The sequence below is a fragment of the Madurella fahalii genome (genome assembly GCF_045866475.1).
Source record: "Madurella fahalii IFM 68171 DNA, scaffold_1, whole genome shotgun sequence".
NCBI classification, from domain to species: domain Eukaryota; kingdom Fungi; phylum Ascomycota; class Sordariomycetes; order Sordariales; genus Madurella; species Madurella fahalii.
Genome location: NW_027263971.1, coordinates 8,234,597 through 8,305,416, shown reverse-complemented (window position 1 = coordinate 8,305,416; position 70,820 = coordinate 8,234,597). Strand labels below are relative to the sequence as shown.

General features: G+C 44.7%; 11 protein-coding genes across 11 annotated transcripts in view; 8 read left to right on the top strand and 3 right to left on the bottom strand.

Moving 5' to 3' along the window:
* Positions 1–21,978: 21,978 nt before the first annotated feature.
* MFIFM68171_02282 (uncharacterized protein) lies at positions 21,979–26,622 on the bottom strand (the record flags this gene model as incomplete). Its single annotated transcript, XM_071057704.1, has 3 exons — positions 21,979–25,934; positions 25,989–26,464; positions 26,525–26,622. 3 exons carry the CDS (start codon positions 26,620–26,622, stop codon positions 21,979–21,981), a joined length of 4,530 nt encoding a protein of 1,509 aa, XP_070913805.1.
* Positions 26,623–28,310: 1,688 nt separating this feature from the next.
* On the top strand, positions 28,311–29,462 carry MFIFM68171_02281 (Alpha/beta-hydrolase; the record flags this gene model as incomplete). The annotated part of the gene is made up of 3 exons (XM_071057703.1): positions 28,311–28,367; positions 28,437–29,112; positions 29,182–29,462. The coding sequence occupies 3 exons, from the start codon at positions 28,311–28,313 to the stop codon at positions 29,460–29,462; spliced, it is 1,014 nt and encodes a 337-aa protein (XP_070913804.1).
* A 1,121-nt stretch (positions 29,463–30,583) lies between these two features.
* Positions 30,584–31,092, top strand: MFIFM68171_02280 (uncharacterized protein; the record flags this gene model as incomplete). The annotated part of the gene is made up of 2 exons (XM_071057702.1): positions 30,584–30,735; positions 30,900–31,092. The coding sequence occupies 2 exons, from the start codon at positions 30,584–30,586 to the stop codon at positions 31,090–31,092; spliced, it is 345 nt and encodes a 114-aa protein (XP_070913803.1).
* Positions 31,093–31,467: 375 nt separating this feature from the next.
* On the top strand, positions 31,468–32,969 carry MFIFM68171_02279 (uncharacterized protein; the record flags this gene model as incomplete). Its single annotated transcript, XM_071057701.1, has 3 exons — positions 31,468–31,895; positions 31,980–32,818; positions 32,917–32,969. 3 exons carry the CDS (start codon positions 31,468–31,470, stop codon positions 32,967–32,969), a joined length of 1,320 nt encoding a protein of 439 aa, XP_070913802.1.
* A 36-nt stretch (positions 32,970–33,005) lies between these two features.
* MFIFM68171_02278 (uncharacterized protein) lies at positions 33,006–33,598 on the bottom strand (the record flags this gene model as incomplete). The annotated part of the gene is made up of 2 exons (XM_071057700.1): positions 33,006–33,413; positions 33,488–33,598. The coding sequence occupies 2 exons, from the start codon at positions 33,596–33,598 to the stop codon at positions 33,006–33,008; spliced, it is 519 nt and encodes a 172-aa protein (XP_070913801.1).
* Positions 33,599–42,222: 8,624 nt separating this feature from the next.
* MFIFM68171_02277 (uncharacterized protein) lies at positions 42,223–42,795 on the top strand (the record flags this gene model as incomplete). Its single annotated transcript, XM_071057699.1, has 1 exon — positions 42,223–42,795. The coding sequence occupies one exon, from the start codon at positions 42,223–42,225 to the stop codon at positions 42,793–42,795; it is 573 nt and encodes a 190-aa protein (XP_070913800.1).
* Positions 42,796–42,870: 75 nt separating this feature from the next.
* On the top strand, positions 42,871–43,586 carry MFIFM68171_02276 (uncharacterized protein; the record flags this gene model as incomplete). Its single annotated transcript, XM_071057698.1, has 2 exons — positions 42,871–43,109; positions 43,217–43,586. The coding sequence occupies 2 exons, from the start codon at positions 42,871–42,873 to the stop codon at positions 43,584–43,586; spliced, it is 609 nt and encodes a 202-aa protein (XP_070913799.1).
* A 929-nt stretch (positions 43,587–44,515) lies between these two features.
* On the top strand, positions 44,516–45,541 carry MFIFM68171_02275 (uncharacterized protein; the record flags this gene model as incomplete). Its single annotated transcript, XM_071057697.1, has 1 exon — positions 44,516–45,541. One exon carries the CDS (start codon positions 44,516–44,518, stop codon positions 45,539–45,541), a length of 1,026 nt encoding a protein of 341 aa, XP_070913798.1.
* A 1,010-nt stretch (positions 45,542–46,551) lies between these two features.
* Positions 46,552–50,554, bottom strand: MFIFM68171_02274 (uncharacterized protein; the record flags this gene model as incomplete). Its single annotated transcript, XM_071057696.1, has 8 exons — positions 46,552–47,411; positions 47,471–47,504; positions 47,564–47,685; positions 47,736–47,783; positions 47,843–47,902; positions 47,956–48,144; positions 48,205–49,445; positions 49,515–50,554. 8 exons carry the CDS (start codon positions 50,552–50,554, stop codon positions 46,552–46,554), a joined length of 3,594 nt encoding a protein of 1,197 aa, XP_070913797.1.
* Positions 50,555–51,384: 830 nt separating this feature from the next.
* MFIFM68171_02273 (uncharacterized protein) lies at positions 51,385–53,726 on the top strand (the record flags this gene model as incomplete). The annotated part of the gene is made up of 5 exons (XM_071057695.1): positions 51,385–51,614; positions 51,675–52,014; positions 52,087–52,285; positions 52,338–52,709; positions 52,792–53,726. 5 exons carry the CDS (start codon positions 51,385–51,387, stop codon positions 53,724–53,726), a joined length of 2,076 nt encoding a protein of 691 aa, XP_070913796.1.
* Positions 53,727–69,696: 15,970 nt separating this feature from the next.
* Positions 69,697–70,820, top strand: part of MFIFM68171_02272 (uncharacterized protein) — a gene marked incomplete at both ends in the record, with an annotated part of 2,282 nt that continues 1,158 nt past the window's right edge. Inside the window, 6 exons of the mRNA XM_071057694.1 lie at positions 69,697–69,886; positions 69,946–69,984; positions 70,049–70,317; positions 70,377–70,506; positions 70,567–70,662; positions 70,741–70,820. The exon at positions 70,741–70,820 is cut by the window's right edge and continues 286 nt beyond it. Of these exons, the coding sequence (XP_070913795.1) occupies positions 69,697–69,886; positions 69,946–69,984; positions 70,049–70,317; positions 70,377–70,506; positions 70,567–70,662; positions 70,741–70,820 (804 nt within the window). The remainder of the gene's footprint in view (positions 69,887–69,945; positions 69,985–70,048; positions 70,318–70,376; positions 70,507–70,566; positions 70,663–70,740) is intronic.

Sequence of the window (70,820 nt, the reverse complement as noted above, 5' to 3'; positions counted from 1 at the left end):
AAGAAGCTGAAGTTCTTACAGAACTTAGACGACTTCGAGTACTATATCAGTATAGTCTTATAGCTAAGAAAGATAGTTATATAGTTCGATAAGAAGATCACGCTGTTATAAAGGAGGAAGATGTAGCTCCTTACAGCGGTAAGAGCCAAATAAGATCTACCGATCGGAAAAACAAAGGGAGCCCGTAAGGTATATACCTCCACCGTCAAGTTTAACTCTATAGAAGAAGAATTAGAGGCTTTTAGGATCATTTAGGAGTATATATACGAACAATCCTTCCTCTACTATCACTAGTTAGATAAGCTACTATTTATTAAGGTAGATATGTGCTATAACGGATTTGGAGCTATCGTCTTCTAATTTAGTGTTAACTAGAACGGTACCTCAATTCTAGATAAGGACATTTCGAGTTCGAATATCCAGTCGATTCTATTCCTATCCCGAGCTACTACCAATACTAAAAAGAAATATAGATCAACCGAAGCGGAAGTCGTTGCTGTCGTTTAAGTCATTAGGAAACTTAGAAAGATAATCGAATCTAACTACTATCTGGTGAATATCCTTACCGACTATACCTCAACGAAAGGGATAGTAAAGTATATATCATTCTAAATAATAGACCTTATTAAAGCTAATCTAAAGCTCGTTAATACAGCTAATTAGCTCTTATAATTTGAGTTTAATATCTTTTATATCCCTAGTAATCTAAACGTCGTTCCTAACGCCCTTTCGCAATTACCGATCTATGAGTAGGATAAGGTATATACATAAGACAATACTTTAAATGAACTTAACGATATCTAGGTATACTTCTTCGCTACTAGCAATTAGGATTGCTATTCAGCCAACTAGTCTAGTATAAAACCAATCTTTAGTAACGAGTTGAGAGCTATTATAATTAAAGGATATAAGACTGACCGTAAGTACAATCATATTTATAAAGCTCTCTGCGAAAATATAAAGGTAAAATCGACAACGTTAGTAGAAGGAACGTTAGAAACGGTGAAAAATAGTATAAATATGCTAAACGGTTAGAAAAAGTACCGACGACCGAAGCTTCTATTCGGCCTATATACAATTAACAACAAACTACTCTTCTATATAAATTATAGTAGGGAGTAAAGCCTTATCCTGCCTATATCCTACGTTAAGGATATCCTTACTATAGTCTATAATAATAAATATTACTTTAGAATAGAGAAGATAATAGCCGATTTCAACGGTATATACTTCTATTAGAAGTAGTAGAACGTTAAGAAGTTCGTTATATACTGCACTACTTACCGAGAGAACTAGAAAGATAATCAACTACTACTAGGCGAATTCCAACCTATTTAGCTAATACCTCAGCTATACTATATGATTATAATAGACTTCGTAGCGGATCTCCTTCTAGTTCCGTCAGGTAATACCTTCTAGTATATTAAGGGATTCCCTCTACTCGATACTCAGTATACCAATATCTATAAATTTAGAAAGAAGAAGCTATTATTAGTAGGAAGCAAGAAATACAGAGTAAAGGAGTAGGCTATCGCGCTGCTCCAGGTCTGGACTTTCGCTGATTAGGGTATCCTAGCCGCTATTATTAGTGATAGGGATCCTAAGTTCACTACAGTATTATAGAAGGAGCTGTTTTAACTACTTAGGACCTATCTATTGTTCTCAACTACGTATTATCTACAGACCGACAGACAGTTAGAAAGAACGAACTAAACGGTCGAAATTACGATCCAGATAAGTATAGCTAATAAGCCGGATTTGCTATAGCTGTTATTACTGCCAACCTTACAATATAATTTAAATAACTTAGTAACCGCCCCAATAAATAGATTCCCAAATAAGATAGTACTAGGTTTCAAGCTACGTTCTATACTCGATATCTTTAAGGAGACCAGTTTAATTGCTAAGAATAACGAGCTCTCTGACATTCTATACCAATAATAGCAGAAGGAAGCTACGGAATTAATTGACTATACTAATACCCTAACTAAGCTACATTTTAACAGTAAGTACCAACCTATATAGTTCAATATAGGCAATAAGGTTTACCTTCATTTATATAAGGGTTATACTTTGCCTAGAAAGCTATTAAGGAAGTAGTCCCTATAACGTTTAGGGCTATAGACAGTTCTAGAGAAAGTTGGAGACTTCGTATACTGGTTAGACTTTCCTAACTACTAGAAGATGTATCCTATTATATCAGTTATACAACTCTATATAGTAGATTAAGGAAAGGACCTATTTAAGAGAAAAGCTCTACTACCTAGACTGATATAGGTAGAAGGAGATAAGGAGGAGTAATAGGAGGTTAATAGAATCGTCAGCTATCACGTTCATTGGAAACAGGAACGCCCTCGCGTCGAATACCTTATTAGGTAGAAAGGATTCGAAGTAAAAGACGATAAGTAGATCGTAAGATAATAACTTATTTAAACCGTCTGAAAGACTATCGATAAGTACAAAGCGAAGTATAAGATTAACTAGGAGGTTAAATAAAAAGAAAAAGGGAGTAGAATCCAAAGAGTAGGTTAAGGTCAATAAGATTCTAGTAACAGATCAACAGATAGTTATCAGTCTACTACGAAGAAGAAGAGAAAACTAACGGATAAGCCGTTATAACATTCAATATACTTAGGAGAATAATCTTCTTTTCAATAAAAGAGGGAGAGAGAAGCAGTCGTTTCGTAATAACGTTTATTCTTGACGACAGTAGTATATTAATAGAGGCCTAAGAGGTTAAGTATTACGATTATAACAACTTTGCTTCATTATTTAGGTAGGACCTTAGTAGTAACTGAATAGAACTCTATATATCGTCAGTTATAACGGATATATCATTATATAAATTCGCTATAAAAAACGTACGCTCAATTCAATCGATTTCCAGCTCTCTTTTATATATAGATCTTCCATCTACTTCTTCAATTTCTAATACTTCTACTACCTCCACTACAACAACTACTATCGTTCCCCCCTAATATTGTATTGAATATCGTCGTTCTTCCTTACAATGACGTAGCTGTTATTATAGGTAGCACTACAGCCTTCAATTACATATTCCGATGAAGGCGCTAGCATCTACAGCGCCTAAACCGCCTAGAAAGCGATCTAGAGCGACCGAAGCGACTACCTAAAGGGCTTAAACGACTAAACCATTACCTACAACGAGTATAACGTTAAGAAAGATACTGTTAGTAGTAAGATAATGTAATTTAAACCTATTAACAAGGTTGATATAACTGATAACCTCAAGAATAACCCACTAACCAGTCTTATCGATATATCCGACGTTAATATATTTGGATTAGTCACTGATAACGTTAATACTATTAGTGCCGATAAGACTGTGACTCCTAATAAGTGTTATAGCAGGACGAATAACCAGAGCTGCCTTAGTAACTAAGGGAATAATAGTAGTCCCGTTATCCAAAGTGATGATACCGACGAAATCCTCTACGAAGTATAGAGTCTACTAGGATAGTCGGTTCTCTATACGCCTATCAGACCTAATAATACTACCGGCGAAAACGATAATACTGGCCTGCCTAAGTCTCTATAGAGATAGATAAAGAAGATCTCATTCGATTAGGCAGGATATAAGTACGATATCTTCGGAAAAGTTGTTAAGGAGTCTAAGTAGATCGGTAATTCCTATTGGTACGAGCAATAGCAGGGTGATATAGAAGGAATCGTCCTTTTAAAGCACTTTATATAGTTGCTATACGGATTCTATAACCGATTTCGCGCTATAAATAACTTCTATACCATTATATACGTTAACCGATATAAAATCGTCATACTAATCCTTAACATTAAGAACGTTAGACATTACTATAAATACCTTAACGATAACAAGTTCGAGATCCTATAGTTGAGTACATGATTTACTATTATACGTTAAGAAGAATGTTATATCGGCTTCGTATATTCCATCATTACTGGTACGGATATCGCTATCGACTTTGTCGAAGCCGTCTACAGCTATACTAGATACGTTACCCTAGCCCTACATACCGCCAAATTTGACCCTGTTATAAATCTTAACGGAGGAGTGGATACAGTCTAGGTAAACCGAGATATGACCGATATAATTAAGTTAATAGGACCTAAAGTCACTGCTATAATTACTAGACTTCAAGATAGAACTAACAACCTAAATGTTATTTTAGACCGCTTAGCTATTGTAAAAGCAGTTGAAGCAGTTTAGAAGAAGGGCAATAATAGCCTAATTATAAACTGTCTCCTCGATCTCGTTAAAGATACTGTTAGGCATTACCTTCCGGATGCTATAAAGGGTGCTATTCCTCTAGCTAGATTTAATTGGTATACCTTCCTAATTCTAAAGGAATATAAAGAACGTAAATCGTATAAGATTAAACTTGACGAGCTGGTTAATACATCTTACCTCGAAAATATAGGTATCAACGTCTATCTAACCGATCTCCTACTACAATATAACGAGGATAATAGAGATGATATTCCTATCGACTAGAATATTATCGTACTCCTCGAATTTTCTAAGGAACTTCCGTAAAGTGAGGAGGAGAATATAAGTAATAAAAGTAACGAAATCAGCCTATAGTACTCTGAACCTATCAATAGAAGTGACTAAAAGTGCGTTTATAATAAGAGTTAGAGAGGACGAAGAGGCTACTGAGAAAGACGAGGCCGCTGTATATAGAGATCCGTTACTTACGTTAATATCTTTATAAAGCTTAACCCGAATACCAAATATAATATTCTTTACTTAAAAGAAAGTAATAAGGTAGTTATCGCTCCTATAGAGACTTATATTAGGTATATACGAAATGAAATTAAGGATGATAACGAGTTTCTCTAACAAGTCGGTAACGAAATTACTAGATATTATAATGGAGTTATATCCAGAAAGTAAAACTTATTTTCAACGAATGATTATATTTGCTATATCAAGGATAAGCTATACCATACTAAATACGAGATAGAGGAAATAGATATTATTAAAGTCAGAACTCTGACTTATAAGGAAATCCTAGCCCTATAATATTATATACCTAGTAGCGACTTAAATAGTATAATCGCCGGCTTACTTATAGAGCTTAGCCTTGCCAAGCTTAGTTAGTATCGTATATCTATCGTTACTGATTATAAGACTATATATTATACTATGACTAATTCGATTATTATTAACACCTTTATAGAGAAAACTATCGTTGATCTTACGGAGTTCAAGAGTAAGATCCAGGATATAGAGGAGAATTTCATCCTAACGTCGGAAATTATAGAGGCAATAACTAAAGCAGGCAATATAATTCGTTCCCTCGCTAAGAAGTAGAGATTAATATTATTAGCCTAGAGTTTATAAAGAAATATAAGCTCTAATAGATCAGGATATAATCACCCTATATTCGATATATAGATCATTATATTGCTGAAGTATTTGGTATTTACAAGGTTCCTTTAGAATTAATAGATTACTAAAGGAATACTAAGAGAATATATGTTCTATATACTGCTATTAATCATCTACTTGTCATAAACAACTCCCCTATTTTTCTTGGAATACTTAGTTTAATATCTTTAAAAATCTCACTATTCCTTAAAGACTCTTCTTAGTAGTTTATAACAGAGTTAGAGTATATCTATATTAAAAGTCCTAAAAAGTGTTCCAAAATATATCGAAGGGAAGTATATATTTACTCCTTGATATAACATTTAGATATACTGAAAGTACTTTTCTTAGAAGAAGAAGAAAAAGAAAATACTCTTTGAAAACCAGATAATATCTCTCCTAAAATTTCAGATTATACAGATGTTATAGACCCTAGTAATATAAATATCTTACCCTCTTTCAAAAGCACTAATTATACTATTGATCTGCTTCCTAACATTACTCCTCTTATTAGACCAATTTACTCTTTATTACAATATAAGCTCTCGATTTTAGAGAAATATTATTATTTGGGAAAATCAAAATAAGATCAAGTTCGTTCTTGTCTATCTTACACTGTCAAGAGTGTGGGAGCCCAGTAAGGTTCCAGAATCCTGAGGTCACATGACCCCTGGGATCCTGGCCATTTAGCTCATCTGGGCTCCCACCACGTAACAAATATCTATATAAGAATCTAATGAAAGGTCGTATTTGTTTATCTTAGAGTTCTGTTATAAGCTCCATTTTATTTATCTCTAAGAATAGTACTCTACACTTATATATAGATTATCGAAGACTTAACTATATATTGATTAGATAAGGTACACAGTGGATGATGGCAAAGAAGGAAGGTGAAGAAAAGACTTCAAAGTGCTTAATTGTTGATTCTATCTAAGTGAGAGAAAGCTGTAGTTATTATAGATTTGATCTTGTTAGCTGTTTCAATCTTTGAGATGATTAGAAAGAAAGCTTATTGTTGATTACATGCTTACTGTAGGGCTAATTTTGAAGATCTCTTTAAATACGAGATTTCTTCGCTTCTCACGTAAAATTATAGTGGCGGAATTTGAATACGAGATTCCTTCGCTCCACAGGTGAGATTATAGTGAATTTGGAGATGCTGGACCCTGTTCCGGGTGCTAGTGCCTTGTTCTTGGTGCCAACGCCCTGTCCCAGGTGCTAGAGCCCTGTTCTGGGTGTTGTGGCCTTGTTTTGGGCATTGTGGCCTTATTTCGGGTACTGTAGCCCTATCCCAGGTGCCAGAGTTCTGTTCCAGATGTCGAAGCTCTGTTCCAGACGTTGTGGCTCTGTTCCGGCTACTGTACCCTTGACCTAGGTGCTAAATTATCTCCAATACTATATAACTGTCAAGAATCAGTATTTGTTACTATTAATCTCAGAGATTTTAGACCGAGCATCTAGAGCAAAATACTTTACGAAGTTAGATATCAAAGACACCTACTACTAGATTCATATCTGAGAAAGATACGAATAGAAGATAGCTTTCTATATTTGATATAGATTATTTAAGTATCTTATTATATTATTTAGCTTAATAAATGCTCTAGCTATCTTCTAAAGTTATATTTATATAGCTTTAGATAGATTACTAGACAATTGTTATATATATTATTTGGATAATATTTTAATCTTCTCCCCTAATTGAGAAACCTATATAACTTATATCTAATATATTTTAGAATAATTAAGAGAAGTGTAATTATACTATAAACCTAGTAAATATTTATTCTACTAAGATAAGGTTGAATTTCTAGGTTATATTCTTACTTTAGAGGGTATTAGCATAGATTTAGTACAAGTTTAGACTATCTAAAACTACCTTAAACCTCAATCCTATTGAGATATTTAAGTTTTTTTAGGATTTTGTAACTTTTATTATTGGTTTATCTAAAACTTTTTAGATATTAACGTAATCCACAAGTGAGTGCTACATATAAGCGAGCACTCTATTTTCTACTACTCTACCACAACTATCCTCAATTGCAAAATAATAATAGTATCAACTAACTACAATTACATCAGAAATAGCTGAATCAGGTGATTCTATAACCTCCTGGCAAGTACGGGTATTATGACCAGGCTTACCGCATACGCTATAACACCAAACCTTCGTACGAGACCTCTCTATACGACTACCTTTTAGCTGTGTATCTTCTTTTACCTCCCTACCTACAGCCTTCTGGGCCAGTAGATCCTGCGCATCTTGTACAGTAAGTGATCCTCCAAGCTGTATACGTGTCCTTTTAGCTCTCTGACGTTTGCTTAGTACCTTATTGGCCTTACAGAGCGAAGAGATCTCTGATCGAAGAAGGGCCACCTGGTGTATTATAGCCATCATACCTTTGGTAAGTTGATCTATAGTAACTAATATTGAAGTTGGAGAGCTGTTTTGATGGTTAGCAATACGAGTTTTGATGAGTATTAACTGTGATTCGGTTTCTTAGAGGATGTGTGGTATCTGGAAGACCTAAAGTTGTATAGTGCCAGGCTACGAAGTTAGGAGTGTTGGTATATAAAGCTATATATCTAGTGTAGAAAGTACCCTCTCTAGATTGTATAGCACTAGGCCGGCCCCTGTAAAGCCACTTTGTATATTGCTCTCTGTTATAGAAGTAAAGAAGGCCTCGTAGAAAGTATAGAGAAACTTGAGTTTGCTAATATAGTTGATATGTATATGTATTAAGTCTTCAATTTAACGACCGTACGCTTGCTTCAATGGTCTAAAGCAGCTAACATCGAGTAGCTGGTACTTATAGAAAGAGTGCGGAGGTATATAGAGTGTAATGATGTTGTTGTGCTTACAGTAGAGCTCGAACTCGGTCGAGTGATGGCTTTCGTGGCCGTCGAGGATTAACAACCGATATATACTCTTTGTACGAGATTTTGTATAGTAGTTAAAGTGCTTGATCTAATCTAGGCCTACTACATTAGTAGTCCAGCTATTATCGGTAGTTACAATATGCTAGGTAAGTGGAATATTGTACTCTTAGTATCAGCTGCTAAGGTGGTATTGCGTAGCTAAGATGATAAATAACGGGATAGCCCAGATAATAGCGTTGACACCTCCGATTACTATTGCTTACTCGCGGTTGCTAGGCTGGGCTAGCTTTGCCTTGCTACTGCTATCCGAGGTTGTAACTACTATGCCTGTAAAGATGATGACTATTATAAACCTAACCTTATTAAAGTTGTAAATATCATTGTCTGGGATATCGTACTTGGCTCTAGTATTTTGTACAAGCGTAAACCAGGTGCCAATAATCTTTGGATCCTCGTACTTGGCCCTCTGGTAGTTATATTTATGTGTCCAATATATTCGGAGCTCTGGCTGGTATTTGACGAAGTTGGAGGCCTAGTTTTTGCTGATAGAGGATGCGTCGTGTACGCGTAGCAGGTGGTTAGCTATATCTTCTATACTATACAGTCTAGGTGGAAATGCACGTGCAACTAGCTCAACGATATACCGAACAATAGCCTGCTCTTTAGATTCAGTAAGATTCTTCGAATTAGCCGTATAGTTGCGTCGTGTAGGTTTGCCAGCTAGTCGACGACGGATAGTTCAGGAGGCAACGTCGTAGATCTTTACTGCAGTTCTAATCTTGAGTTTTGGGTTCTTCCGAATAGCCTCAACGGCTAAGATTACCCTAGCTTCCTTTGAAGTTGGAGGTATATTGAGTTGATGAGAAAATTGATGTTAGGTGTAGAAGGAACGCATCGCATGGAAAACAGGGCGCTCGCTTGTATGTGACACTCGCTTGTGGATTACGTTATATTACTATTAACTTGTTTGCTAAAAAGGGCTATAGAATAGATAAAAACTAAGAACCTTTTAGTTAGAGGCCGAAGAGTATATAGTATTTATATAGCTCAAGAAGGCTTTTTAAGATATATTAGTATTGTATTATTTTGATCCTAAACTCTCTATTGTTATCGAAATAGATATCTCTAACTTTATAATAGGAGCTATCCTATTATAAGTCTTGAAAGAGAGCCGAAAATACTTTATTGTATTCTAGTCAGCAAAGTTTTCTAGACTAGCTATAGACTATAGAACTTCTAATAAGGAGATGATAGCTATTATAGAAGCTTTTAAATATTAGCGATATTATATAGAAGTGAGTTAACAAGAAGTTACTATATTTTCGGATTATAATAACCTTCGAAGGTTTATAAAGTAAAACCGATTAAGTAGTTAGTAGACTAGATAATATATATACTTAATAAGGATTAACTTTATTATCAAGTATCAGTCTAGAAAGCGAAATCTAGCCGATAGTCTCTTAAGAAGACTAGATTATAAAGACAAAGAATATCTAACTAGATTCAAATAGATACCTATATTAGGGAGCAAAATTACTTAGGCAAACTAGATCAAAGAATTGATTATAGAAGGAGACAAATTTGCCTACTATATAGAAAGGAGTAGAAGAGCTTATATAGAGGATTCTAGTGAATCAGCTAGTATCTAGGTCAGAAAGATAACTATAGAAAGGGATAAGAGAGTCTACTATATACTAGAGAAAGGCAAAGATACCTGTATGCAAGACTTTAGCAAACTCACTAGTTAGAAACCTAGAACAATAAATTGTCTATCAGAAGTTATTATAGGATCACTAAGTATTTATCTACAAGAACCTTAGGATTACTAAGAAGCTAATTAACTTAAATAAAAGTAAATAGTTACTTATCAATATACTAAGAAATATATTCAACTAGAAAGACTTTTTACTATAAACTTATTAAAGTTTATAAAAGAATTAATCTTAGAGTTACAAGCTATAACTAGATCTAGTAACCCTAAAAATCAAGAAGAAGCTGCTAAATTCAGTATAAAACTAGAGTATTTTGCCTGAATAGGTACTTAGATACAAGTAAAAATTGCTATATTAAAGATGGTTGTTTGTCCTAGTAGAGTAGACTATTAAGTAGGAATTACTCTAGCTTTTTTATAATAATTTGTTAGTAGGCTATTTTAGTATCGAGAAGACTCTTAAACTACTATAATAAAATAATTTCTAGCATAGTATAACCAAAGATATTAAAGACTATTATAGAACCTACTATACCTACTAAGTTAATAAAGTAAGATAGTATAGACTATATAGATTACTCGAGTCGCTACCAATCCCCATATATTCTTAGAGTGAGATTACTATAGACTTTATTATAGGTTTTCCTATAGTAAAGAGTCTAGATAGCTTAGAGAAAGATATAATTCTAGTAGTTATCGACTAGTATACTAAAATAAACTAGTTCTTTCTAGTCTCCATTAATATCACTAGCTAAGAACTAACAGAACTTATTTATAAAGAAATTAAACTTAAATATAGCTCTATTAATAGCTATATTAGTAATCGAAGTTCTATTTTTACATTATTGAAATAGTGCAGAAAATACACATCTACACCCACATATCTACTAAAAACAAGGGGGAGGATAAAGATGGCCAAATGCCAGACAGACAAGATAGACAAGACAAGCCAGGCGACACCACCACAAATCGGGTCCCTGCAGCCTAGACAAGATCAAAACAACATGTGCAGATAGAGCTCCCTCTGATCAGAGGGAGATTGCTTTGCACGCAAAGAAAGCTCGTCAATTGAGCTTGCAACAAGTGTGAAGAAAAGTACTGAATTGATTATCCTGTCTAAGGAGCAATGGCCAGGACGACCCTACTTATGGTACGAAAGAAAAATGGGTCCACGGCAAGTTCCAGCTCCCGGGGCACCATCCTAGCAACTGTGCTCCTCTGATTAGAGGGACCCTGCTCTCTGAGGACTGTTTTCCCCAACTCATTATAGTTCTAAAACGATCTATATTACCTATAAAAGGTATATCAACGACTGTCTATAGCTTTTTATCTATAAACTGATAAGTAAATAGAGTAAGCAAATCAGACATTTATTTCGTATCTCCGTTGTTTTGTATACCAAAACCTTGTTACTTAAGCGAATCTCCTCCTAGAAGCTAAGTTTGTTGTCAATAGTACTGTTAATTCTATAATAAAGATAAGTCCCTTTAAAGTACTAATAGGTTATCAACCTCTAATCTCACATTGTATCGGAGACAATATTAAAAAAAAGAATGTACCTAACATAATAGAAAGAATTGAAAAGTATGCTAAATTAAGAAAATAGCTAGAGCAATATTAGACTAAAGCAGTTGCAGTTTAGAAGCGATATTACAATAAGAAGCATATAAAAAGAGAGTTAAGAAAAGGAAGTATAGTTTTATTGTCAACCTAGAATTTAAAGTTCAAGTTACTAAAGAAGTTAGTACTTAAGTTTATTAGCCTATTCTATATCCTAAATTAAGTTAGATCTCTAGCTTATCAGCTAGTACTCTTAGAAAAGTACAATTGTCTATATAATATTTTTCTTATATTAATATTAGAACTATAGTATAGTTGAAAAGAAGACGATATATCTATAATGCCAATGCTAGACCTAGAAGACAATAGAGAGTAGGAAGTAGAGAGATTCGAGATAAAAGATGATTCTAAGATAAAACTTTATTTTTAATCAAGTAGATAGACTAGTTTTTAGAGTATAATCAATAGATGTTAGAAGAAGATATAGCGAATATACTGAAGTTAGTATCGTAATTTTAAAAAACATATAAAAACTAGCAAAAATGTAGACAATAAGATATTAATTAATATCTATCTATATCAGACTATATCTTAGAGTATCCTAGATACTAACCCTAATCTAAATAAAAGAAAAATCTCCTGAAAACTATATAATACTCAAAAAATTAAAGTTAGTACTAATACCAAGTCTGGAGCTACTTCTATCTAAACCTACTAAGTATCTTACTTTATATTAGTAGTAAACTCCTCTTTTACTATATTTAAGAAGTAGCGTTTAGTACCTAACTAGCTTATAAAGCTAATATCACTAAATGATAAATGAGTAACAGACTATATCTTCTAAGTATATACCTTAGACTTATATTGTAAAAAGTTAGCAATAATATAGTAGAAATATAGTAACTAAGACTAATCTCGACATTACAACTACAGTTCTAGCTAGAACAAGATAATTGCTATAAAAAGAGTTAGCTACATAGCACGACTATAGAGTAATATACTATATAAGCTTACTATTAAGATAATAGTAAATTGTATATAAAAATAAGCAAAATAAGTGTACTTATGGAAGATAGCTTAATAGCACTAGAAATACCAAATTGATAGCAATAAGTAGTCTTAGTAGTATTGAAAACCCTAACTAGATCTTTAATAGCAGTAGCAATCTTCTTTGTGAGGGTCAAGGACCTAAGGGTAGTAGGACTAGAGTACCTAGGTATGAGCAGTGCACGCGCAACGTAAGAGTAGAGTACTCGTTAGGGGTGGAATGGTGGTCTCATTGAACTCTGTCTCTCTCCTTAGTCCTATCTTCCACCCCCTTCTTTATACTCTACGATGACAGCATCTGGCTCACTTACCCCGCTCGCTACCCTGTCATCGTCTTTGCTTGTACGCTCCTTCGACGCTCTTCTGACACGATATCCACGCCCTTCTGGCCTAGCATTGTTATTGCTTTTGTGACCCCGTCGGCGCTACGGCTTCGGGGCTTCCGTCCTACGCCCACACCGACCCTACCCAGCCAGTTCTCACATTCTTACAGCTATAGCAAGATAGTATAGAAACTTGAAGGTAATTACCCTCTTTATCGAGTTCGCTCTCAGCGTTCTCTATACAATAATCGATAATAGTATAAGCTATATCGACGAGAATTATAAAGTCAATAGAGTTGCTAACTATTCTAGTAGTAGTCTATAATCATTAATAAATTCTCTACTAATTAGCCAAAAAAATATACAACTTACCGATATATACAACTCTTTCTTTGTATTGTAGTAGGAGCAATATAAAGAAATCGACTACTTAAAAGAGTAGTCAATTATAAGGACCTCGTTAGAGCAAAGGTTAGTATTTTTAAATGTCGAGCAAATATATTATATATATAACGTGACTTTAGTAGTAGAAGCAGCAAAAGCGTCTATTGTAACAGAAAAGTAGCTAAAGCAACAATGAAAAGAAGAGAGTAAAAGAGAAGGAGAGAGAGAAGAAGAAGAAGAAAGAGAGAGAGAAACGAAAGTAGGTAGCAAGCTACATACAGAACAGAGTAATAAGCGAGTAAAACGATATATAGAAGAGGGCCTAAAGAAGAAAAGTTTTAGAAAAGGTAGAAGAGAAAAGAGATATTTATACCCGAGCAAAGAGAGTTAATATATATCTGCAATTTATAGTTATATATAAGTTAGATAGTTATAAGAGTATATATATTGTTTGAATTTTATAGAAAAGGTAATATATAAAATCGGATAGAAATCTAGGCAATTTGACAATAATTCAGGATATACACTGGAGTTGGAAAAGTAGAGTACTAGTACTATAGAGCTGTATAACCTACTAAACCTAGGTATTAACCGAGATTTTGCCGAAAACCCCTCGAATACAAAAACTTATTACCCTTCACTAAAATTACAATTCTTTCTTACTACGTAACCTCTAAGACAAAAGAGCCTTATAAAGTACAGCGGTTCAAAAGTCCTATAAGGTACAGTGCTTCAACTCTTATCTAACTTTACATAGTTCGAACAGTACTCAATATCTACCTGATATCATCCTAACTTCTATCCTTCCCTAATTTCAGATAATATAAACCTGAAGATAGGTTCTATAGAAGGGAGGATAAATTGTAATAAGAGCCCCTATGTAAGACCAGGAGAACCAGCCAAATAACAGTAGATAATATCACAGTACTAGGGTAGATAAGAACCTCGTAGAAAACCTTCCTACATAGGAAACTTTTGATCTACCAGGATCAGTCTCTATATAACTGATAGGAGGTTGTTCACTAAGATATCGCTTGCTGATTAAGATCTTTTCGGTTTTAATATATTGTAATTTATCTCCTTTAATATATTCCTAGAACAATCCCTTCATAATTCTGATTCTTCTATTCTACTATTAGCTAAGATAGCATCTACAATCAGTACCTTGAATATATCGAAGTAAGGAGAAAGTTCCTAGGAGAATACGCCTCAATTGCCTGCAAATCCTATTTGTCTTTATCGGTTAGAGATACTAACTATCTAATCTCTTATATCCTCCTATACTGTTTTAGACTCTCAAATCCTATATCTTACTCTATACTATAATAAACCTATTAGAGTTGACTTCGGATTTAACGACTAGAAGTGTTGAGAAGCCTACGAGAATAAGAAGAGGACTTGCTTCGAAAGTTAGATATATCACTAAGTGAGCCCCCTCCGAAAAGAAGATAACATTGCTCCTTTTTAGTAGAATCTAGTAATGTTAGAGAGAGCTAAAAAGCGATTAAAGTAAAGTATTTGATTTAGCTCCCTAATAATACTTCCTATCAATATCGTCTAGAATAGCTCTAAGATCTATAGCAAGTATTTATAGGAGACCCAAAGTGATTTAAAATAGGTATAAATCGAATTCTTTTTGCCTTAGATTAGATAAAAGAGTATCTTTATAACTATTAATATAGCTACTCTAATAACTTTTTAGTAGATATATAATAATAAGCTAAGAAGAACTAGAAGATATTTGAAGATTAGATACTAAATTCTATTCAAGATCTTACTAATTAGGAGTCTACTATTATAAAGCAATATAATGATACTAAGTAATAAGAGGCTTAATCTCTGTTAGATATTCATTAGTACTTAGAATCTCTTAAGATATAATTTTCTAGGTAAGATGAAAAGGCTTGTACTTTGACCTTCTATATAAAGCTTTTACCTGTAATTAGTAATTATATTAATCTATATATTTATAATAAGAGGGTTACCGAGGTGGCTGAAGCTTATGGCCTATTACCCGACGAACAAATGGGAAGCCGAGAAAACAGGTCAACGGAACTAGCAATCCGGCTAGTTGTGGCCCAGGTACGCGAGGCCTGGAGACAACAAGCTACAGCCTCCCTACTGCAGTTGGATCTCACGGGAGCGTTTGATAGGGTTAACTATACCCAGCTTCTAACTACACTCCGGGATCAAGGCTTCCCCCAGTGGCTAGTCTACTGGGTAAGAGCCTGGCTCACTGGCCGTAAAGCTACCCTCTTCTTCGATAGCCAACAGGCCCAACAGTCCGATATTAGGGCAGGGGTCCCACAGGGTTCACCCCTATCCCCTATCCTCTTTATCCTCTATATAGCTTCGCTGTATAAGATACTGAAGGAGAAACACCCTGAAATCGGACTAGCAGGCTTTGCAGACGATACAAATCTCTTAGCCTTTGGGAAGAGCCCGAAGGTCAACTGCTGGCAACTAGAAAGAGCTTGAGCTACTTGTGTGCAGTGGGCGAAGGCCTATGGCATGGACTTTAACCCAGCAAAGAGCGAACTGATCCACTTCAACAAAGGCCGATCCCACTAGGCCGACCCTCTCCAACTAACTTGCCCGGCTGAGTAAGGCTATACCACGATCTACCCTGTGCCTAACGTAAGATTCCTAGGGGTGTGGCTTGATTGGAGGCTCAACTGGAGGGCTCACGAGTCAAAAGTAGTGGAAAAGTTAAAAACCCAGGATTTCGCTCTATCACGAATAGTAACAAAGACCTGGGGGCCAGGCTTGATCAGAGCTAGGGAGGTATATACTAAGTGTGTCCGGAGCGCTATAGCCTTTGGAGCTACCAACTACTACCAGCCTACAACAGTCAACAGCCGGCCCCAGAGCATAGCAGCAAGGTTGATCAAAGCCCAGTCAAGGAGCCTCAGGATAGTAGCCGGGGCCTACAAGGCTACCCCTATCCGGAACCTAGAGATAGAGACTTGGGTGCCACTGCTGGACCTATATCTTAACAAGAGACTCGCCGACTTCGAAACCCGGCTACAGACCCCCATTCTATAAGCTGGGGAAGGCCGAGAGGCCCCAAGGCGCCCACCAAGCTCCCTGATCCAAAAGGCTTGCAACAGGCTATATAGGAGATTCCAGAGACGAAGGCGAGGCCGTAGAGCTCCGTTACCACAACAGCCGACAATGTCAGAAAAAGCCGCTATTACCATCAGCCAGTGGGTGGGCCAAGCCCAGACCCAGAGTCAAGGTCGGGACTAGAATCAGAGCCAGGGGTTAGATCAGAGGCTTATGGCCGAAGAGGCATTAGGTAGGGCTTGGGAAGCACGTTAGAAAAAGGAGGTTAGAAATCGGCCTACTAGGCTAGCTGATGAAGACCCTCCTGAGCTATTTTTCACCAATAAAGCTCTTCGAAAGCACCAGGACCTTACTAAAGCCCAGAGCTCCCTACTAGTACAGGCCCGAACGGGAGCTATTGGCCTCCGGGACTTCCTTTTTCGGCAAGGAGTTCCAAACCTCCCTACTCTCTACTGTAGCTGTGGGGAGGGTCGGGAAACAGTGGAGCACCTTGTTGTATGGTGCTCGATACCACCGAAGTCTAGGACCTGGCCAAGGACAGAAATTCGAACTCACCGGGACCTCAGCCTTGTATTACAGGGCCAGAGCTCCCGGAACCTCAGGCTGTTAAGGAGGGTTTTAGGCTAGCTGATAGATTCGGGCCGTTTGATGGAGTACAGCCTAGCTCGACGGCTAGAATTGGAAGCTGAAGAGGCTGAGGAAGAGGAGGAGGTAGTGGACGAATCTGAAGCCGAAGACTAAAAGTCTTCAGGGTCTTGTATAAGGCCTTCCTTTCTTTTACAACTAACTGGTGTCTATTACTGTTGTTTCCTATTACTTGTTGATATAGGTTTTTCACCTGGCTATTGTAGCACGGTTTTTCCTATGTATTTAGTAGTAGAAGATCCGGCACACCCTATCTTGGGTAAAGCGGTGTAGGAAGAAATAATAATATATATTTATAATAAGCTAGAGACTTAAGAAAAGATAGTTAAATTAGTGATTTAAATTTAATACGGTTTTTAGTACCGAAAACTCTAAGAAGCTCTCTAATACTCAACCTAGTGTTCTCTTTATTTATCTCGTTCTCTTCTAATCTACAAAACGTTATTTTATCTATAAAGAGCATTATCATCTAGAACTCACCTCTGAAACCTATATTTTATAACGTTATATACGAAATATAATAATCACCCTATATCAACCCCTTTCTACTTTAACTAGTTGAATCCTATAGATAGCTATAGAATTCTTTTGACCTGTTTTATCTATAGCAGTAACACCTATTTCGCTAATGACTATCTATAAAACGGAGTATTAATAGATAAGGCTACTAGATACCTTAATACTAATAGTAGTAGATCCTATTTATATCGCTAGGAAAATAGTAGAAACTAATAGATATAAACCCCAGTTATATTAGTGAAGATAATGAACTAGGAGTTCTAGTTAAAGGACAAATATATACTTTAGTAATCTTACTAGACTATATTCTAAAACTCTTAATAGTCAATCTCGATATAGGAATAGAGATTGATATCATCAGCCTAGAGTTTATAAAGAAATATAAGCTCTGATAGATTGGGATATAATTACTCTATATTCGATATATAGATTATTATATTGCTGAAGTATTTAGCGTTTACGAGGTTTCTTTGGAATTGATAGATTACTAAGAGAATACTAAGAGAATATACATTCTATATACTACTATTAATCATCTATTTGTTATAAATAACTCTTCTATTCTTCTTAGGATACTAAGTTTAATATCCCTAAAAATCTTATTGTTCTCTGATAATCTCTATTAGCTGAGGTATTATATATAAAAGCTTCCCTTTCCCTCTTTCTATTTCCACCTTTCCATTACTTTTATATCGGGAATACGCATTTGAGCATTCGAAAATCTCCCTCCACTAGTGAAACGTCTACTAGTAGAAGGCTCCTCCATCTCCTCTCCACTAGTAGAAAGTCACCCTTTTACAGTGGAAACTCCCTTCTACTAGTGGAAACTCCCTTCGTAGTCTAGCTATTTTCACTTGTATGGACTCTCTATTCGGGCTGGAATCGGCTGTCCTTGTACCAAGGGAGGAGGTAGTTTTTCCCTTTGACAACGAAGTACGGTGGTACAATCCAGCTATCTGTACATACAGCCTGGATCACCGTTACTCATTCTCGGTTCCCAGGCTGCTTTGTACGAGGCCGGCTGTGACGTTCGGAGTTTGTTATAACCTTTGCGCTTGAGAGCATACCTATCAAAAACCCAGTCTCGTCGAAATTGTAGATATCCCTCTCTTGGATCGCGTATTTGTCAATTACATTTCGTACAAGTCGAAACCACGCGTTTACCAGGTCTGGATCTTCGTATTGGGCTCTCTGGTAATCGATTCGACGTTGGAAACGCGTCGTAAGCTCGGGATGTCGTTTCACGAAGCCGTTCGCCTATCGGGGTCCAACGCGTGATGCGTCGCGCGTCGCGCGAAGACGATCAGCCATTTCTCGAATGTCGGAGAGCCGGGGCTGAAATCCTCGCGTATCAAGGTCGAGTACCCTATCAAGAAGGACTTTTTCTTCCAGGTCAGTCAATTTTCGAAGGTTGGCCGGTATTTCGCATCGTGGTTGCTTTCCGGTACATCGATCGCATAACGTGCTTTCGGGGATGTCGTAGAAAGTAGCAGCTTTTCGTACAGAGAGTTTGGGGTCTTTTTTGAGAGCTTCAAGCGCAAGGATTAACGTATATTATAAGCGAGCTGACCATATAAGCGAGCTGACCACTTCCCACCGCGACGCGTCCCCCCTACACAAAATACCAAATTTCTTTACAACTAACAATGGCAATATCTTCGTACGAAGCTAAGATAAACCTAGCCATCGACGCTCTCAAAAACAATCCGAAACTTAATATCCGGGCTGCAGCAAAGATCTATAGGGTCAATAAAACTACTCTTCGAAGCCGACGTAAGGGTATACCTGCACGACAAGATGCTCGACCCAACTTACGGAAACTTATGGATCTGGAGGAGCGTACGATTATTCAGTATATAACTGAGTTATGTATACGCGTATTTCCTCCTCGGCTTCGTTTTGTAGAAGATATGGCCAACCGATTGCTACGCGAATGCGACGCGCCCCCTGTCGGTAAGCTCTAGGCTTACAACTTCGTCAAACGCCAACCAGAACTCCGGACGCGTTTTATACGTAGATACGACTATCAGAGGGCCAAATGCGAAGATCTTAAAGTTATTTGCGAGTGGTTTATATTTGTATATAACACCAAGGCCAAATACGGTATCCTCGACGAAGATATATACAACTTTGACGAGACCGGGTTTCTGATGGGTATAATTACTACTGGTATAGTTGTTACTACCTCCGATGGCTATAGGAAAGCCAAAAAAGTTCAGCCTGGTAATCGCGAGTGGGCTATAGTTATCCAAGGAGTAAATGCTTAAGGCTGGGCTATCCTACTATTTATCCTTTTGAAAGGGAAATACCACTAGGAAAGTTGGTATCGAGAATGCAATCTTCCAGCTACCTGGTATATCGGTATAACCGATAATGGCTGGACTACCAATGAGAAAGGCCTAGATTGGATTCGGCATTTCGATTTTCATATAATATCTCGTATCAAAGGCAAATACCGGCTCCTAGTTCTCGATGGCCACGAGAGCCACCACTCCGACCAATTCGAAGCCTACTGCCAGGAGAACAACATCATTATACTTTATATGCCTCCACACTCCTCGCACCTAGTCCAACCATTAGATATTGGTTGTTTTAGACCGTTGAAGAGGGCTTACGGCTACCAAATCGAGGAACTTATGCGTATACATATCACACATATCACCAAATTGGAATTCCTTTATGCGTTTAGAGAAACGTTTTTTACTTCTTTTACCGAGAAGAATATCCAAGGAGCCTTTGCTGGAGCAGGTCTTATACCGTACGATCTAGAAAGGGTTATTTCCAAGATGGATATACGTCTCCGAACCCCAACTCCACCAATCTCGTAGCCAGGTACGGCATTACCTTGGCAATCTCAAACACCGCAAAACCCCCGAGAGGCCACCTTACAGAAAGACTTTATCAAAGGCCAGATATCCAACTACTAAGGCAGTTCTCCGATACCTATACTAGCTGCCGTAGACCAATTAGCCAAAGGTACGATGGCTGTGATGCACGAAGTAGCTCTTTTACGTACAGAGGTCTCGGCACTACGAAAGGCCAATAAGGGGCTTAGTAAGCGACGGAGAGCCAAAAAAACACGTATACGGCTTGGAGGGTCTTTTACCGTACAAGAGGCACAGGATCTACTGGATCAAAAGGCTGCAGATGAGCAGGCAATCTACGAAAGACGACAAGATAGTGGTAGTACAAGGGGGTCTACTACGAAGATTCGGTGCTGTGGTACGTGCGGCAAGCCCGGTCATAATGCATGTACGTGTCAGGAGGCTGGAGAATCGTCCGATTCATCTATTTCTGGTTCAGTTATTGTTATTTCCTAGTGGTGGTGTTGTAATTGAGGATAGTTGTGGTGAGGTAGTGGAAAGTGGTCAGCTCGCTTATATGGTCAGCTCGCTTATAATATACGTTATACGGCTTTCTTTTGGAGAAGATTCCATTTTGTTTCGTAGGAGAAATTGATGTTGAAGTTGAAAGATGCTAAAAGTGGAAGAAGTGCGCGACTCGTTATGCTGCGCGACTCGTTAATTATGCAAAGTACGTTACCTGTTTTTAGGCTGCAAATGTGTGAAATTTGAACCAAAGGAAAGTCTGTCAGAAGCGCTGCACTCTTTGGATTTGGTGGAATTGATGGGGGTTGCAACTGCTTGATTGAACTGCTTGTTCTGTAGCTCTCTGGCTTCACCAGAGAGCCCACTAAGTATTATAGTTGTGAATGGTGGCAAATGGTGTGACAAATGTAGCCCACACCAGCTGCACTGAATTTAGCTCGGGTGCTCACACCAGAGTTCAGCTCTGTTATCCACACGTCTATGGTGTTCTGGCCAGAGGCTAGAACCTCCTTCTTTCTGACAAAGTCTACTGTTAGCTTTGCTTTAATTGCTTTGTGCCGAGTGTCGCACCCCCGACCTGCAGAGAATATTTTCTCATTGGCTAAACCTAGCTTAGCTCGTGCGCCCATTATATTCAATTGATGATAATTCTAGTAACGATGTAACCACTAGTAACAGGCAGAGGGACCCCTTAGGTTGCGCCACACAAGACGTTGGTGATAGTCATCTTCCTGGTCGTGATAATGGTGGCGGCGAGGGTGGTGGTGGCGATGACGGTAATAATGACGACATGGCAATGAGGGGGACAAGTGACCGGACAAGCTTTAATGGTCAGCCTATCTCAACGAGTTGTACTCATAGAGGAAGGTGCCTGCTAGCGTTTCTTGTCAAGTTGGTAATCTATCCAACGGACGTAATGCATCTGATGCCAATTCTATCAGCCCAAACAACATCGCTTTATATTTGCAAGTTCAATGCAAAAGCGGGACCAGTACATCATCATCTGAATATCTGGAAGGTACTAGAATTAGTAAATAAGTATATATTAACACACCCTCCCGGACCCTTCTAGTGGCACGCTATGATTAGAAAAATAGAGAGGAGAGTAGGGAGGACGGCAGGACAGGAATGGATGGGGTGTATTTATGACTTTAGTTGCAGCAGCTTCACCACGGCCTCATGCCCGCTCCCAGCAGCCCTGTGCAGTGGTGTTTCTTCCCTACCATTCTTCGCATCCATCGCAGCACCCCGATCCAGCAGCAGCTTCACCACGGCCTCACGCCCGTTCCTAGCAGCCCTGTGCAGTGGTATTTCTTCCCCGTAATCCTTCGCATCAATCGCAGCACCCCGATCCAGCAGCAGCTTCACCACGGCCTCATGCCCGCTCCCAGCAGCCCTGTGCAGTGGTGTTTCTTCCCTACCATTCTTCGCATCAATCGCAGCACCCCGATCCAGCAGCAGCTTCACCACGGCCTCACGCCCGTTCCTAGCAGCCCTGTGCAGTGGTATTTCTTCCCCGTAATCCTTCGCATCAATCGCAGCACCCCGATCCAGCAGCAGCTTCACCACGGCCTCATGCCCGTTCCTAGCAGCCCTGTGCAGTGGTGTTCCTTCTACACCATCCTTCGCATCAATCGCAGCACCCCGATCCAGCAGCAGCTTCACCACGGCCTTATGCCCGCTCCCAGCAGCCCAGTGCAGTGGTGTTCCTTCCCCGTAATTCTTTGCATCAATCGCAGCACCCCGATCCAGCAGCAGCTTCACCACGGCCTCATGCCCGTTCCTAGCAGCCCTATGCAGTGGTGTTTCTTCCCCACCATCCTTCGCATCAATCGCAGCACCCCGATCCAGCAGCAGCTTCACCACGGCCTCATGCCCGTTCCCAGCAGCCCAGTGCAGTGGTGTTCCTTCTACACCATCCTTCGCATCAATCGCAGCACCCCGATCCAGCAGCAGCTTCACCACGGCCTCATGCCCGCTCCCAGCAGCCCAGTGCAGTGGTGTTCCTTCCCCACCATCCTTCGCATCAATCGTAGCACCCCGATCCAGCAGCAGCTTCACCACGGCCTCATGCCCGCTCCTGGCAGACAAATGCAACGGCGTCCATCTAAACCGATCCTTAGACTCGATAATGGCGGCACCCTTCTCAAGCAGCTCCTCAAGCAGCACCCTGACCACATCATCCCTTTTGGAAGCTTCATCCACGTCTGCAATTGCTGCCAGGTGTAAAGCAGTTCTGCCGTTATGGTCACGCAGTCCCGTTTTCGAATCTCTCCAGAGACGCCGAACTATGTTGGTATGTCCCTTCGATATGGCCCAAAGCAATGCGGTACGCCCCAAGTTGTCCACAAAGTTTATATCTGCCCCTGCTTCAACGAGTGATTCTAATACAGCGCTGCTTCCATGCATAGCTGCGTAATGTATAGGCGCCACCCCGCCAACATCCTGTGTGTTGATATCTGTGCCTTCTCGTAGGAGATGTTGCACCACTGAGGCATCTCCATGTCGGCAAGCATAATGCAATGGTGTCCGTCCATGGGCGTCTTGTCCGTTAACGTTGGCTCGATATTCCAGCAGCTTTGATAAGGCCTGAGAGGACGGTTTCGCAGCTGCATAATGGAGTGGTGTCCAGTCGAGGATGTCCTTCTCGTCAATCCCTGCTCTACTTGCTTTGAGGCATTGTACGAGATCCCAGGACTCATCCTTATGGGCCATCCAGTGCAGACTTGTAAACTTGAGCGTCTTGTCTTCACCCGTTAAAGGATTGGTGTTTTCAATAAATGAACATCCCCAGGAACGGCCTTGTACCTTGTATAGCTTGAGCAGACGCGTCACGATATCGACACCGGCATTTCGTAACTCGTTGTCAAGTTTTGACTTGACCTGCTCTAGCTCTTGGGTATCCTCCTGTCCTAATTGCTGAGCTTTCCTGGTCTTTAAAACGTCGGTGACTGCGTTTAAGCACTCCATCAACAGGGCAGTGGCCTTGGCGACAATGTCCTCGTGTTGTAGGTATGTCCTCGCTGTTCGAAACTGCCACAAGTACACATCGGCAGCCTCCTTCCAATGCCCTCGCTGTTCGTGTGGCCGGGCGTATTTTCTCGTCCATTCAATGATGGCATTAACACAAGGTAGCCTATCCTCCCCGCTGAGTGGTGGAATGATGCACTGGTAGACTTCCTCCAGGCTTCCAAGTCCGGTGCTGTGGATGTCCTGGGCCATTTTGGAAAGCTGATTGTTTTGTAGCGTGAAGGAGTGGCAGGCTGCATCGTGGCTGGCCTCGCCCGTTTCTGTAGGGCATATGTCCACTTCACCGGGCATAGGACCTGCCATGTTCTTCACGGCGGCCCACATGAAGACGGAGAACATGTGCTGGGCGAATAATGTCCCCAGGGAGCTATATGATTCGCTTGCCAAAACCACATGCGTCTTCTCCTCATTACCGCCTTGGCGGTTAACTGTATCGTTGCTGGGGGTTGCCGTCGAAGGTCGGACCTTGTAGAATTGTCGCTGACCCCCTGAAGAAGAACCAGGGCTCGAGCCGGACATGAATCCGACGATTCGATGCGTCTCCACCTCGATTGTGGTGCCGTCATCGGTTGCCTCCTCGATCTGCTCAACTTCGCGGACTCTGACGGCACCGTCAGGCATCCACCAGCGGAGATGCTGGTGCAGGCATTCTGAGTATGAGCCAAGGAGCTGCAGGCTCCGTTTTACTGGTGTTCCCTTTGCCCGCAACCACGCGTCGTCCTTTGTCGGTTTTCGATTTTTCACCACATCACGTTGCCGCTCTTCTTCCTCGGCATCCTTTGGATTCTCGTGTTCGTAGACCGAATACAGCCACAGCGAAAGTGCTGCTTCAATCTCGTCCGAGTAGGCTTTCCACCTGCCATTTTCGAGCAGTTCCACGCGAAAGCGGACTGGCTCGCGGTCGGACCCATGGAGCGACTTGGTGGCCGGGATGGACCAGGTGAGCGTTCCCTTTGGCAGCGTAGGACCAAAGAGGGCATCCATTGTCGCTTCTATCGCACGCGCCAGGGAGATGGCCTCTACAGACGCAGGTCCGTGCCAGTCAGCCAGCGCACCAAGACTTCTCCGTATCAACATCACCCTGTGGGCTGTCGACTTCTCCTGGTCCTGCAGCTGCTCTATTAGGGTTTCGGGGTCGGCGGGGATGCTGTTTGAGCTCTTCTCTAGTTCGCTGCAGTGTTTTGCATCTTCCACCGCGGCAATTCTCCAGTCCCAGCCGCCGTCCTTGTCGCCTTCGCCGCCTTTTTTGCCGCGCCAAGGTCTCCAATAGGTGTCTCGATTCGTTATAGAGGGACACAGCCAAGGGGTATTCTCGCGATCCCCGCCAAGAGTCATGGCCAGCCAATCCATCTCATGGCCTGGAAGAAGAGGCTGCGAGCTGAGGGGTTTGGCAAGATTGCGACGGACCCACGTTCTGAGGATGGTCATGACGACAATTGCACCAAGCTGGGCCAAAGGGGCAGACCAGTGCATACCGCGGAGTCCGACAAACTGCGCGGCGAAGCCGCAGATGCTGACCATGGTCCCGATAGTGGCCGCGACATATTTTGGTTCTCGTGCTCGTCGCGACGTCGTAATAAGAGGCTGTGCGTTCTCGGGGAAGATTGCAAAGGGCTCAAAAGCCTGGTCGTTGACGGTTCCAGATCTCTGCAGCCAGACAATTCGAGCTGCCTTGCCGGCCGCCGGACGGTACCTGCGCTCCATCGTGCTGGTCTCGACGACGTAGGCACAGGTGAGAATGCCGGCCACCAGGAGCAGCGTACCCATCGCAGTGCACGGAAAGGCGTAGCCAGCAACGGGGTTTTCATCCTTTCGTAGCGTGAGATGGTATGTGGCAAATCCGGAGAAGATGACGACCCCGACCTGAAGGATGATGCCAAGCGCAGCAACCGCATACAGCTCTCTCCTGCCCACTTGGTTCTGGATATTGAGCGTAAGGTTGGGTGCGGGAACGAGATTGGGCCGATGGCCGATGGTGTTTCGAAGAATAACCGGGAAGTCGTCCGACTCCTCGTCGCCACGATCTGGCTGAAGGAGCCTTCCGAGGATGCGTTCTCGGATGCTAGGCGCTAACAAGAACGTAAGACACGGTAATGGAGGAGGAGTGGATACGTTTTACTTACCATCGTCCAGGAGGTACTTATTCCCGCTGTCCTTCTTCTCGCCGTCCTTCTCGCCATTTTTCTTCTCGCCATTTTTCTTCTCGCCGTTTTTCTTCTCGCCGTCCTTCATTTCCATTACCCGCACATTCTGGGCGATTATTGGGTTCCCAGGCTCACTCTTCCCACCTTTCTCGGGCAGGAGGAGGATGAATTCCCGGATGGGCCCTACGCCCATCACTCTCACGACCTCGCCGCCGTTCCAGAGCTCGCATACCTCATTCGAGGTAGAGGACATCAGCTCGGACTCAGCGACGGCGCGGCTCTCCCTAGCTCTTCCAATGATGGCTTTGAGCCACGACGGCCCGCCGACTCGGATAGCGCCAACAACGGCGGTGATTATGCCCAACGGGGCCATTGCCAAGATAATATTGTCAGCCCAGCCCATGGATTGGCTCATGAACTGCGTAGTAACCCTTTCTCCGAAGAGGGCCAGCAGCCTAAGCGCGTGCGATGCAGCATCAGTACGCTGATTATGATACAGAGACAGCGCCACTTACGGAGCTAGATCGGTAGGTAAGTTGTTGGCGATATCATCTCCGCCATCTGCGGCGGCGCAGGTGGCGTAAGCGATGAGGCAGGCCCCGGCGGCCAACATCGTAAGGTAAGGAGATCGAAACAGACAGTTTAAGATATCGAAGTTTAAGCAGCTACTTCCTCCCTCCTCGATACTCCCATATGAGAACGGCCACTGTTGGTTTCGGCGAGGGCGAAATATGGTGCGCGGGGACCTCCCGGCAGCTGCATGGTTGTCCGCGTTGGGGGGACACAAGCCAAAGCGGAGTTTTCCATAAACGGCAAAGCCAACACTGCAGCTTGCTGCGGGAGGACGGAAGAGGCTCCATCTACAATAGTCTCCTTCGGGGCGAGCAATACTAACCAATTACCGTTCGCAGCTTAGTTGCTCCCAATCAGCGTTGCCACGCAGCACCCGCTAAAAGGGCCACGAATGCGTTCCCACCCGCTTCCTCACAAATCAAACCCTGTACGAGACATCACCATGAAGTGCTAAGTGGGTGGCCAAAAAAGTGACACTAATTGGTAAATCCTCATCGCAACAGTGGTTAGCGAGCCGCTCTATGCAAAAAAAATCATCATATCACAACCACTAGGGCTAAGTTTTTGTATAAATGGCTTTAGTGTCACTCCTGTTTTTTTTAACCACCTACTTAACAGAGGTCGGGGCCAAAAGTAAGTGCCCTCTCCTGTTAAACGAGAGCACCGGCCACCCGTGCGAAGAACTTAGCCAGAACGTCAAAAATACTGTGATGTATAACCCCACTATTCCCAACTTGTTTAGAGTGCTGCAGCTTCTCCACACACAGAATAGCTGTCGCACATTTGACTGCCAAATTAGCAATTATAATATCGCCTAGACAAGTTGTTGTCAATAAGTGTAGAGTTCTGATAGTGAAACCATTATAGTGTAATACACTGAAGTAAAGTTTTTATTTCACAGTCCTAGGTAGCTAAAAAAAAAAAAAAAAAAAAAAAAAAAAAAAAAAAAAAAATTTACAGGGGGATCGCCTAAATAGGATTTACAAGGCTAGAAGGCTAGAAGGCTATAGATATGTAGATTAGAGAGGTAAGGTAGGCTAGAAGTGGTTGAAGGCCGAGAACTGAGACGTGGGCTATTTACATCCGACGCTAAATACAACATGAGATATTGGTGTATATTCAACAGTCTCATTTTTTTTTTTTTTTTTTTTTTTTTTGGCGATTCGATATTCAAATGTTCGCAAGCTGCGTCGCGCAGTTGAGGTGATTGGAGAGGTTTGGCGTGCAAAATCTGCAGAATGACAGAGAAACTCGAGCGCGCCGCCAATCCTTCAGCTATGCGAGAGACTGACAATTGGAGATGGATTGGGAAGGTCATGCAGCTGTTTATTAGGTAGAGGATCCGGGAGCGGAAAGCGCTGCCACAGCACCCTCATCCGGGCCAGCCACCACATCTACTCCAGAGTTTTTTTTTTTTTTTTTTTTTTTTTTATGAGTGGGGGGGGGGGGGGGGTGCAGTTTGGGACCAAAAGGTGATTGACGATCCTGAGGCTGTGTAGACGGATTATTCAGAAACACATTAGAATCAGCGCTATAAGGAGAACAACACTGGCCAAGGCAGAACGAAAGGCAGAAGGGAATAACACGTGATCCCCTGCATCCCCCCAATTCTTTCCTAGTTCAAAGTTTCTCCGCCCTCTGACCTTTTGATCTTGTCAACCCCACATCACACGGCCAAGAAAGTTCACATACGACGCCGGGAAAGCAGCCCTCATTGCTCAAGTCATCATGTTCTCAATCGAAGAGATTCGAGCTCTATCAACTCCTCATTGGGAGTTGGAAAAGGTAGCCACCCCTCGCCTTTTAACCATAGTTACAGTGGAATGTCCCCCCTGGCAGGTCTGACACAGCCAGCTCTTTCGCGAAAAGTCGCCCAGGACAGGATCAAAACCGATCCTCAGCCTAGCCGACATCCAAATGGCCCGCCTCTTCATCCGCATGTTTTACAACATCCGCAACGGCACCAAGCCAAAACCGTCCAGCCAGCCCTTTCTGACCCAAAACATCACCATCCCCGTCCGCGACGGCACGCAGCTCTCCACGCGCGTGTACACCCCCCGGAAACCATCCGCCCAGGGATGTCCGTGCATGTTTGTCTGCCACGGGGGCGGATACGTCTTCGGCGAGCTAGACGGGCAGGATTGGCTCTGCGAGCTGTTTACCTCGATGGGCGGTGTTGCGGTCGATGTTTCGTACCGGCTTGCTCCCGAACATACATTCCCGACGCCGATCCATGACACATATGACAGCCTGGTCTGGGTGGCCCAGAATTTTGGGCAGCTCCACATCAACCCGGCCAAGGGGTTTATTCTCGCTGGCGAGAGTAACGGCTCGGATATCGCGCTCGCGATTGCACACCTCTATCGAGAGCAACATCCTGTCCTTCCGGCACTGACGGGACTGTATCTCGCTTGTCCGATGGTCATGGATAAGGACACTGTGCCGGAAAAGTACAGGGACTACTTTTTGAGTATGGAGCAGAATGCCGACGGGCCGATTCTAGTTACCAAGAGTATGGACTTTATCGAGAGTAAGCCATATCTGATCTATCACTGATCCTCAGCGGCTGGGACACTTGATGATACTAATAAGGGCTTAGCGGTGTACAAACCAGACAAAAGCAGCCCACTCGCCCTCCCTATCCTATTCCCAGACCAGTCGAAACTGCCAAAGACGTATCTGCAGATCGCAGGGATGGATCCTCTCCGCGATGGAGGGCTGATCTTTGAGGAGGTGCTCAAGGAGAGTGGTGTAGAGGTCAAGACTGATCTCTATGCAGGCTTGCCGCATTGTTTCTGGGGGCCTTTTATCCATGCAGACTTTACAAAGAGACACAAGACGGATACTGCTGCTGGGCTGGCTTGGCTGTTGACGAATTGACAGGGACGAATTTGCCGGTCGAAAACTTGGTGGGCTGAATTACGATTTCTGTACTCGATATCTCTCCATGATGATAAACACTACTCTCTGGTTCGTCATCAGTCAACGACAACGAAGTCAAAGAAGTCTCTAAATGACACCGGGTTTGCTTCGTGGGTCCGACCAACTCAGTGGTCAACAGTCCTGCGGCTTCCCGTTGTGGTCGACGGCGCTGTGTCGGTAGGAACGCTTTCTGTGAGGATATCGATCGTCAAATTTGTAATCGGTGGAGTGGTCGGTATCTCCACATCAGGTATCGTTTCAAGAGAACTCGTACTGATGACGGCAGTTAGACTTGGAGCAGTAGGACTCAAGCTCGTCGTCATTATTTCGTCCTTTTCCCGGGCTGTCACCTTAACCCCAATTGTGATGATCACCTCCTTCACATCCACATCGTCCCTTCATCTGCTGCATCGCTTGTCAAGTCGTATCTTGCCACAAGGAGAACCTCAAATACGCTCAACCTGCAGACTCAAGTATATAGTGACAATCACAGCCCAGTACGCAGATGACACCGTCTCTCGAGATGTAGGCTTCGGAAGTCATGCAGCATTTCGTCTTTAAAATAGACTGGCTTAACGGACAAATCCGGCCGCCTAAGCCACTGTATTCACGATCGAGGGAAGAAAAAAAAAAAAAAAAAGGCTGGAAAAATCCCGGGATTTCCTGCAAGTGAGAAAGACTACCAAGGCAGGTAACGCCCAGAATCGCTTTAAGTCTTGAAAACGCAGAGACTCACGAATATCGAGGCTGCTATGGAATCTCCAACCCCACCGGGAAGAGACAAAATAAATTGCAGAAGAAACTCCCCATCATTTCCAGGCCTTGGCGGGACGGAGCTTTTCTTTCCAGTATCATCCGTGAAATAACAACTTCAAGATAGCGCCTTGGGCTTCTTTGAGGGCGCCAACAACCGGATTCCCAAGCATCAAAAATAAAGTCGATAGTATTGAGAGCTCTCGCCCTACAGCTCCTCCAAAATGTTCTGGCCGCCAACATCCGCCCCATCTTCGTCTTCAAACAAGTGCTCAAATCCAACACGACAGCACTCCGGACATCCGGGTTCAGTAGTTAGTCTCATCATGTTTGGCGCCGGCATCCCCAGCAACGGCGATATCCTGTTGTCGCGCAAAAGTGACGCCGCAATTGCCACCCAGCGATTGCACCTTAAGTATGACATGTACTACCCCAACACGCCAGGCAGTAAAGATACCTTGATTACGCCCAAGGGGGCGTATGTAAGCGGTGGCGCGCTCAAAGAAAAAGTGCGCTCGCTCAAGGCTGGAAATGACACTAGTGTCGACCGACCCGAAATATCCATGAATTCGCAGAACATCAAGAATCTGATGGCCAGTCCCAGACCCGTCGCTGACTTACCACCCTATCGCAACTTTGCAGCACTCAAGGAAGCGTGGGCCTTGACGCCGTCAACAACGATGACGATTCTATCTACGATGTCGCGAGCACCGTGACATTTTCCAAGATGCTAGGACAGATCGAGTACAAGTATACGATTGCGCCGCACACCAACACGCGGTTCTGGTCCAGTCTTAAGACGCAGCCCAACAATGGGCTGCAGGAACCCAATTAATGACCCCTTGAACCTGATGCCCTGCATCTGCGAACCACTCAGGTTCCAGCCCATGGCCCAAGGTCGTGTCACTACGCCGACGTCCAATGGCCACTGCAGCGTCGAAGCTGCAGCATAAACCGAAAGAAAAGAGCTCCAGCTCCAGGGCCCGTGTCGCCGACTCCAGCCTTTCCCCGCATTATGACGATTTTTACTGCGCAGACGATATGGCAGGACAATGGAAAAAAGCTGGTCGAGACAAGAGCGCTGCACGAACGGCTCTTGAAAATGACGACTTTCCAGAAATAACCAGTATCTCTCACGGCAACAGGAGCGTTATCATGGAATTCAAAGGGCCTGTAAGCCTGGAGACGTGGAGCGAATCTACCGGCACATATGAGACCTCCAGGAATATACATTAGTGTGATCACAAGTGCCACCCAAATCAATATCATACAACCCGGGTCCGGCATTGTTCTAGCTGAACTGAAAAGAATACTCGAGGAGAAACCGGCATCGAGATTTGCAGAACTGGCGCAGGCTCTAGTTCCTTTTACCGCCACCAATGAGTGGGCGCAGCATCCGCAGTTCCTGAAACACTGGAAAGGGGATGCCACTCTCGAAGTTGCGATCGGCACCGGTGCAGGCCAGGAAAAGTCAGGATTCTCCATCAGTCCCGACGGCTTTGCCAAGGAATGTCGAGACTCCGGATTCAGCCCGGCTTTCCTGGGGAAGCTGGTTGGAAAGCGATCCCTGTTTGAGCACCTCGTCGGGTTCGATCCGTCCGGAGAGCGGCCGACAACCCTGGAACTCGGCATGTCAACGTACTAGAACGACTCATTTACGTGTCTATTGCGTGTCAACTTGGTAGAGAAGGCCGGCCGGGCCCTCATCTTTCTCAAGCTAAGCGCGTCACTACGAGACGCTGAGGCACCCCTCTCGGTCGACCACTTTGTCGAATGGCTAGAAAGGAACAAAGCAGCGCTAAAATGGGACCCGCTGCTCATTGCCAACAGTGTGCTGAGCTTCTACCAGCACCGCTCGTACTCGTACGTCAACTGGCGCAAGGACCTGTACGGCATGGAATCGCGGCTCGGCATCACGGAGCAGGCCGCCGTCTTCAAGCAGAACGGCTACCAGGCCGTGTCTTTTGACTACGATAAGCTCAACGTCGACCTCGCTTGGCTCTCTAGACGGGAAGCCGAGACATCACTCGCCGTTTCTACCATGGTGCAACAAGCAAACGCTCTGTTCCGACTGGCCGAGTTGCTCGACAGAGAAGAAAAGTCGGGCAAGCCGTCCATGACGACAGAAGAAATCCAGTCCACCATTCTCCGGGCCGAGTTGTTTCTTAAGAACGCCGCTATGGTTGACGGCCTGGTCGAGAGCATGAGGGCTGTGCTCTACAACCGCATCACAAAGCACGACTCGAACTCGATGAAGACCATTGCCGTCCTGACACTTTTTTTTCTCCCGTCCACCTTTGTGTCGTCCGTCTTCTCGACCGGCGTCTTCAACTTTCACGCAAGCGAGGGAGACCAGCCGCAGACCATTTCGCGGTGGGCATGGGTGTATCTGCTCGTGTGTCTGTTGCTTACGGCTGTCACACTCCTGCTCTGGCTTGTTTGGTATCTCTGGGGCAGTCTGTGGCTGAAGAAACTTCATCTCACGAGGGCACATTCCAGCAATAACATGACGCGGACGCTCAACGGGAAGGGTGTGGCCGGTCTGGCCGATGCCCCCAAGGGTAAAGATGTGGAGAAAGGCGATGATGCATCGTCAAGTCAATTGGATGGAAGCCGGACTGACGTCGACTCGAGCGCTTTGCTGATAAACTCTTGGCAGCTCTGGAAGAGGGCGAGGGTGATAAGAGCAAGCGTGAAGCAAGCAATGTGTGAGGACAACAAAGTTGGATTGCTCCGCTCAGGAAAGAGCTACTCCTCCATCCTCTCGCCTCTCCCATTGCACCCGACCAGCTCCAGACTATCAGTCACCCCCGGTATCTCATTCTTGACCCACTCGTGTCCACCACAACCATTTGCCAGCGCCCTGCCGAATCCGCCTTTAGGTACTTCACCACCAGACGCTTCCCAACCCTCGCCAAACAGGTAGAGAGGATCAACAGTGCCAATAGCAATGCTGATATTCGGACCCGCCTCGCGCCGCCAGCCGATAAAAGTGCCGCAGTTGCTGCAGAACGGTCTGGCGTTGCCTTCGGTGCAATAGTAATTCTTCCAGGTGTCTTTAGAGTCCCAGGTTACAGAGGACCAGGGGACCTTGTGGTTCATGAAGAAGAGGGACGAGGTGCTCTTCCTGCACTGGGTGCACTGGCAGGTTCCGCTCTGGGGTTTGTCAGCGGTCAGTTCGTACCGGCAGGTGTTGGTTGGTATGATGGGGGTTGATTGGTTCGACTGACGCCATCTTTGAAGTCGTGATTCTCCGGGAAGTTGACGGTGTAGCGGATCTTGCCGCAAAGGCAGCCGCCGGTAATTTTCTTTGGGAGGGGGCCAATGTCAAAGTCTGCCATTTCCTCTTTTTAAGCGATATCTGATGATGGGAATGGGGTGTTGAAGGGAGATTCAAGCAACTTTATTCTTAATGGTGGTGTGCGGCCTGACATTGGTCCGTTCTTATCATCAGCCAACTCGCAGTTAATTACCAGTTATCTTGGATCTAGGACGTCATAACGACGGAACTGGGCGATCTTCAGATCCTCACCAACAGATCTAAAAGCATGCCGAGACATGAAAATGAAGGCATCGCCATCCCTCGCCTCAATTATAATCCACTGCAGTCACTCAAATTACACCCTGCCATACGGCAAACCCGTTGATCCGGAAGCGACACTACATTCCCTCAATAAAACTGTCGGAAAAATAAAAAAAAATAAAAAATGTGCAACTGTGTGCCTCCCAATGGCGACACCACGTCCGCTTCATGCGCGTTGGTCTGGACTCGGCTGCCTGTCTGCTACGTTATAGCGTTTTAGGTTGATTGATGTTTTTACAGGAACAGAGCCATCCGTCCGTACGGTCTCCAAGCGCAGCCAAATGGCGCTTTGTCGTTGGGGCTAGAAATAAGGTTGTGGCCCAAATTGAAGATCTAATGGCAGCAAGTAGCCCGCCTTTCAATATATTTAAAGGGCCTCTTGGGCAGTATGTCCGACTCAGCATCATGCCGTTCAGGAAACGTTTCTACTACCGCTCCACTGTGTTTTTTTGTCTGCCAATCCCTGCTAGTGATTGGCACAATGCTGGGCACTTGCAGGCATTTCCATGCTTTCCATATGCCCAACATCCGCCCGAGCCATGTATATGTCCCAATCGAACCACAATCTACCTGGTTCTATGTGCAGCTCCGCCCCATCATCGGCGCGGGCCGCTCCGTCCTTATCGCTCGCCTCGTCGCTCCGCTATTCATCCTAGGGCATTCGAGACTCGCATTGATAGACACTCGCAATTTTTCTCGTCCTGAAGTTTGGTAGCAGGTACGTCCTCATACTATCGACACCTTATCACGGTCAGTAGTGTAGCTAACATAACAAGGTACGCGTCTTCTCGGTCCTCCACCTCCTCACAGTTCTCGACTCCATCCAAACAATGAGAGCACATCGATATAAATAAATAGGGTGCAGACATTATAAAGAGAAATTTGAACAGGAGGAAGTTTATATTCCTGATCAACAATTGACTATTTACCCCTGATTGTAATGGCAGAGCCGAGTTTGTAGCCTACCGCCAAATACACTAAATTCCAGGGGCAGCTCAAGCGGACCAGCAAACGTACCTACAGTGTTAGATACATTGAAGATGGGTTGCCCAAGGGCAAAGAGCCTGTGCCTAAGAAGCCGGAGCAGCTAAAGGTACGGTAGACGACCCTCCTAGCCCGGGGAAAGCCAGTGTCTATACCTACAAACAAGCTCTGCCAACAAAGCTGTACTCGAGCGAGTCTAGGGCATCGTCGCCAGGTTCGAGCCCTATAAAGATAGCGCCGAAACTAAAGTACTGCAGCCTGCTGAACTGCCGTATCCGGATGGTGATTTCAAGCTCCGAGAAAAGTAATTTTCAATCCCTATTAGTTCCCTACCTATCAAGAGCTAAGTATAAGATATCTAACTTCATTATAGAAAAGATCTCGATGAATACTTCCTCTCGGTCTACTGCTGTAGGAAGCTACATCATTCATCTCTATATAAGAGACTACAGAACTGGCCAACTTTGGCGGGTACTGCGATGGCCGATTTAGCTGTAAAACAGGGGTCTTCCTTAACTAATTGTTAGTCTTTTACCGGTAGTATAGCTGTTAACAGTTAACAGCCGCAAGGTACATACCTGTTATAAATTTTGATTGGAGCAAAAAGTCTTGGCTGACAGGCTTGCAAAGACCTGGAAAAATTTTACGGGCTGCTCTTTTTACGGGCTGCTCCTTTCACGGGCATTTTCCCTCCTTTCCTCCCTCTATACACTCAAAAATGCCGCGTCAACGGCGTGCTCAACGGGCCTCCCAGGACCACTTTTGCAATAGATGCCGCGAATATCGTCCCGTTAGCCAGTTTCGACTTCGCCCGAACGGTGCACCTTACACGACCTGTATGAACTGCAGTCGTGCCGCACCTCGGCATCGGTCTGCGGCACCTGTAGGCGTGGCTATAACGTTATATCCACGGCCTCTTGCTGTAGGTGAGCCTCTTAGTTGGCTTCCTTTAACGGGGATTGAGTCTGTTACGGCCTATGATCTTGGCCCGCAAACAATAGAGTGCACTGAGTGTGCTGCTTTATACTGGTTGGACGAGCATCTTACGGTAGGTATAGCCACCTTTCTCCTTTCCTATTTATATACTAATAGAGCTTGCTACAGAACTCGACTCCTGCAAACCCAAAGTTTGGGTCCTGTTGCTTATAAGGCGACGTTACCTTTTCTCCTTGGCAGCCGTTGCCTCCCTTTCTCCTCCGCTTTTTAACCGATAACGAGTCCTACGCATCTATCTTTCGAGATAACTTATGGCGGTATAACAATGCCTTTGCTTTTACTTCTATCTCTACGAGTCTGACTACGTATGGGGTTACAGGTAGCGGCCTAATGGACTACCAAATCTATAGTACCCTGTATCATCTATAGGGCCTACTTGAATCTATCCTAGGTCAACTCCCGTAGTTTGCCCAACTCTACTTCTTTGACCTGCAAACAGCTACTACATATCGTCTGGGCCGTAGTACAGACCTTGACCCTACTTTTCTCTCTGAGTTTACGGAGTTTTTATATACTAATAACCCCTTTATTTCTTAATACCTTATAGCACTTAAGCGTTTTACAGCGATTCCTAGCCCTATATAGGTGTTGTTGAACCTGTAAATGACCCTTATTGTTCAAAAGGGAGCAGATCTACATCGAGAAAACCTCCCTGTTGCAGATGATATAACTACTCTTATCCTAGATGAGTATACTAGGAGTGGTTTTCGGGACGTTATCTTGGCCCAATGTAGATCTAACGGAGCTATAAGAGGGTAGTCCTAGATCTATCCTCATTCAGCTATATACCTCCTATTAGTATACCTGTTAATGTTCCTACGAAGTAACTTTAGTTACCGAAAGGGGTTACCTTTACAGGATTACCGAGAACATAGGTGTATAAAGAAAACCCTTAATTAGAGGGTATAGTATAGATATATTTTATATACTCGTCTTAGTCAAAGTCAGACCCCTTTTCTTTTCTAGTAGCTATTCCAGTAGTTCTTAGTGGACTTATAGGCTATAAGCAACTAAATAAAGTTGTTGTAGCTTAGCTATTACCAGTAAGAGCTAAGAGCTGATTTATACCGGGGTATATAAGACTGGCTTCGAGATGGCGATAGCGATCCTATATAGCTTAGCTAGCGTATTATTTTACCTATTACTTACATTAGCAGAGCCCGTTTTATCGTATAATACTACTAGGATTCGATAGCAATTATCCGTAAACTTAGGTATCCTACTTTCTTCATTACTATTACCGTAAACCCTTACTAGCCTGAGATCCAGCGGGAACTTCTTATAGGCCAGAGCGCTTCTAACCGCCCTGATATTATTGGCTGTATCTTCGAGTTAAAGTGCCAGTCTATCTTATAGGAGCTAAAAGGCAGGTTGCTAGGAACTTTTGCAGGCACAGTCTGGACTATAGAATACCAGAAGCGCGGTCTACTTCACCGCTATATCCTTCTTTTCCTTACCCCTAAAGACTCTCGCTGTTATCTAGACCCTGTAAATATCAACCGTATTATTAGAGCTAAGATCCCTATAGAGGCTGAAGATCCTAATAGTATTCTACAGGCAATTGTTATAAATAATATAGTTTATAGCTCCTATAGAACTGACAATCCTAACTCGCCCTATATAGTTCGGGACCTGCGAACTAGGATTCTAAGCTGTTTAAAGCAGTTCCTAAAGATATTTATAGAAGAGACTACGGTATTAGAAGATAGATATCCCCGTTACAGGCGCCGGGATAATAGCCAAGTTATAGTTCGTAAGATTAATAGCCGGGAGATTCAGCTTAATAACCGTTAGGTTATTCCCTACAGCCCGTACCTCTCCCGCAAATATATTACTCACATTAACATTAAGATCTGTACCTCTATAAAGGCTATTAAGTATATATATAAATATGTATATAAAGGTACTAACTAGGCTATAGTTAATATCTCCCCTACTAAGTAGCTTAATAAGATCTATATACATCTATAGTACTACTACGTCAGTCCTATAGAGGCTATAGTCCAGCTATTCGAGTTCTATACCTACGAAGAGTACCCTCCTATTATTTGTCTTCCTATCTACCTTGAGGGTAAATAAGCTATTTTCTTTTAAACGAATATTACTACTAAAGAAGTTGCAGTAGCTATAGAGAGCCGTTAAACCGAGTTGATAGGGTTCTTTATATATAATACTATATATAGCAGTTCCTATAACTTACTATATATTGATTTCCCTATACAATATATCTAGGATAAGGAGAATCGAGTTTAGAAAACCCGTTAGCGAAGTACTTACATTGTCTATATATAGTATATCCTCCCTATTTCAAAGGAGCGATATTTCCTATAGGTTCTACTTTGCAATATCCCTAGCCTATAGTCCTTTAAGCATTTACAGACTATTAATAGCTATATTTATTCGACTTTTCAGGCTACTTACTTAGCTACTAGGTTACTTAACTCTGACCAGCAGTAGGTAGATTATTTCTAGGAGGCCTATATTTAGCAGAGTAGCTAAGCTTTACAGTACCTATTTATTATCTACCTACTTACTAGAGATATAGCAGATCCATTGAGTCTATAGTCCCAGTTTCAAGACTCTCTTTGTAATAACCTTCTGCTATATATTACTCAGTTTACAAATATCCTATAAGATATATAGGACCCTCATTTTGGTTACAGGTTATTTTTACTTTACAAGTTATTTATAGAGTTTAGGAAGATCTTATAGGACTTTAGTCTCCCCTATTTTTAATACGAATAACAGTCTACTGATAAGAACCGGCTCTTGGCCTTCGAGCTTTCTTATAGCTCTAAACAGCAATACTCTATATTTATAGATATCTACTCGAAGCTGAATCTAGGCTAATCTACTCTATTTAAGGAGATCACTTCTTATATTAATCGGGATCCGTAAACTGCCTATTACTTTATATAGGGCCCGGGTAGGACTGGGAAGACTTTTCTTTACCGTTATCTCTCTTCGTTTTATAGGTTCCAAAGGTAAGTTGTACTCTACGTTACTTCTTCTAGAATTGCAGCCCTACTTCTCGACGACGGCCGAACTTCACACTCTCGGTTCAAAATACCTATCGAGGATATTACAGAGTCATTATCCTATAGTATCCATCAAAATATATAACTAGCAGTTCTACTACAGAGAACTAAGCTTATTATCTGGGACGAGGTTCCAATACAATATCGGTTTTACTTTGAGGTAGTAGACCATACTTTATAGGATATTTATAGCTATAACAGTCTGTTTAACGGTATCTCTATAATCCTTGGAAGTAACTTTGCTTAAATCCTTCCTATTATCTATAAAGGAAGCCGTATTCAGATTATACAGGCTTGCCTTCAGTAGTTTCAGATCTGGCTGCAGTTACAGGTCTAGAAGCTTATAGAGAATATACGAGTTCAAGGAGTAGACTGAGAAAACAGGGCTTTTATATAGTAGCTTTAAGAACTCTTTTATAACCTTGAATTCTACGAGTATATAGATCTGTTACTAGCCTTCACTTACTATTTCTCTTAAAAGGAGTTAATTTAATAGGTCTATCCCTAGGGGCTACTAGCTCTTATAGCTACTGAGTATACTCTTTTTACGGACCGGGCTATTCTATATCCTCGGTTAGTTATAGTTGTAGGTATTAACTCTGTAGTCCTATCTACTTTTCTAGAGGAGAGTAGGCGGTATTTCTCTTTTAATATAGTTAACAACCTGCTAGAGGGTGGTACTAATACCCCCGTTTTATCTCCTAAGTTTCTCTTTTCTCTAGATTTTACTTCTATTCCCCCTCTTATATTAGAATTAAAGGTTAGTATCCTTATTATTTTACTTCGAAATCTTTACCCTCAAGAGAGATTGTATAACAGAACTCGTTTAGTTATTATACGGTTAGGCCGGTCTATTCTTAAGGGCCGAATTCTCTTAGGAGAATTTACAGGCTAGTTATAGATGATACCTCGTATTAAACTTTCTTTAAATTATTATAACTTTCCTTATATTATTTCACGGGTTCAGTTTCTTATCTAGCTCTATTTTATAATATCTATTAATAAAGTACAGAGTTAGTCTTTTTCTTATATTGGAGTTGATCTTTAAGAGCTTGTATTTTCTTATAGACAGCTTTATATAGTAATATCTCGAGTTACAGCTATTCGTAATATCTCTCTTTATTTTTAGGGTCTGTAAAAGGAGTAGTATAAATTAAGAAATATCATATATCCGGAAGTTCTAATAGAGTAGTTCTTATATTCTTATAGCCTTATATTTTATAGGAGATAGATCTTATAGGATGAGATATATTATTTATAGTTCTCTAAATTAGAATCGTAATTATAAAAGGAAGTAAAGTTTAAAGGTATCTAAAATAACATAGTAAATAAAACTATTTTATAGGCCCTATTAGAAATAGTTTTATAGCTTCTTATTTAGAAGCTCCTATATTATTATCTCAATCTCATCCTCTACCTCCCGAAGACAATCGTATAAATATTTAGTAATAGTATACGACTCTATAATACAGCTCTATAATCTACCTTAACGAGCTTCTATAGCTCCTATAGTAGCAGAAGAGGTAGTAGTAATAGAGGTCTTCTATAACAATTATCTGTTAGTAGGTACTGTTTATAGCTTAAAGTAGAAAATAGAGAACTAATAGGAGGATATTTATAAAATATTATAATATAAATCTTCGTTTTTTTATAAGAGAGCTATCTAATAAATCCCTAGAGTTATCAGCTAGTTTATACTTCTAAACCTACTTACTATTACTTATAGAACTTATAGCCTTGCTCTTACTAGTATTCTTAGGAGTTTATAGGTCGAGTAAAGTCTCCTTTCCTTTACCCTTTAGATTAAACGTAGGGTCTATAGTTTTGTCCTTTTTTTTACTGGACTTAGTAGTAGTATCCTCCTTAGTCTAATAGAAACTGCAATATTTCCCCTTAGAATTATAATAATAGTTTATATAGGCCCTGTTACTATATTAATCGGAGACGATATAATTAAAGAACAGGCTTATATTCGACTAACAGTTTATATATTTTAAGGTAGTAGGATCTTTACCTATAACTTATATAAGGGCGGCCTCCTGGTTTATCGGCCTATCCTAATTTAGGACCTATAGGTTGCTATTATAATCGTTATTTATTATAATATTATAGATAATCTATATATATATTAGAGTCTTATATGCCTATAAGTAGGAGAGTTATTACTTATAGGTAACTATATTATAGCTGTAATACACTTCGTATTTTTAGAGAATACTAATACTTTTTACTTAACTTCTTATACAGTATACCTATCAAGTAGGGGGTTGCTACTAAAGGATACTATCCTGGATAGGGACTGAATGGGCTCTCGACTTTAATAGGTGCTACAGAACCTTAAAAGTTCCTCCTCGATGTCCCTATTAAATTATTCCTCTTTAGACATGAGATCTCCGTAGGGACTGTTGGTATTATAGAGGATGTTTGTGACGGTCGTGCAAGTGACCGATATCTGGGTATTGACCTCCGGGGGAGAAAGCTCTTCAGTGTCACGGGCCTGCTCCGGGTTCTCGCAGGTCCTACTACTCTTCGTAATAACAGTAGGTTCGTCGACTTCAATCGAGGACAGCGGTCCCTCCCAGTCGAGGACCTCTTCGTCTGAGAGGTACAGCATAAATCTCGAGGGAATAGGAGCTGCGCAACTATCAGCAGCGCCCGGAAAAAAATACTGCATACATAGCTCGACTTACAGAATTGATTGACAGTGCCCGCAGGGCCGTAAAACGGGGGCGCGCGGTAGCTTTAGCGGGCTTGGCAGTCGGTAAGTTAGTGGTTGTGGAAAGGAAGTGGGGTGGGGCGGCAGGATCGGCTAAAAACAGCAACACCACAACCAGCCCGCGAAGCGGGCTGACAACCACTAGTATCCGCTGCACATCGACAGCTCGAAATACCGGGCCTATTTGTGGAAGAGGTGCTCGTCCCATTTGACGAGAGCGAGCATCCCTCAGAGTTTCACGTGCCGCAAGTGCGAAGGTGGGTGATATTGTTGTCAATTTCGTCTTCCTGTAGCGAGGGTCGGGGGGGCTTGATTCGACCTGTTGACCCCTGCGTCGAAGTTACGAGTCACGTTTGGGTTTTCGAGCCGCCATTTTCGTAAGTCGGGTGATGCTACCGCTGTGGTCCCAGCGAGGTCGCAATTGGTATCGACGCGGCGATGGACGATGAGAGAGGGGTCCGATGCAGGGGGCCTTTTGTGCATTTTTTGACTCGACACCTCACGTGCCTCATAACGTCACTTCACAATTAGCGTCGAGCTCGGGCCTCCCAAGAAGGCCTTGGCAAAAACAGCAGGTAAAGTGATTTTTCCTCCACGATCAATTTCGATCGGTCGATTCCAACTACAACAAATTCCTTCCCCGCGACGATGACGGCCGCGCGCGATCCTTCCGAGGTGACGATGGGTGCAGCCATGGCTTCTCTGGACCTCTCCGCTCTGCCCACCTCCCCCGAGTCCGAGTCCGAGCATGAGCATTGCATTGACATCGTTTCAGTGGATGGCTACACGTTCGACCAGATTGTCGAATACATTGTTGACGCACACCGCTGCGGTACCGAATCGATCATCAGCTTGCGCTGTCCGGCTGACTTTGCGTGGGACCTGAGCGCGCGTCTTAACGAAAAGCTGATTGAGCTTGACGAGTTAGAGATCCGCCGATTCGAATACGACTACCAGTCCGGCATCGCCTATATCGACATCATGGTTGAAACCAGCCTCCATTCCCAGTTCCTGGTTGGGGCTCATTGCTACATCGAAATCAGCTTTGCTCGATTCACTGCAACCATTCAAGATGCCACCATTCGCCGACGGATTACTCAGGATATCCGCAATTTCAGTACATCTCACATCGCGAAAAAGGATGAAATCCTCAAGCAAGGCGACTTCGCATTTGGTCCCGCCATGAATAAGCTTCCTTGCCTGGTTGGCGAGGTCTCGTAGAGCGAGCCTCGAAGCCACGTGGAGAGAAAGGTGGTTCAGTACATCGAGTGTGCTAAGGGCGAAATTCAAGCAGCCATGGTCCTCGACGCCCAATATCCAAATGCGACAAGGGCTAAAGTCGCTTTACTTGTGGTAGACGGCGCCACCACCACAGGTACTTGGGCCCAATATTTCGAAACCATTTACGATGATAAACTCGCCAAGCAACCCGACGGCCAACTTGGCCTCTACATCTCTGACTTTCTCGGTCCCGCTGGTTTGCCGAGAGCTTTTTGTCGCCCTTCCACTGCCGAGGCCGCTGCTGGAATCTCACGGTTTGTTCCCCGTTCTCTCCTCCCCCCCCCCCGCCCCCCCAAACCAAACAACCAACCAAAACAAACAAACTTAAAAAAAAAAAAAAAAAACACTAACAGCTTAACAGGGATCCTCAGGTTATCCTGACGTACGAACGACTTCGGAACATCTTCCTCAAGGCCCGGAGCATTCATCAAGGGACATACCAAAGTGGTGACTATGGTGAGGAGAACACATTCACCTTAGTCCAAGACTTCGAGCGGGAGCGTGCAGAGTTGGAGCGCCAGTGTGCAAAGTTGGAGCGTGAGCGTGCAGAGTTGGAGCGCCAGTGTGCAAAGTTGGAGCGTCAGCATGCAGACTCGGAGCATCAGCGTGCAGAGTTGGAGCGTCAGCGTGCAGAGTCGGAGCATCAGCGTGCAGAGTTGGAGCGTCAGCGTGCAGATGAGGCAACACGGCGAATTGCCGCGCTAGAGGAGCAGCTGCGTCTGATCCAGTGATACCTACGTCCGTATATGAGAGATAGACACATCTCTAATCAACTCGTATGAGATTGGGGCGTAGTATATGCAAATCTGATCAGCCAAAGTCCTGGTGATAGAATGATTGAAGCATTCCCGTAAGTGGTGACCTCAATAGTATCAACCCTAATGCTGAAGTAGGTACTTTATAAACACTGGTATGATCTATGAATAAAATAAGAGATGATGTGTTGATTGAGTTGACGTGTTCCAGTGGACAAATCTATAGGGTCTTTATAGACGTCCTGACGGGATGCGGGCCCAAGACACTGCAGGGCAGGTACAAGCGGTACCTCACGCCCAGCTGGTCTGAGCACCTGAGATAAGACGCTGGTTTGATCGGTTTTTGTCCCGGCAGAGGTGAATCCCCAGCGGAGGTGTATATACTGCCCCTTTGGTACGTACCAAAGTCACGAAACAGCCGGTGGCACCCTACAGTTAAAACGACAAGACCACACACCCTTTAGTGCGCTGGCGCTCTGCTTTTCTGGCAGCTCCAGGCACGTGCGTGCTCCACAGATGCCAACGACCCCACCATGAACGCCCAGTTGTCGTGTTGATGCCGTCAGATCTCGAGTCACACCAGCCCAGTTCCCAAGACATCTATTTCACCGACTCAACGTGCTTGACCGCATCGACACCTGATTGACTTTTCTTGCCGGACGAGGCTTGGTGAGGAACACCAGCTACAGGTGTCAGCAGCCTCAATTCGTGCCCGACGCCCCAAAGCAGAAGCTGACACCTTGACAGTCGGTCTTCCCGAGCAACCCCGATGCTTGTGGGGCTGGTAGACCCTCGACTGCTCCTTGAAATATACTTACTGGGGCAGGACCGGGCAATTCCGAGTTGACCTCTTCCTTACAACGTGAAAGCCAACCGCCGCCAAGCACATCACTTTCGAAGGCGAGATGGAGCAACAGGGCCAGCAGGACTGCGCTTCTGCCCGCGAAGACGCCATCCTTTTCGTCACTTCCTATTACCGTCGAGATTGGGATCTAGTTAGGATCCATTCCAGCCCGCGCGAGCACGCGCCCGTCCGCGACTCCATCCAGACGCCGTTTTCGCGTTCCTTCTCAATATCCTTAGGGGCCCTCTCTCGGCTACCGCCCGAGCTTCTGCTGGCCGTTCTCCGCGAGCTCGACGTCCTCTCCACATTCCGCTTCCGCCAAGTCAACAGCCTCGCCCGGTCTGTCGTTTCAGATTGGCAGCCTTACCGCGCCCTTGCAACCCACGCGCTCGAGGCTTTCCGAGCCATCCTGCGCACCGGGCTGGCGCCTCGCTTCGCCATCAACGACATCTACCGTCTGCTGCACACTTCGAACGAGTGCGTCGCCTGCAGCCATTTCAGCCCGCTCCTCTTCTTGCCCACGCTCCAGCGCTGCTGCTTTCGCTACCTCAGAGACGCGCCCAGATTTCGCGTCATGTCTCTGCACGCCTTGGCCAAGGCCTCGAAAAGCCCGGCATCGGAACTGCGCAAATCTCTAGCCGTTGTTCATACAGTTCCAGGCTACTACTCGGCGCACGATAGACTCCGGAATAAACGTATCCGTCTGGTGTCTGTCGCTAACATGCGCAGCAACCTCGCTAACGTCAATTTTTCTCTTCCTCGCGACAAACGACCCAGCGACATTGAGGAGGTGATTAGGTGTATGGTCGCCACGGCGTTCCCGCGCCTTGACCGCGAGCTGGACGGGGTCGAGGCGCGTGTCAGCTGCATAGGATGCCAGGTCGCTGTCGAGAACGACCCCGGCGATGGCCGTCTCCGTGACCAGTTGTACCTTAGGGACCGGTGCTACACGGTCGAAGGCTTTCTTGAGCACTTCGAGTCGTGCCCGGAGGCCCAGGCTCTTTGGTCTGCAAGTTGTGACGGAACAGCCACGGTCGAAGTACCCGCCCTCAAGGAATCAGGAGGATTTCTCAACGTCAAAGAGTAGTTTATCTTTCGATGCCTTATTTCTCTTTAGATGGGCTCGACAGATCGTTCGCATTTTTTCCCAGCAGGCTCCGCACAGAACGGTAGTATTACAGTAAGCCCCAACCACTACACACATCACTGTAATACAGGCGCATAACCAACTGAAGCTCCAGCAATAGCAAGTGCATGAATAGGTACAACGAAAATCTTTGTCCAACGTGAAAGCCCCAAGATCTCTGCGACGAGACATCTCCGAAAATCTTTTCTCCTCCGGTGAACAAATGGCTGACCGCACAACACCTTACTCTCGTAGACTCACTCCCATAATTCGGTCTTAAGAAGCTATTTGTGCTTCATCTAGATGTATAAAGATCCGAATCAGAGTTCGTAGCGTGGGGCAGCGAGGGCAGCAGCTGAGCGACAATCCGTAGGGACGCTTGGCAAGGCTGCGTGGAGCTTACGATCCCCTCCGGAAGTTCATCCAGAAAGGACATCTTCTGCAATACTTATGGTGCTGCGGGAGCGTGCGTAGCCAAGACGCCTAGATGCTAACCTTTGCGGCATCAGTGTGTCACTGCCAATCCAATGAGCATGGTATCCTGTTGCGCCGGGTCCGAGAGAAAGAGTAAGAGGAATAGAAGATAGGAGAGGCATTGGCGAGAGGAAGAGGGGAAGGAATATTGATGAGAGGGAGAGGGGGAACTAGTGAGGAGAGAAGAGAAGTAGACGGACGGAGGCTGAGAATAGAAGCAATGTCACACGGCAGCGCGACGGGACATAGTTCCATGTAAATCGGAGATAAGGATTGGGGGACTAATAAAAGGCAATGGCTTAGAGTAGCAGTATCAGGTCTTCCAATTCTGTAGCTTGGAGGAAGAGGTGCATATCCGGGCAGCCATGGCAGCCATCAGTACCTTGGCGAGACTCCCGGCAGGAAAGTGATCATGTGCCGGAAAAGACGGTTACGGTAGTGTAATTTCTGGCCCCCCCTCGAGTAAAAGGGGAATCACTGGCCGAAATACGTCCAAATTACTTGCTTCTCTTTTTCTTGTCCTTGCTCCTGGTCTTCTCCCCGTCCTTTCCCTTTCTACCTCCGTGAGACGACTTAGCCTTAGATTCAGACCCACCTGTAGCTTCCTTTTTTCCTTTACCCTTGGGTTTTTTCTTGTCCGCCTCTTCCTCTGATTCCGACTTGTCACTCTCATCGCTGCTTTGCTCCCCCGCAGATTCACGAGACGCCTCGGTCTTAGTATCGTCAGATTCGTTGTCCGAGTCTGATTCCGTTGAAGACGATTCCACCTCCTGCAACTCCTTGCGTTTCACCTTGGGCTCGAAAGCCAAGGCACGGATCTCGTCGCGGTGTGCCATCAGGTCCTCGTCAATGCCGTGCGTCTCCTGCAGGTACTCGCTGAACTGCATCGACGCGTCGGCGATGAGCTTGAAGTGGTGAACCCCCATGACGGGCGGACGCGGCGTCCGGCTCCGGCTCCGGCTTCTCTGCTTGCCGGTGGCCTTCTTGCTCGAATACCGACGCCGGTCCTCCTCGGCTTCCATCTTTGCCGTGAACTGGGCTAGGGCCACGGCCGTCTGAAAGGCATTGCGGATCTGCCGGCCGTTCCACTGCAGCGTGTCCCAGTTCCTTTCGACCCACTTGAGGATCTTCTTCTTGTCAAACTCGATGGGCGACTGGTCGACATCCTCGCGCGCCTTGTTGATGTCTTTGAGGCGGTCGAGGTTGTTCTTCCAGATCTTGATGGTCTGCTTTTTCGTAAGCTTGGGATAGTAGAGGGTCAGGTGCAGGCGGGAGCGGAAGGCATCGTCAATGGCGCCAACGCGGTTTGTGGTCAGGAAGAGGATGCCGGAGTAGTACTCGAGGATCCTCAGAAAGACTGGTCGCGTCCACATGTTAGAAATGGGCCTTTTCTAGATAAAGAGGGGAACTTCACACCTGATACCAGTCCGTTTCTCTTGACATCGCCCTTCTGTTTTTGGTTAGCCACACCGTACCGTGATCTCTCTGTAATTATGATAGTGTCCTCACGCTCCGCTTTGCAAGGAAGACATCAGCTTCGTCGAGCAGCAGCACACAGCCCCACTTGTGAGCGAGTTTGAAGTGCCCTTCCATGTTTTTCTCGACCGCCTCCGGGACGTAGCCAATATCACCTAGTTGCCGTCAGCATGTGGCCTTCTGATTGGGAAGAGAGGCTTCTTGCCGCAGGTTATTGGGTACAGCGGTCGCCGGGTGTACGAAGCCACGCATTCTACAATCGTTGTTAGCAACTCTAGAACAAGGAACTAGCCAATGTTCCAAGTCCCCTACCGGCCGTTGATGTCTTGCCGACCCCTGGCACCCCGTGAAGTAGGATGATGCATCCTCTGCCTGGTCGTATGTTAGTGGGTGGCTATTAATCTGGCGTTGGCAGGTACACGTACCCTTCCCCTGAACGAGGTCCATGACAAATTTGCCTGATGAGCCGATGCTAGCCTGTTTCATCTCCTGTGAGCCTTTGGTATGTGTCTCAACCATTGCTTGGACCATATCTCTGTGGCCGGTTGGCAAGACGAGTTTGTGCCACTCGTCACCTTGTGGAAGACTCTGGAGCTTCTCCAGATCAAGTTGGACTGCATTGGTGTCAGTTAATCTGCTTCATATTAAAGCGGATGTGCTGGCCTTGTACTCACCCCATTTTCGGTTCCGCAGGGCAAACCCCGGAACTGTGCCGGGAAGCAACCTGATAAGGTCCTTTTCCTCCATGTAGGCCTTGAACCTCTTGAGGCTCTCCTTATCATCTAGCTTGCCCGACTCGTGTTCTTCGAGCAGCGCCTTCATCTTGGGCTCAACCTTCTGCACCTGATCCGCATGGAAGCTAAAGTAGCAGTCGTTCATGCACGACGAGTTGTGGCACCACACATTATCGCACCCGCTGATGTGAAGCTGCAACACCTCGGGGGCGTAAGCCGGGGGCCAGTACCCAATGAGGGATGTAAGTTTGGGGACAACACTCTCGCCAGAGGCAAAAGCCCCCTCGTACTCCTGGAAGGCTAGCTTGATGTCGACAATGACAGCGCTGTTGATCTCTTCACGGCTATTTCCAACGGTGAGACTCTCGTATGAAAGGTGGGACACAGCGGTGACGTCGATAAACTTCCTCCCCCTGCTGAGATACCTGTCGAGCTCGCTCGTCTGCGGATTTGATTCGGTGCGGAGATATTGTGTTGGATACGCCTCGAGGCTTCTAATATCTACCAGTCCGTCGTAGGGTTTGAAGCTAAAGATTTCCCGGACAGTGCCGTACCTGACTCCGTCAAAATCGACATGGAAGCAGACCACACGCAGGGGCGTGAATCGATCCCGGGCCCTACCAGAGGGAGGAGTCACGGCGGCTCTGGTAAGGCCCCTCTGCTTGAAGAAACCGGAGACAAGAAGTTTTCCCCACACGTCGTCGTCGTCATCGTACTCGTCGCGTATCTTGACTCTCGGGGCCAGCGTCTTGCGGAGAGGCAAGCCGCCGGTCGTACCAAGCACACGGAAGATCTGGGGAAGGTACCGCGTCTTGGTTGTGTGGCGGTCGTCGGAATAGCCGTAAGTAGTACCGCCCTCCTGAAAGGGGCAGTAGATGGAATCACCGGCGTCGAAAAGCATCCACAGATCTTGGAACGCGATCTTCTCTTCCTGGCCGAGCCTCAACCGCTGGAGGAGTAGAAGTTGCCTGGCAAAGTATACATCGACGAATTCAAGCAAGATGCGAAAGTGAGCAAGGGCCTCCTTGGACTCGAACTGTTCTTCGGGCCCCTCAACTGATGAGGCCGGGAAAGGCAGCGGGTCATCGGTCTCCTTGGCTGTGTCGCCGTCCTTAAAGCCTGAGCCCGCAATGGACTCGTCTCGGTTTTGGGTAGCATTAGGAGATCCGGCGTCATCAGACCTATCGTAACGTCGCATCCATCTCTATCAGCCCTGCGCTAGCAAGTATTAGTGGTCCTGTTGAACTTACCCGTAACGGCCTTCCAGCTTGGTAAGCTGGGCTCGGACGGGCTCTAGGTTGCGGATGAGGGGGACAAATGGTGCCCCCATCCGTATGAGGTGGGAGTTCCCCACGGCGAAGTTGAGCCGGGATGAAAAGAAGGCGGCGATCGGCTCAGACAGGATGCCGAAGCCCAGGATATCGATTTCGTGGGGGAGCGGAGCATTCCCGTGGAGGTCCCTGGGCGTGATGCCATTGGCCCAAGCATACAGGACCCGGATGATGTATTTGGGATCAGTACTGCACTGGTAGGAGCCAGTCTTGTCCACGTTTTCCTTCCATTCGCCGTCCGGGTTGAATTCGCCTTCGGAGGAGAAGAACTTGGCCTCCATTATGAGCTCTGTGTGTTTTTCTGCTGAAACTACCTCTTCTGGTTTCGTATCGGCGGCGGCTGTACCCGCGCCTGTTTTTTGCTGCAGCAGCTGGTGTTTCGTCCTCTCGGCCACGGCCTCTTCCAGCTTTTTGATGCGGTCCTCCAGCATTTTAGTGTAATCGATGATGCCGCTGACCATTGTTGCGCCTTTGACCTTCTTCAGCTTCGGCATCTTTTTGTCCCCTTCACTTCCTCCTGTGGGCTTTCCGTGTTGCTCGGATCCATGCCCCTCCTCGTTCGTACGCGACTTCCGCTCCAACTTCTCCAGGTAGGCTTGATACAAGGAGGCTGTATCCAGTTTAGCAGCATAGTTGATGATTGTCTCCTTCCACTCTTCATAGAGGCTCGGAGCGATATTGCTGTAGAAGTCCGGATCATAACCATTGCTGGAGTCGGAATCTTCCGCTACCGCATAAGTGGCCTTCTTGCTCTTCTTGGGGCGAACTGGCTTTTCTCCCCCACCATCCCGAGGCTGGGGTCCATCATCTCGGCTAGGAAGAGTTTGCGCCTCGGGCTCCTTGGAGATTTGATTCACCTGCTCAGGGCTCGCGCCTGACGTGTTTACGGGCTGTGGTGTGGTTGATAGGCCCTCCGCACCCTGGCTGCCTTCTTCTGCAGTGGTATTATCTGTCGTCATTCCGAGTCTTTGGCTTCAAGTCGCTTGTCTGAGTAGGGATCTCGTGTGGATAATTGTCTGGGTCTGAGTTAACAGGGGAATTCGGATGAAAAAGTCTTGTTCCGAATGGCTTCAACAGGGCAGTCCCGGGAGAAAAAAAAAAGAGACGGAGGAGAAACACTGGGAGGTGCGGACACACACAAGCGGTTACCCCGTGCATGAAACTTCTGCGAATGGTGAGGCGGAACGCGGCAAGCGCCGCAACCGCCCGAGCTGATCCGCCAAGAGCTAGATTTATTCCCTCACAAAAGTAAGTGGCCAATGAGGTCTTAATCCCAGCCAATGTAGCTGCTAGAGGTGCTAGAGTTGGATGATAGCGGCGTCGGTTCGGGCCGCGAGCATCCAATTACAGCGCAAGGGCTCTGGCAAGAACCACTTCTGAATGCCGGCAACCCCATTGTTTCTACCCTGCTTTTGGATACTTCACCAAGCTGCCAATGAGGTCCTGACCCTTATCATCTAGGGTTGCATTGCAGCCCAGGCAACTGCCAAGATGCTCCAGTCCGATAATAATAACTTTCAGTTGGGCCGTCAGCGTCCAAATACCGCGCGAGGCTCTGACGAGAACCACTAGAGTCTCAGCTTCCAAACACCGGCGGCGCCCATTATTCCTACCCCGCTTTCGGATGGTTGATGATGATGATGAATCTTTCATCCGCAGCCGACGGCGAGGCTCCCAGCCCCTCCCTCTGATCAACTTGATTACATACTCGCAGATCAGAGTGGATTGAGCACGCTCGGAAGCCAGAGGCCGCAGTTTACCGAGTTAGTTGTTTGGCTTTACATCGGCAATGAGTTCCATGTTAGGTAACTCGACATTCGTCGCCACGCGACCCACGCGCGTTTTGAGCAATAGTGCCGCCGAGTTCGTCGAAACGAGGGCCGGAGCGGAGATATGCCGTCGAGCAACAGGCGACCTTGTCGGGGGAAGCAAGCATGAGGAAAGCCTCGAGTCGGCCCTGGCGGGGGTCAAATTTGTCCCACAACTCGATCGTTTCATGCCTGAGAATGAGGCGCCAGAGTAATTAACGCCCCGGCCGCTTGAGTGCCCCATACCACAATCTTGCTGATACTAGGACAGGGAAACTTCGTACTACCAAGAGTCCGAAGAAATGTTAGAGAAGTTTAAGGAGACGCTCAAGAACTTCACCCAAATACTCCAGTCGCGCAGCGTCTTTAAGAAACTGGGCATCGAGGCTCCTGACCCCGCGAAATTCGACTTGAATTACGTGCTCAAAATAGCAGCGCTCATTCAAGAGCATAAGGATGGATCGGAGGACACGCAGATCATCAAGAAGTTTGTCCGGAAGTGTTTCCGGGGCGCCACTCAGAATAAGGCAGCAATTACGGCGCTCCTGAGCATGATTCCTACCGACATATACGGCTCCGTTATCTCAGGCGGTTTCTCTCTGATTCTCGCAGTCAGTCGCCCCGACCTCTTTCTCTGCTGTGATCCCTTGTTAGCTGCCTTGTTTCTAACCAGTGACCGGCAGGCAGTCGAGAACCACGAAATTAACAGGGCAGAGATACAGTCTGCTCTTGCCGACATTCCCCGAAAGCTCGAGACCATACAAAGGTCATTCGAGATTCGCATCCGATGGCCATCGCTGCATCGCTGCGCCAACCGAATCCTCTTGGTCATCTTTGTCGTGCTCGAGCGCATTATTGATAAACTGTCTCTGTCGACTTTCCGTAGGTTATTCTTCATTCCTATGATGCAGGCGTATTTACACGATTGTTACAGAGAAAGGGGTATACAAAATCAAGGGCCGCGGTAGCGACATCAAAGAAGCGATCGACGACCTGGGAGAACGGATCAAGGATTTTCAGGAGGAGGCCAATACGTGCTCCCTCATCATGCTCGGCAGAGTCCATGACCGTGCGCAAAACGCGCAGATCATGCTCGCCAAGACGGATACTCGCGTGCAAATCGTCGAGTCTAAGCTGGATCAAGTCCAAGAGGCGTTAGCCAGCAAGTTGGACGAGGTAATAATGGCGAACCAGACCGAGGCATTAGCAGCTCAACAAGATACGCGGCAAATTGTAGCGAATCTGTTCAACATGCTTTACGCAACCCTTGCATCCTCCGGGCTTTTCAACGCCGCCGATGGAACGTGTAAGTCTCCCCCTTATACGAACCTTACTTCCCACCTTTGGCCGCCTGCCATGCAAAAGAGATGATCCTAACCGCCAAACAGTGAACCGAAGGGAGATAGAGCCCGCGAGTGCTTCGGCCCCAAAGCGCACGGGAAGTGGCGTTCTCTTCTCTCTCGACAAGAGCAAGGAGCTCGTAGACACGTGGCTCTCGGGCCTGGGCGACTTTGACCCGATGCCCGAAGCGCATATCAACGAGTGCCTGTCGAGTTTCCCACGCATGTCCCCCGAAGAGATGGATCGGGCGCAGTGGATCATGGCGTCCGACAAGGTCGATCTGTGGCTCGCCCCAACGGACTCGCGCATTCTTGACCTACACTCGGAGACCGCTCCCGAGGAGCAGGCCAATGCCCTGAGCTTCACCGCCGCGACGCTGGCCTTTTCGCTCGCGCGGGCGACCGACTTTCCCGTTCTCTCCTACTTCTGCCGGTCAAGGGCAAAGGGGAACCGCAGCCCCGCAAATAGTAGTGTCGGGGCTCTCTGGAACAGTCTCAACGGCCAGCTGCTCAAGTTTATGATCGCCAGGCGGCAGACAGCGGACTTATCGTTCCTCGGCCGTGGCAAATTGTTCACCAAGTCGCAAACCAAACCAAAGTATGCTGCCAAACTGTTCACGGAGCTATTAGCCGCCCTACGGGACAAAGATGTGTTGTTTATTATCATCGACTCATTTTCGCACTTTGCCAGGACCAGCACAGATGTCGCCAAGGGAAACGAATTGCTCAGTGAGCTGGCAGCGCTGACCACGAAGATACCACAGCTCGTTATCAAGCTTCTGGTCACGGATGCACTGCCCAGCTGCCAGATCCGGAAGCTATCTGAATTGACGCTCCGTATCCCGGATGACGTTGATGGCTGGCAGAGTGGGATTAGCTCGCGGCTTTTGGAGGAGCGGAAAACAGCAATGATTGAGCAGTTTGTAAAACGCCGGGAGCAGAGCTCCAACGGCGAGTCGGAGCAAGAATCCTCAAGTGATTAAGAGAGTGAATAGTGGGCATCCAATAAATTAGTTTTGTCGTTCATTTCACACTTCATCTGCATCCACTGCACCAACCCGGGCTCGGGCGTCCGGGGTACCCTTGACTGGTCTTGTTTCAAGGGCCCTGTTTCTAGGCCATACACACGGCCTTCAGAACTAGACAGACGGTGCTTTGCGAGGCATGGAAGTGATACAGAGCCTTCTTACATTGCTCCCGTCTGGTTGATATTTAACGGCGCCAGCTCTTCCTTGAGTGCAAACGAACAAATCCCTCCAGCCGAGCACCTCCCTTGCAAGTTATCTCTCACAGAAAAGCTCGCCTTCCCATCATACCAAACGCCCCGCTCTCGAAGCAGCAACCGAAACCCGAGCGTGAGACTCTGTCCCGGATTCCAATATTTCGTGTCTTGATGCCTGCCACTTGGGAAGAATGCAAAAGACCAACTCCCGTAGGGTACCTCGGTACAGTTGAATGGCTTTTGGTATGGCGGTGCGCAATAGGGGAATTTAGCGATGCATTGTGTTAACTCAGACGCGGTCGAGTTCAAGCCGGGGTAGATGTTTGTGTCCCGGATCTCGACGACAATGATGTTGAATGGATCGTAGCAAGCTTCCTCGCTCCTGTAGGGTAAACCTGAAATGACAAGTCTGGTGATTTTCCATGGGTGAAGCGGATCTTGGGCAATTATGATTGCAGTGGCCCTGAGCGCCAATATGGGGGGGTTTCTTTTTATGAATCATGAATATCCCTGTATATCGGTAGGGCGAGCGTGAGGATGAGAGTGGAAAAGTATTCCGCGGATTCGGGAGCCCCTCTTATTGAAACTAATGGATTTAGAGCGGCTGCGACAGTGGTTGAGGCCGTCTCCGAACCGTAAGACGGGTTGACTATGGCCATTCGAGGAAACCTTGCTCTCCGTTGCACAGCCCTGTTCGGAGGCGAAGGGTAAAGTTGAAATAAGTTGCGCCATCTCCAATCTAATGAAATCAATGACCCACAAATAGCTAAACTCGAGCAGGAATATTTGACAGATAAGCTTTAGATTATTAACGTGGCCAAGAACCACCCATGAACTTTGCTGCAGGAAGTGTCACGCGCACAGGAGCTCAACAGATGGCGTGGGAAGTGCGTAGAAAGGTTGAAGTCTCTGAAGATCTATCTACTGCAGTAGGATACTGAAGAACTGGCTTAAATACACAAAGGAAATGGTCTGGGCGAGCTCACGTGAGGAGCTACTGAGCTCGGCGGTCAGAGCCGAGCTCCACAAGTGCAGTTTCCAGCGCGACAGGAAGATATATGGAGCAAGTACGATGGTTCAACCCACAGCTCAATAAAGAGGCAGTAATCACCAATCCTGCCCGACTGCGACAAACCATATCGACAATAGAATCGTAACTTGAATTGGATGACCGTTCTGGTTTACAACTTGAATTCGGGGTATCCTAGTTTATCGAGCAGTAAGTCAACGTACCCACTTTCGGAACACCCCACATTCAGAACAGTCTTACGGATCCACACCAAAAACAACACCCTATCTATTACCTCCTTTTTACCCGGACTAATATATAGGAAACAACTAAACTACTATTATTACTACTACTGTCAGATCCATTCTCTTCATCCAGACTACCTTTAATATACCTAGCCTCGATTTAGGCTTAATAGACTTGGTTAATGTCACGCGTACAGGAGCTCAGCAGAGGTCGTGGGAAGTGCGTAGAAAGGTTGAAGTCTCTGAAGATCTATCTACTGCAGTAGGAGACTAAAGAACTGGCTTAAATACACAAAGGAAATGGTCTGGGCGAGCTCACGTGATGAGCTGCTGAGCTCGGCGGTGAGAGCCGAGCTCCACAAGTGCGGTTTCCAGCGTGACAGTTAAATATAACAAACTTAGTATTCATATTAATTTCAACTCTGTTCCTTTTAATAGGCTAGATATTCTCCATCTAGGCTTTCAGAGCCTTATTTTCGTACCGTAGTTTAGTTAATTCGAAGTTCTTGTTAGAAAAGGTTTTTCTAACTTTATAAGTTAGATGCCAGCGAATTTTAGAGAGTAGATCCTAAGTAGTCAATGTGGTGAGATGACTCTACAACTCAGACCTCTTTTTAGGAGTTGAAATAACAACTCTATTGATTTAATAGTCTAGTTAATCTATTGCTCTGAGTTCTAGCAATGTAGGTAGATCTACTTTTTGGAACCTAGTAGTTTTGTTCGAATTATCTAACAACAATAGGTTTATTAATAGTTTGGTCACTAATATAGGTTACAACCTAGCTACTTTCCAAACCGCTTTAATATTCTAGGCTATTAATGCCTCCTTCTAAACGGCTATCAAACAGATCAACGGATTTCTTTTACCTACAACTATAGAATCTATCTAAGAAACTAAGTTGTTAAGCTTCTTCTAGTAGGCCTACTTTAGAGGACTGAAGATAGCTAAGTCGAGTAGTTGGAGAACATAGGAGATATAAACAAATAAGAAAGTAGGTAGATATTGTTGTTGAAGCACTCTTATATAAATTCATTTGTTATATAAGAGCTGTGATTGTCTAAGATAAGTAGCTGTTTTGAAGAAGGGTTTCGAGGTCAGGTCCTTAGGATAAAGATCTGTTATAGCTATTCCAAAGCTACAGCATCAGTAACCTAGCCTTTTTCGGTAGTAGTAAAGAGCTAGTTATCGAATTTAGCCTTGTTAATAGGGAACCACTGTTGTTAAACACTTTTACTTTTGAAAATAATAGTCCTAAAGAGTAATACCTCTGTTGCTGAGATAGCCTCAATAAAGGAAGTCTAAATACACAAGTACCTACCTCAGTGTCAAGGCTGACGTCTCAGAGGTCACCAGTTATGGGGCTACGACGGAAACTCTGTGATATATAGAGTTTGAACGTTGAGGTTGAACATAGCTCAGTTACTTTTGATAGTTTATCTTCCTAAGCAACCTATTGCTTATAGAGTTAGTAGACTCTCAACTGTTTCTAGAAATATACTAGGGTAGAACCAGGTAATTCTAAGCTAGAACTTTTCCCAAAAGGCTGAATCAAATACTAGGACTATCCAATAGTCGAGGCATTTGTCTTAACCTCTTCCTTATAACGTAAAAGCTAACAGCTGCTAAGTACATCACTTCAAAGACGAGATAGAGTAATAGAGCTAGTAGAACTATAATTCTACCTACAAAGACACTATCCTTTTCATCACTTCCTATTATCGTTGAGATTAGGACCGAGTTGGGATCTATTCTAGCCTATACGAGTATACACCTATCTACAACTCTATCTAAAAGCTATTTTCATATTCTTTCTCAATATCCTTAGAAGCTCTCTCTCAGCTACTGTTTAAACTTCTACTAACTATTCTCTATAAGCTCGATATCCTCTCTACATTCTACTTCTATTAAGTTAATAGCCTTACTTAGTCTATCGATTTAAATTAGCAACCTTATTACACCCTAGCAACCTATATACTCGAGGTTTTCTGAACTATCTTATATACTAGGTTAACATCTCACTTTGCTATCAACGATATCTACTATCTACTATATACTTCGAATAAGTATATTGCTTATAGCTATTTTAGTCTACTTCTCTTCTCACCTACACTCTAGCACTACTGCTTTTACTACTTTAGAGACAGATCTAGATTTCGTATTATATCTCTATATACCTTAGCTAAGGCCTTAAAGAGCTTAATATCGGAACTATATAAATCTCTAGCTATTGTTCATATAGTTCTAAGCTACTACTCGGTATATAATAGACTCTAGAATAAATATATATATCTAGTATCTATTACTAAGATATATAGTAACCTCGCTAACATCAATTTTTCTCTTTCTTGTAATAAACGATCTAGCGATATTAAAGAGGTAATTAGGTATATAGTCACTATGGTGTTCCTATACCTTGACCGCGAGCTAGATAGGGTTGAGGCGTATATCAGCTATATAGGATACCAGGTTATAGTTCGAGAATGACTTCAGCAATAGCCGTCTCTATAACCAGTTACACCTTAGAGACCAGTACTATATAGTCGAAAGCTTTCTTAAGCACTTTAAGTCGTGATCGGAGGCTCATGCTCTTTGGTCTTCAAGTTGTAACAGTCGAAATACCTGTCTTCACAGAATCAGGAGGATTTCTCAACGTCAAAGAGTGGTTTCTTCCAATGCCTTATTTCTCATTGGATAGGCTCGACAGATCGTTCGCATTTTCCACAGCAAAGCAAAGAAAAGATAGAGCAGGCCCGATCTAACAGTCTTTCAGCGCGTTAAGGAAACTAGGGGTCTCAGAATCTGATTTGACTTCTGGCTCGACGCTATCTATAATGACCCAGACTGGATTGCTGAAGGTTTCTGATAATCTAAAAGATGATGCCTAAAAACAGACAAGCGTTTGTATTCATTAACCAACGTTGCCAGCCGTCGTAAGACTAGGCGCTAACAGTCGTCGCACTTACTCTGTTACTTTCGCTCTATAACTGAGTCCACTGCACCGCCGGTACACGTGGCATCTTGAGGGGTCAGATGTCAGGAAAAGTTCCAGGTTATCAGGATGCAAGATATGCGAAGGTTGTAGAGTAGTTGGCGGCCTCGGTCGTACTTTCATCGAGAGCTCTCATTGGGACGATGTTACTACCCGGTGCCCCATCGCGGGTGAACCAAGGTTCTAGAGAAATGACAGCTATGTTTGCCTGTGGGCCAGCACGGCAGAGAGGACCATACAAGTCGCCAGACCTTTCGTACGAGTAACCTCAAATAGACTGCAGGAGAACGATGGCGGCAGCCTAACTTAGCCGGGAGGATATCTATGCCGTATCATAAGCGTGTTCCAGGCCTGGTCGTTATATACGATAACCTTCAGTTCGTGTATAACGGTTGGGAGCGATATAGAGGCTGTTGATGAGGTTATTGTTATGTTCAAGGTCGAACAACCCGGTGTTCCCTCCGGAATCTCGGGGTGAAAAGGGTGTTTCATTGCTATCATATACGTGAGTACGGGGAGGATCACAAGATTTGGATCTAGCTATAGATCAAGGCTGTTGAGCCTAAAGTTCTTACGAATAGCTCGGTGGCTGGAAAGCGACCCACGTGCTGAAAGCGTTATACTGGCTAAATAGAATCTATCGCATTAATTGTCTTCGAGGGAGGTTGGTCACCTATGAATGATACCTGGCAACAAGCTGCAACTGGTTCCACTCTGATAGATGGTTCCAATGATAGTTTTATTTGCCACCGCAAAATCAAAGCCTTGGAAGCCAAATTATAAAGACGTACTTGTTTAAAAAGTCGGAAGACAGGCTGATTCCTCGTATACTAGGGTTGACGATAAGTCCTATAAGTCTAAAAGAGGTTGACCTATGAAGTCTGGAAGCGAAGCATAATCCAACATACCAGATGGCTAAGAGTTACTAATGAAGCGTGCTCCTTTACACTAACAAACTAGAAATAAAGAGTGTTACGTGGCGGAGGCCAGCACTGCTCAGCAGTGTCTGGGCCCACATCCCGTCAGGGATGACGGCCCAGGGGTCATCGCTTACGTCTATAAAGACCCCTCAGATTTGTCCCCAGAGGACCTTCACTCAATCAACCATCATCATATCTTACTTTGTCATAGATCATGCCAGTGTTCATGAAGTGCCTACCTCAGCGTCAAGGCTGACGCCCTTGAGGTCACCAGTTACGGGACCACGACGGAAACCCCGTAACAAAGAGGGAGGGTTGTACCTCTACCATTGCCATCTCGGAAACCGAAGCATCATGAGTCTAGAGATCATCTTTGGAAGCTTGAAAATCTAAGACAATCCCGACGCTCGACGTCGAGAATCTAAAAATACAATGAAAAGCCGAGAAAATTCAAAAGTGGCCTTATAGTCCGATAAAACATATGTCCAAGAGCAGCTTAGAATGTTTGGAGGGCGGGCGCAACATTATATATAAGTATATACAACTTGGTGCCCTAGTAGTAGACTACTGCGTCCTCAAAGTAGCCTCTACATTCATCGAATCTGTAACTTCAAATTATTCTTATTTCCCGGCTTAGGACTACTCGCCTGGAGTCTACTTGCCCGGCGCACTGAGATCCCAAGGCTGATACTAGTAGTCAGCGTTCCTAGATGTTCGAGGAACTAGACTGCTCAGACCTGATCTGGGCTAGCCTAGCGTAGACAGGTAAGGGCCAAGACTGCCTTATCAGTCTACATACGTGCCAGTCTTCTGAACTAAGGGCCGGTGGTACTTGGAGAAGGATGCGAGTTAGGCCACCGCCCCTGAGGCCTGCTACGATTGCGCCGGGCCTGCCTATAGGCGATCTTGGGTGGTCTGACACAAGCAACACCTTCCTTTCTTCCCGATCATAAGTGCATATAGCTATGAAAACTAGTGGAGAGGTGGAATTGAAAAAACACCGATATCTCCGGTCGGACACGATGGCTTGCTAGCCAGGAAGACCGCAAAGCCAACAGGGACCTCTAACGCCAAGAAAATGTTCCCGTTGAAGCTATCTATTGGCCATGACAATTCTAACTATGCCCAGTTAGAGGTTGGAACGGTCGTCCCCTTCATCTTACTCAAGTTTGAGGCACATCTAGTGGCCCAAGAGCTTTGCGATGGTTTGCTCCAAGACTAGGACGGAGATAGGCCAACAATCCGATGAACCCTGGCTGACACCGTCAGAGCCTGACGAGCTGGAGTGGGAAAAGTGTACGCAGGTACTCCAAGGCTTTATCTTGGCCCAAAGCTATACTGTGCGAGATCTTCCTCAAGTACAAAGATCGGCTGGCGCCAGCTGTTCGATGCGGCTCGCAGCGGTATACTGTTCGACCGGCGTTATTGGCCCCTAGAAGAGCTCGCCGACTTGGGGTAGTAGTTCGATATGGATCTGAGAACCGAGGCTATGGCCCACGCCTCCTACCTTATGGTAGACGCCTGCAACGCACGCATCGCATCCCTGGGCGGTACCGTCCTCAAAGCACGCCACTGAGAAGATGTGCGTACACGAGCACGCACCCCTAGATGAGCAGCTATCGGATAGCCGTAGTAAACAACGATCATCTTAGATTCGTTTGTATATAATAGCACACAGCGCAGAGATAGGAGTCAATCCCCGGCAAGTGGAAGATAGTGATGCTTTTTCTAGTGAGGAACAACACGTGGAGATGCGCGGATAGGCCTCTTTGGCATTTTATGCGGTAATTATAATTCTGGATCGGTGGAGAGTGATATGGGTAAGATAGAGGGCCGATTTACATCGCTTTGTCAAGATACATATCTCCGGCATCTCTTATCCGCGGGGACTGTTGGCAAAGGTTCCGGTCAAAATGACTTTTGTACCAATCTTGTGTGAAAAGCTTGGTGGGAGCCGTCTGGGTAAACTTAGGATCGATACCCAACTGCAGAGAAGCGTTGAAGGGCTGAGCTGCTGAATCGTATAATAGAGATTTTGAAGTACCTGCACTAGCCCGGGCTCACGTTTCAAAGTCAGATGATTACAACGCACGAAATGGCGATACCGCTAGAGAACAGCGGTATAGGGTATATTTCGTGTTTGTGGACTGCGATAGTGGCCCGAGTGGAGAAACCCCGATACTGTACTTGTCGCGATCAGAAAGGGTTTAGCGCTGCCAAGAGTTAGAGCGCAGTTAGCTGCAGGGGATCTCTTTTGTATATATACCGCTTAAAGTCTCCCACATATTGGGATCAAAACAAGGTATACTTTTTCTTTCTTTTGTACTTCCAACGCTCTATTCCTAAGCGCCCTTTTCGCTCCTTACAGTCCGACAGTTATGAGCCCGGAGCTTCAATCGCGTACGCAGAAGAAAAACCTTACTGTAGGGAGCATCAGTTCTTCCCAAATCCTCCTTACACAAACGATCGCAATACCACAACCTTGATCGCCTACTATGGTTGGCATTATCTTGAAGAATCGCAACAACTGGGTGGAATGGCATGCCGCTCTCCGAACTAGAGCGCTCGGAGCGGGTGTATGGGAATATGTTGATCCCGACTCCCTAACCACGCTCTCGCTTACGAGGCCTACGATCCTATCAGTCAGTACGATTATCGAGGCAGACTATATTATAGAGCTCACTACCTACAATACCCAGTTCGAGGAATAGAATAAGTGCCCTAACAAGAGCGAAGATAATAAGTTAGCTATACCTATATGTAAAGATAAGACTAACGATATAATCAAAGAGCGCTTTAAGGAGTAAATTCAGTACTTTCCTTCAGTCGAGTCTAGCTAGCTGAGTAACCTGAAAAGATATAATGCAATTAGTAACTGGATAAGCGAAACCGTCGATCCTAAACTCTTTTCTATAATTGAGATCAAATTTATAGTAATAAACTATATAGAACCGAAAGAGTAGTTGTATATTCTCAAGGAACTTATTGTACCTACAGACTCAGCTGTGATCTCTTAGGTATATAACGAATATACCGCTATTATAGACCGTATATACTATACTCGTATTTCCTCTAAAGAATAGATCTAGGACTAGCTAAGAGCGTTCTATTATATTTAGTTCTATAAAGTCACCGAAATTGAAGGAGTACTTGCTATAGAGCACTTCCTCGATATAGTTAGAGTATAGATCGCATTAGACTAGGCTCAATAGCAATTAGTTAAGTACCTTCGTTAAGATACGAGCGGGGAACCTACGATAGAGCTCGAAAAACTAGGAACCTAGCTCTCTAACCTTATTCAGGCAAACGTTATATACGCCGAGCAAAAGCTTCCTAGTATATAGTCCACTCTTAGTACTACGGGATTAAAAAGAAGTGGCGTTAATGAGAGCGGTGAAGAGGATAAGCCGAGGTACTATACCTACCTATACCGAGCGAAAGGCTATAAGTAGGTGCTGATCGAATACTGTACTCTCTAATACGCTATTACGGGCTCTAAACCTGAGGGAGATATATACGATCAATCACTAGGATTCCTCTAGTCAGTAAGAAACTGCTTGGCCAAGCCCTAGTAGAACTCCCTTTGCGAATAAGCCGAATACAAGTAGGGATCAGGAAAGAAAGGCTCTACTACTCTATTAGGAACGATCGTCGCTACTATTCTTAATCCTTCTAAAATAGAAGAATAGTTAAGACCCTAAGGGATCTATACTACGACTATTGGACTTAGATATCCCTTCTCGGATAGCATACTCTTAGATAACTATAGTATAGTCTACCTAGTCAATCGTAAGGATCTTCTTAAGCCGGGATCGTTCGTTATAACGGATAACAGAAACGATATAATCGAATCTAGGACAATACAATATCCTATAAGCGGTTATAGAACTCGGATTATATAAGGTATACTCTAGAGAGCAGATAGACCAATTAATCTCAAACTTATAGACATCGCTATAGTAGAGGGTTTCTATATAAATATCGTCTCTAAGGCTCTTCTTTATAAGAAAGGGGTCTAGTATTATAGCGAAGATTGCTCCCTATACTAAGGAACAATCAGTAATAGTACCTTACTCGTTAAATTGAAGAAAGACTCTGAGGTTACTTTCCTAGAATACAAGCCTATTAACACTTACCCTTATAGTATCCCTATAAGCTCAACAGGTATTGTAATTATAATAACGTTAGCGAGAGTAAGGATAAAGATCCTAAAGAGATTAGCGAGATCTTATAAGGATCGGGAAGATACTAAAGGGCTCTAGTACACTAGATCTAGATATCTAGGGCCAGAAGCGCTTAAAAGACTTACCCTAAATACCAGAGGTATATAGATAACTGGAACTATACAGGTAGAATATAAGAGCTGTATTCTTGTATATACGGAGAGAGTGATATCCAGACGTATATCTGAAAATCGATCGCTATACCCGTTTTAGCGTATTTATTGGGATCTCGTTGACTTTCTTACAGCGTTCGATGGTTCAGAATAGCTCCTTATAATCAAGGACGAGTATAGCAGGAAGTTCTTCGTATATACGATTAAACAGAAGAACCTGACTACGATCTTCTGTCAAAAGGGTCAGGCGCTAGTCTAAGGATCAGGATCACAGGATCTAGTGCAGGAGTTAAACCCATGTATTCTAGTCAGCTAAAGTAGGCCGGCAGCCAACTGCGCCACTGTGCGGACGTTATCCTGTACGTGTATCTCGTCCATAAAAGGAGCAAACTCTCCAGCAAAGATAGACAAAGCGACAACAACAGAAGCAATCAACAGACAATCAAGACAAGACATACAAAAACCTAAACTGTTATTTCCCAAGATTCAGAGGTGCCGTGTTTCCGACATCTTCAACCTGATTATCTAGTTCGAAGCCTAGGTAATGAGGTAGTATAGGATTACAATTTACAGGATCCGCTAGGACAACGATATAGCAACGATTAATCCGCTGCTGTACTAACTATTAAAGTATTAGTAATAAGCGGCTGATCAAAGTATTGTTCTTAAGCCGGTACCTACGAATATATACGAGCCGAACGGAGGAGCTGAGTATACTAAGAAAGAAATCTAGCTATAGGTGATCAAAATGGCGTATAGCGTAAATCTGCCTATAGAACTATAGCCTAAGATCGTACTAGCGGCTGTATTCCTCTATTCGATTAGCCCGAGTAAGGTCTACTAGTAGCGATCTCTGAACGAGGTTCTAAGCTCGTAGTTCTAGAACTATTTTCGTTGGTTTAAGCCGAATATCAGATATAAACTTACGGAGGATCTACGCCTAACCTAGAGCGGGATTTATATATATAGATACCGAGTGTACCTACTGTAAAAGGATTGTAAGCAAGGTATAAGAAGACGGTACTATAAGGTATATCCGAGAGCATATATTAGATACCTAATTGGATATCGTGCTTCCAATATATATAGGATCTAGGTACCGGTACTGAAATAGGTTATTATAACGCGTAATATGACCTTCGACGAGAAGATGTTTTATAATCCCGTGAAAGAGAAGCTGGAAAAGGAACCTATATCGATTACAAAGAGGGTTTCCGATCTCCTAAGTGAAGAAGATAAAGAGATCTGGGACGCTAGATCGATCTTATCGGCGCTAATAGCGTATAATTTCAGCGATTTACCGGAGTTACGATTAGAATCTGACCTTCTAGAAGAGAGTTCTGGAAGTACGGAAGCTTATAAGTCGGGTTAGGACTCGGGGGTAGAAGCGATTAAAGGAGCTGAGATATATAATACAAACGCTTAGCTATTAACCTCTAATTCCAGATCGCTGATAGGACTCCTGACCCCTGAAATGACTTCCGAACCGCCTATAGCGAATAGGATTGGTACCGAAGAGACTCCCGAGTCGAGCGCAATAAGAGCGTTCGATACAGAAGGGAGCAGGGGATCCCCTTAAGAAGAGGAGGGGTATATAAGTGTAGTAGAGAGTATACGCTTAACGATCGAAGTCCTACTACTACTAGAGCGTAAGATAGAGGAGCCGGACGATTAGGAATAGGCTGTTGTGCTTGCAGAAAGAATTGTACCTTTAAAACGAAAAGGAGCTGGGAGTAAGCCGAGGATCGATTATAGGCCTGCTACGAGATTCAGTAGGAGGTTCAGAAGATCGCCCCTAGACTCAGATAACCCTGGAGGAGTAAAAGGAGGCAGTAGTTTAATAGCATTCGCGATCCCGATATATTACGAAAATAAGATCTATATACTAGAAAGATAGATTTCCTTTATAAGCACTTCAGTAATTAAGAAGAGGCGCTCTACGAGGGAACTAGAGGACACAGAACACTATATACGATCATTATAGCCGTAGTACAATAACGCCGTTCTGATCGTATAGGCGTAGCTCCAAACAAGCCTAATATCTATAGAAACGATTTCGAAAGAGGACCGCCTAATAGTTAGAGAGAGTTCGAGAGATACCCTCTTTGTAAATGCTTTACCAAGGGAATCTATTGGGAGATTAAGAACCTAGAGAGCCGTAGTATATAGCGTTTACTAGACTGCTTAGAAATTAGAATCAAGCCCATTCCGCTTAAGTAGGTATTCGCGTATAAGTTTGATCAACACGGGTATCTGGAGAACTATAAGGTGTGTATTTACGTATACGGAGATCTCTAAGATACCTCGTCGATCCAGAGTACATATACCGCAACGCTCGCTGTATATACGTTTAGATTGATGATAGCTCTCGCGGTACACTTCGATCTCGAGATCAAATAATTCGATGTATGTCAAGAGGCAAAGACCTCCTTTTTACCTAGCACAGGGCAAGGTGAGAAGCGGAAGGTTAGGATGGAACTACTTAACCTGTGAGAGCGGGAGACTCTTGCAACAGAGAACACGGTTGGCAAGTACAGCGGTAGGTAGGGAGATTGATAAAGATGAGGTTCAGGGTTCAAGTCTCAAGTGCAGAGTGTTTTTCAAAGTAAATGCAATTGATCGTGCGTTTTAATTGTATGTGTGTACGTGCTAGACGTCACTACTTGCTTAACTATACAGGATTTGGAGACGAGGGCGAAAACTCCCTTTTATCCTTATTTCCTTGCATTGAACTACTGGGATCCAGATCCACGGATATGGGTCCGGGCGTATGGATCACGTTTGATTGTATCGGATCACAGTGATCCGGATCCATAGTTTCAGGCTTAGGTTCCAGGTCCAGAGATACGAAACTGTCGCATGGACATAGATATTGATCACTGTAATCCGCAACGGATTACAGCGATCCGGATCAGTGTCTGATCCAATATAGTATAGATGCCTTGGATCCGGTTCCATAGAGCCGGGTTTCATATAGTTTAGTTCCATAGACCTGGATTTCAATCTCTTGATCCTGTTTCAAAGTTAATTAAATCAATTGCGATATATATAGACTCTCTTATATTACCAAGAGAATATTAGCTTAGGGTTAGGGTTATAGCTTAGAGTTATATATAGCTCTTTTTATATTTTCTAAGCTTATATATTAACAATGTGGTATAAGCGTTCCTCAATGTCTCGAGAGATAGAGAAGCCCTAGTCGTTTGTAAGCTCCTAGAGGGATTTAAATACGAAGAAAAGGTCGTCGAGCTTAAGAAGGCGCTATATAGGCTTAAGGACTCGCCGCTTCTATAATATCGAGAGTTCTTAGCTACGTTAAAAGAGCTCGGCTTCCAACTATCAGGCGAAGAGCCCTACTTATTTACTAACGCTCAGAAGTGAATCTTTATAATCTTCTATATCGACGACTTTCTCGTATTATATTACTATAGCGAAGCCGCCGCCGCTCGTAAAGTGATAGACGGGATCGTTGCCCGGTACGAAGTCCACGATTAGGGAGACGTAGAATGGTTCCTAGGGATTAGAATTGTCAGAGAATACGCTGCTCGTAAGATCTAGCTAGTCTACGACCAGTATATCGAGAAGATCGCGAAGAGATATAGGCTTACCGAGGGAAATGGATTCCCCTGTACTCCACTACCTGGAGGAGATCTAATTAAGTTCGAGGGCGACGTTTCGAAGGCTGCGATCAAAACGATATAGGAATTGGTCGGATCTATCCTATATTCTGCGATTATAGTATGCCCTGACGTAGCATTTGCTATAGCGAAGCTCTTATAATACCTATTAAACCCTAGCGATTAGTATATTATAGCTATAAAGCAAACGATTAGATATCTATACCTAACGAGGTATCTCGCTATTATATACGGAGGAGATTGTAGAGGAGCTTAAGCTCTTTCAATTGTAAGCGATGCTGCTTTCGCTGACTGTTTGGAGTTTCAGCGATCGTCCTAGGGATATATAATATCGCTTTTTAGAGGTACGATCAATTGGAAAGCGACCTGATAGGATACAATTACTACCTTATCGACTAAAGCAGAGCTTATCGCTCTTATATCGACTACTAAAGAAACGATAGTGCTTAAGCGATTATATCGAGATATTGCGTTCGAGCTCGGAGAACTGTAGAATCTATAGTACGATAATCAACAGACGATTAGAATTATAGTCGGAGAAAACGAAAGGATTAGTACTCGTCTACGCTATATAGATATCTATAACCTCTAGGTATATTAGGAGCATATAAAAGGATCGTTCGAAGTAACGTATCTGCCGACAAACGAAATACCTGTAGACGGGCTTATAAAGAGACTACCTTGTCAGAAGTTTAAGAGGTTTAAAGAGCTTTTAAATCTGTAGAATACCCGTTACTTAATTAAAAGAGAGATAGAAAGAGAATTTACTTAAATTATATTAATTACGTATATACGACGCTGCGATTATAAACGTATACTCCTAGTATATATCCAGTATACCACCTACTTTACGAGCTAGATCGCAGTCTACTCGAAATACTCCTAGTCGTCCTCCGACTCGTCCTCTATATTCTCTTTATAATCAGAATACCGTACTAAGTGCTTATATATACGAGCGCGCGATGACCTAGCCTTCTTCTTCTTACTCTGGTTCTTCTTCTTCTTGCGGGTAGGGGTAGTATCTTCGTCTGAGCTGGGTTCAGGGGAGGAAGAGCGTATACGTATAATAGCTTTCTTCTAGCGTGTAGCCAGACCGTTATGAATTTTATCGAGCTCTTTATAGAGTATAGATTTAGCTTCTCGGACCGACTATACGATTAAAAGTTAATAGAATTTAAGTATAGGGAATTAAACTTCTTACCTTCTTAATAGACGACGTATCGTCTTGCTTTTCGATAAACTTGCGAAGTAAGTTCTTAGCTCTAGTATTACTATACTCGAAAATCAGTACTATTATAATCGAAAACGCATCTAGAAGGATTATACAGAGGCCGGTAGATGTGACCGCTAGTGCAGTGGTAGTAGCGCTTGCTACTAGCAGCGTTGTCGATGTACTGCTAGTCCTCTTTTCCGGTGTAGAAGGAGTGTATATAGCCCTCGCAGGGCTTACAACGAGTAGAGCCGGGAATACGAGCTTTATACGGACTATAATCACGATCAGCCACTTTTTGAGCCCGAATGAGGCTAGAAGATTACTTATATCGATAAAATTAGACCCTTTATACCCGTTTCTAGGCGCTAGGGGGTACTAAGGGCAGCGGGGGAATCGTCCTCAGCGGCGGAGGGCTCAGGAGGGGGAGGAGCAGGATCAGGGACCGCGACTACGGAGGGGAGAGCCGGCGGAGGTATACCAGAGTTATTGGACATAATAAATTTTGAACGCAAAAGAGGTAGCGGGCGCAAAAGTTGGACAAAGAACGATCAGCCGACCGACGAACGGGATTAGAAGCAGGAGCAGGGGAGGAGTGCGTAGAACTGGTGAGAGTGTATGGTTCTGGAAAGGAAGAAATTGAGCAGGAGGAAGCCTATTTGAAGATCAAAAATTGGGTGCGTATAGACCATTTTTCTGATCTTTCTATTGAGGCAAGCAACTATTCAGACGAGCTTAATACCTCTATTGTTCTTTAATTTGCCTGGATAAGGATTACGGAGCAGTTGAGTCTCTGATCGTAGGCTCAACTGGGGGGTGTCGCGATCAGAAAGGGTTTAGCGCTGCCAAGAGTTAGAGCGCAGTTAGCCGCAGGGGATCTCTTTTGTATATATACCGCTCAAAGTCTCCCACATATTGGGATCAAAACAAGGCACACTTTTTCTTTCTTTTGTACTTCCAACGCTCTATTCCTGAGCGTCCTTTTCGCTCCTTACAGTCCGACAGTACTAATGACAACAAAGGAACGGGTAGCTGTCAAGGAATTTGCAGAGCTGACTCAAGTGACCACCCGTTAAGGCGGCAGTTCGGACCGGCATACGTCGGTCAGACCAACGGTCGCCACACCCGGCCGTCTACAGCAGTGGTTTCCATCGCGCGACGCACGGATCGTCGGACTCGGACGGTCGGATTTATGTAAGATGTCGGACTTCGGGTACCTATACGAGCTAGTGGGCCGCTCATCGCTGATCCTGCTGTAACCCCCGCACGGCGCAGACTTGCCGGCCCGCCGATATAATCAACCCATAGCCAACTTACACCCAAGTCCGCATTCTCTATGTTCCGTCGAAGTCCATGAAGCTGTGGCTCCCTTAAGCTGTTACCATGGTCTCATTGTCTCGGCTTGGTCTTGTATTGGGTCCTTTGTTGGTCACAGAGGCACTTAGTGTGCCCAGGATCAATTCCCGGGTCTTAACCGGCCCCGAAGACCTTAGAGAGTCGTACGATTATGTGATCGTTGGGGGCGGTACGGCGGGATTGACAGTTGGGGATCGACTCAGCGAGAATTTACACAGTAAGTTGGCGGCAACGAAACCTAGGCCAACCAGGAAATCCGCTCATTGTGAATCTCAGCCACCGTCCTGGTCATTGAGAATGGCGAGCTCCCGCCGCGTAAGTTCTCCCCATCCTGGACTTGTTCGATGGCGAGCAGATGCGCTGAGGGGTGTATTCCTAGCCAACGCCGATGACATCAACTGGGTCCGCGATCGGGACGCCTGGCTCGGCTTGAAACCCTGGTGGATTTACAATATCACAACGCCGCCGCTCAAGGAACTCGAGGGCCTGGAGTATCATCTCCCGGTGGGTAGTCTCGTCGGCGGCAGCTCTGCGATCAACGGCATGCAAGTGCTTCGCGGGACATCGGATGACTATAATCGGTGGGCTAGCTTTTTAGGCGAGGGATCCGGTTGGAGCTGGGAGGACATTCTGCCGTATTTCAAGAAGGCAAGTGGCCATTTTCATGCTACCGGCCGATTTTTGGTATCCCTGACACCCGGCCCTAGGCTCTGCACTTTCAGCGGCCCTCGGAACAAGCTATCGAACAAATGCCGTACCTTCAATACGATACCTCTTATTGGGGGAATACGTCAAGCTTATATACAGGATGGCCATATTTCCAATGGCCTGGGACCAGTAAGTAGTCGGTCGCTACCTGGATACGCTTCCTACAGACGATGGTAACCCGACCCACAGAATACCAATACGAAGCGTTCAGCCAGTTGCCTGGCGTTGAGAATCCGGAAGATAGTGCCGCGGGCAAGCCAGGCGTCTTCTGGCATCCAACATACAGTGAGCCACTTCCATACTAATCCCTCCGTGGGCCCTACCCGCCTACACGGGAAGATATGCTGATGTAGTTTGTCACAGTGGACGCCGAGGGTTCTGTCAACCGATCGTATGCTAAGACGGGCCATTGGGACGGTTTAAATCGAAAAAACTACGACCTC